This window comes from Excalfactoria chinensis, chromosome 13 (assembly GCF_039878825.1).
Source record: "Excalfactoria chinensis isolate bCotChi1 chromosome 13, bCotChi1.hap2, whole genome shotgun sequence".
NCBI lineage: Eukaryota > Metazoa > Chordata > Aves > Galliformes > Phasianidae > Excalfactoria > Excalfactoria chinensis.
This window is the reverse complement of record NC_092837.1, coordinates 11,572,080-11,643,572: the sequence shown is the minus strand read 5'-3', so window position 1 is coordinate 11,643,572 and position 71,493 is coordinate 11,572,080. Positions and strand designations below refer to the sequence as shown.

Here is a 71,493-nt window from a genome sequence, read left to right as displayed (position 1 = left end):
GAGCAACCCGGCCTTGTTGAAATAAAGATCAAAACCAGCTAACAACTTAATGAGCGATAAAACCCAATTGCAAGCATTAACAGCAGCCCTAAGAAAATCTCAGGTCTGCTTATCCAAGCTATTCTCCTGTCAAGTCATGGCAGGACAGTTTTTCCTACTATCTCCAACCAGACCATGCCAGACTACCCTGTGGTCGCTTCCCATAGAGACTATGTGCACTTTAGTCCTTGGCATTCTCCTTCAGTTAGCATCCAGTTTCCCACCTTTGTGCTGCTCTGCCTGCACTGGTATTGTAGCCCACATATTTGCATGTGGTGTGCCAAGCACACCTGCTGCTCACTTTTCTCAACGGTGAACACATAGAGAAGTCTGTCTGCATGATTGCAAAAGGACAGAAGTAAGAACAAATGTGCAATTGTACTGGAGAGTAGAAGGTGATGAATTAAAAATGAGAAGCAGTGTTGAAATAAACTCAATACACTATGAAACCAATCATGCCAAGTTACAGATATCGTTCCCTTTGCTATAAGCTTTCAGATGACAGCTCGCTCCGTGCCCCCCCCCCCCGCCAGTTCCCATCCCAGCTGTTGAACCACCCACTTGCTGTCCTTATGTTCTGTGACATGCAGAGCAGATGCCAGCAGTCCCACATCATAAAAGACTTCAACTCATGCAGAGCCTGAGCGTTCCCTGCTCAGCTGTCACAGCCGTAGCTTACTGGGTGATGAACTGTAGATTTCTTTTTCAGAAGTGCTGTATTTCTCCCAGTTTCTAAAAGAGCATTCATCGCCCTCTTAGGAAGAAGCAACTGGGCTAAGATGTCAAACCCACGCTTCTCTTCACATGCATTTACCCAGCTAACAAGAAATGAGGAATGCCTGACTGTATGCAAAGTCAAATTCCTCCAGAGATCAAGCATGCTTAGATCTGGCCATGAGAGTAACTAATATGCAAGTATTATGAACTATTTACAGACATAACCCAACCGCAATAAAGTCAACGGTTTAACTCTCCCCGCTTCAAAGGGAAAGGGATTTCAGTGCATACTTGCAGCATAGATCACTGCTAGGCTGGCTCGTCTCTCTGAGATAAGTTTAGTAGCTGTAGTCTATACAGAACAAATTCCCAAACTATATCTACTTCTTGCTGTGGCAAATTCTGACAATTCTCTGCTTCCCACTTTTTCTAAATGCCATTATGTGAAGTAGAGGTGCTAGACCATAGAACTAGTGACACATACGAACACTTTGGGATGGACAGAAGGGCTGAAAATCATGAGTCTTCTCTGTGGATCAACACAAGAGGTACAAGCTATGTCTCAATGATATTGTTAACTGAGCATAAGGAGCTGTACTAAAATGCCCTACAAGCTCCTGCTCTCACTATAGACACTGCTGGACAGAACACACAAGAAATAACACTGCAGCACTCTACTCTGAAAGGACACAATTAAGGTGCCTTTGCACTTTGCATCTCTACTGCATGCTTACCAGCATGAGCTCTTTCTCTACAAGAGCAAATTTAATTCAGCAGTTGCAGCACAAGAATGGAATCCAGAACTCCTGAGCTTTGCCAGCCATTTGTCCCATTTGTTCAGCCATCTTGCACAAACCACTTAATCCTTCTTCCTCTTTTTTTTTTTTTTTTCTTTTTTTTTCTTTTTTTTTTTTAGGCTGGTTACCTGAAATAGGGCCAGAAAGGCAAATGGGAAATTTCCAGTCCACTTCAATGGTGCCCACAAACTCATAGGCCTCTATATCTATATTTAGGCATTTAAATATAGTAGCGTGGGTTTTAGAGATTACTGAGCCCACAGCTGTCACTGATCTCAGAGAGGAGAAAGGAAGAACAAATCTCTGGTTCAGAAAGTTTCTCACTTGCAGACTACTGCCAGCCCGGAAGGTAACATCAAGGGAAGTACCATGTGCTATAGATTCCTCCTCACACAGCTGCTATGACCCAAGCCAGACACGAGGTAGTACTACTTGAGTTACTGGGATGACTCGGTCCAGCTCTCTCTGTGTTCTTTCCAAGAGAATCAAGTCCTAATGATTGCAAGTCACTGCAAAAGCACTGTCACATACTCTGAATAACTCTCATCATCACTGTGCAGGCTTAGAAGACTCTCCACAGAGAAACTAAGCAAATTCACACAGAAATAAAAAGAAGCACTGCTCTCTAAAGACAGTCCAGTTAGACTGACATTCTGCAGTGTCCCTTGCTTCATCACCAATGCAGAAGTTCAGTGAACAGATACTCCGCAACAGTCAAAGCTACATCCTTAGTTCCAGAACCTTAAGTAGGCAGAGTTAAGAAGGAAAAGCAGCAGGTACACTGCTGGTATCACTTCACTGCCACCAGAACCAGCAAAGCAGACAAGCAGTTTGGAAAGAAAGAGACGGGACTCAAATTTGATTCATTTTTCCTATTCTCCAAGGCAAAGAGCATATAGCTTCCTTGCACATGTCTTTTCATTTACAACATTGGGAATTTCATGACACAGTTTTCATTATGGAAGTTAAGGTAACCTATGTTTCTACACGAGATGTCATGCTTTATTTTGAGGGCTCAGTGAAGGCAGAATGCATCTGCCTTTTATGCCTTGGATGGTCTCTAGACAAAAATTATCAGTAAAAAAGCACGCATTGCTTCTTACTATCTTCCCATAAAGCGTTCATTTGGGTTCATCAGAGCCTTCAAGGTCAGTCTAAGATCTCTTCCACATTTCTGAATCTGTTGCCCAGCTTCAGCAGCAGCAGAGAGCCCTGTCTGCCTGCTACTCTTCAACAGCTGCTTGTCAGACAGTTTAACTACCACGAACCTTTCCTCAGATCCTCATGCTTACATTTTCAGACTCACATTCAAAACAATTTACAGGCATTGTTCCTGAAGTGGACTGTGAAATTGTAATTACAGTAGGTAGAACTCACCAGCAAGATATGCAAGTGTTATACAAAGCATTCAGACTCAAAACTCAACAGAAAAATCATTCCAGCATCATTTATGCATCTGCAACCCAAAGGTGAAGTTGCAATTGCCTAACCCAAAACTGAGATCTAGCTGCTTTTTCTAAACTGCTTGTGTTTCACATCATGTCATTTCCATGGCCACAGCATCCACTACAGCTAAATCACAGCAGTTCCTGAGTATGCCATGACTTGTGGGATGAAAAGCACTTCAAGGAGCTGAGAAAACCAAAGCACCTCCTGCCTGAGTCTACAGGAAGCTAGCAGATCACGGTGGTGGGTGTCTTTGACCAATCACACAAAACAGACAGCAGGCCAGCTGCCTGAGTTCACATAGCTGAGCCATCCCATTTCCTGCTAGCAGGGGCAAAGCCTGCAATTCTGCTCCCTGGCTCAGGAGAAGAGGATGCTACCACAGGGAAGGGAGCGCAGGGAAGCAAATCAAACCACATGCCCATCTGGAACATGACCTCCGGGTAGCAGTGCACAAACTGCAGCAATTTCACCTTGTCTGATGTAACCCTGCCTTCCAGCAGGGATGAAAGGAGCAGTCTTGTGATAGGATTGGCTTTGTGATAGGCAGATTGGCTTTCACACTGACCCAGTTCTACTGAGGCAGGAAATATATATATATATAAAATCTCATGAATACAACAGTGATGGATGTTCCCCTATTTTTGTACAGAAGTTTAATTGTCAGCTGATTTGTCCTTCAGTTAAACACACCTGTGCTGGTATGTTTGTTTGGTTGTTTTTCCATTTACAAATAACAAATGATCATCTGAATTGTGATCTTTTAGCTCTTGTTGTATCTCACTCTCCCCCAACAGCCAGGGTAGGGAAAGACAAATGAAATCCTGAATTAAAAGAATGAAAGTCAGGACTTGTGAAAATACTTGGGCAGCAGCCCAAGAAAAGAGCCTGACCCTTAGAACAACTAAACAAAGGAGAGTAGGATCTCATCCTGCATCAGTCTTCAGAGGACAGTGAGAATATGCAGAACTGTGGTCCCAAAGCATAGGGTATGAAGAATGGCCTCCTCTGAGAAGTTTAGGAGCGCTGCCCAAGAACCCACTGCCAGCTGAAAGGAGATGGAAGGAGAAGGGTAACCCAGCTACAGACCAGTGAACACCAGCTTATCTTTGAACCTGTTCTACAATAACTGAAAGCCAAGATGCAGCCAGTAGGAATGGGTGGCTGTGGGACTTGCATCACTTGGCTGCAATTGCTGTAATGTGTTGTTTCCTTTCCTCTGACAAACTAGAGATACTTGCTTCAGGAAATAAAAATGAGATCAGGCACAGTCTGTGAAACCCACCAAATCCGACCTGAACTCAACCACTTCCTAACATATACGTAGGTAGGAGCTTACTGCTCCACTCCACAAAAACCCCACTGGCCATGATCAATAAATATTCTAAACTCTGAGCTGAGCAAGGGAGAAAAGAGCCATACTCTGCCACATCTCTTAAGTTCTCATTTTCTCTTAACATGTCCATTCAAAATGCTGAGCCATTACCTTCTCCGGGTGTTTATTTTTTCCTCAGGAGAATAACTTGGTTCTGAGAGCCCGATTTATGCTCCATTCAAGTTCCAGGTTGTGCAGCCTCCCTGGAACACCTCATTTTACAGACTAGAAAGGACCTGGATACTGCAAAGAACAGACATCAGTTTCCTTGTCTACCCCTTCTCCCTAGCTGAAAACATAATTGGTATCATTTGCTGATTGTTTTTATACAATCAAATCAAGATAGATCTGTAAAATGTTCACAGGCAGATGACGTGACTGCTAGTGCTATAGCATCAACTGCAGCAGCAAACAAGCACCAAATCAAGCACCAGCAAACAACTTCTGAATTCACCCACCATCTCAAGGCTTTACCCCTTGGTCTCCTCCTGTAGCACTACCAACATGCGCTAAGGTCTCACCAGTCATTACAAACAGTACATCAACACAAAGACTCAGTCTAAAGGTATCTGATGACCCTGTAGCACAGATGATGCACCATGAGCTTTCAGGGTTCCAGCCAGCCCCAGCAGCCCCCATTGTGAGCATTAAGCAGTTTAACCAGCCAAGAGGAGTATGTAGAGAGAAGCTGCTCTTTGCACTGCTTCTAACAAGCTAAAGAAGACCTTGAGACAAGGATCCTGGGAATGGTTTTTCCCTTACAGTCAACCCTCTGACCCTTCCTGATTAAATATAAAAACCACACAAATGGTAACATTCAGATTGGGAGCGCAGCTTGCTTTCAGGTAAGAGCATTATTTGTGAGCAGAGGGCTTCCCACGAGGCCAGTGGAAGGAACCAGGAGCCTTTTCTACCCCAGCAGTCTCCCACAGTACAGAATGACTGCAGTGTCCCACAAAGAGATCTAGATCTGACTCTACACTGGTGTCATTGATGTCAGAACTGGGCCAGTGTGTACAAACAAATACAAAGTAGTTTGTTGCTATGCCACAATGGCAGCAGGCTCTTTTCTGTATTTATGCCTGCAAAATGTTGCCCCGTGGGACCAGAGCGCAGTCCAGGAATCGGTGACAAACCTCCTTTAAACGCACTCAGAAATGTATTCTTAGGAATAAGGCCAAGAAGTCAACGCAACTTCCTCCTTGTTAAAAGCTAAAATAAAAATGTAGAAGTGTCTGATGGGCTGGGAAAGAAGAAAAAAAAGTGAAAGTGTTCATCAGCTCAACAGCTGGAAAAATGACTACTGGTACAAATAAAACTGTTAGAACTCCGTTAATATTTTAAAGACTGTGTGGCTGGAAAAAAAAACTATTTTTTTTTGTTACTGTGAGAGATTTACAGCTGCTGGAGAATCGGGTTTCCATAAAAACCTATCTACTGCTTAATGCCACTAAGAGCCTGGAAAATTAACTTCTTAAATGTTGAACGTTTATAGATGCTTACTCACTGAAAACCCAACAAACCCATAAAGGAGATGTGATAGCTACAGCAGCGATTCTTTCCTTTCAGTGTCAGATGTGTGAGGTGGGTGACTTGTTTTCTCCTCAAAGAGAACACCACTCTTCTCCCTGGCCCCAGCCAGCCCTCTATTGCTACTTCTACTACTGGTGTCTGGGTAGGGAGCTAGGACATATGGTTTAGTGGTTTTCTGTAGGGTATGGTAAAGGGAGGATGGTTGGACTAGATGATCTTGTAGGTCCTTTCCAACCTTGTGGTTCTATGATTCCCTAGCAAACAAGAAGGGGCCGCAAGACTGAGTGTAGCAGTCAGTGCCATTCCAGCTCTCTGACTGCCCTCTCAACACAGGTACATCAGGACACTTTAATGTCTCCTCATTCCAAGCTTAATAGACAGAGAAGACCTGGTATCCTCAGATGCTCATCTTTCATTTCCAGAGGAAGCCAAGGGATGCTGCAGATGCTCTGAGCCACAGCTCAGGTACTGCAGGTCACACACTGCAAAGTGAGATCCACACACCAGAGGTCACCTCTGAAAACATTAATTTTCTGCAGGTTCTCACAGGAGCATGTAAAATTTCTGGAGTATTTGTTTTTAGAACTTTAAGTCATCTTCATTAAAACTGACATTTTAGCTTTACTAAGTTACCGAAACCTCTTGTCAATTCCAATGCCAACACAACTCATCCTTCATTTCTCCAGAACAGTTTAGCAAAATTCGACCTTTGCTATTTGGTGCAGTTTGGGCTGCTTGGTTAGAAATGATAAACAGCTGGTTTGTTCTTTTATTTGTCCAGAAGCAAATAAGAGTTTTAAAAAAAGAAAACAATACTATAAACACAGCCTAGTGATGAACTCCCGTTTCTCAAAGAAATCAAAGGGAATCACTACAGACAAAACACATTGCCCCTGACAGCCCTCAAATCAGGCTGAGGTACACAGGTTGCTCCCAAGGTAATGCCTCCCATTTGTTCCTATGGAAACCACAACACCTACAAACAGCACAATAACACTGATTGGTGGAGCAAATTCTCAGCAACTAAGCACTATTTTTTCAACACAGTCACCACCATTAGCTATGCCTTCTTGCCAGCAATGAACAACAGCCTGCATGCTGCGCTCATAAAAATCTGCACCAGCAGAGGCAACCCACTGTTTCACAGCTGCTATGACGGAGCTGTCACTAGGAAAATGTTGCCCATGCAGCCCATCTTCCATTGGCCTCAGCAGATGAAAGTCAGAAGGTGCCAAACCCAGACCACACAGTGGGTGTGGTAAGCACAGTACAGCCAAGATTGGCGATGTGTTCCATGGTCTTCAAACTGGGATGGGGCCTGGCATTATCGTGTTGCAAGAGAAAAGCTGTCTTCTTCTCTAGCCCAACTCTTGAGTTCAAGCCTTCAGCTCAGTATGACAATGTAGCAGTCAGAGCTGATGGCTTTGTCTGATTCCAGGAAATCCAGAAGGATCACCCTTTTCCTGACAAGAGCTGTATGTTCAACTGGCTATTTAACAGGGAATTCAGATGTTGCCATTCCATGGTGTAACACATGGAAAGCACAGCAATGACTGCAGAATAGCAAGGTTGTAGGCTGCAGCAAGTGAGAATTTGCTCAAATCTTACAGTCATAGGCACAGAAGTAATGCAAAAAAGCTGCTTACATTTGGAAGGCCTCAGGTAGACAGGGGTCTCCAGCAAGATACCTCACCTCTACTACCAACCCTTAAATGAGATCTGGGAAGGAGTGGATCCTGGCTGGAAACCTGGTCACTCAGCTGCACTGCATACACCCAAGCTCCCCTGGGTTGGCCCTGCCTTCCCACCAGGTGCTCAATCACAACATTTCTGCTATACATGGACTGTGCTTTGGCTCTGGATTGCAGTGTTCACTCCACATGGCAGTTCAGGAAACTGTCACCTTCAACTTCATATACATTCAATAGGTTCTGACAAACCTGCATACAGTGTTTTATCAATTCCTGTGTAAACATTCATAGGACCCACCTGGCACAGGCTTTGTGATTTTCTAATGCTGCCACCATTATTTCCAATCTACTGGAGCTGATATTCAGCTCCAAACAGTTCTCTGGTCATAATTCATTGATGGACACAGATGAACCAATCAAGACACTCTTCATTTCATGATGTGACATCTCTGCATGGCTTGCCTTCTGCAGTGCTGTTGCCACTGCTGTAATGCATCACCCACCACCTCACTGTGCTACATCCACTGCTCGGTCTCCATAAACACGTTCAGCAAACATCCATAAACGTCAATGAGTGCAGTTTTCTCCACATGAAGCAATTCAGTTCTTCATCTTTGCTTCATACACACTTCCATGTCATGCACCATTGTTTCAGACTGACCATTTCCCCCCCCCCTCCCCCCCCCCCACACACACCCCAACATGTAATGGGATATTGGTGCAAAGGTTCAACTCTACTGCCATCCCACCATCAGCCTCTGATGCCGTGGGCTAACATAATAAAATAGGAGGCATTACTTCCAGAGCAAGCCTTGTATGCCTACTACTCTCCTCCTTAGCATTTTAATCTAGTCAGAGAATCCAAGCAAAACAGTGGCCAAAAATTAGCATGCCTTCCCCCACCCCGCCATGTCATTATATAAGATTTACCTCGATAATGATCATACTAAAGCAAGAAATGTCACAGACTGTCTATTGGACACCACAATGTTTGCAGCACTGGCAATTATAAAAGTGTGTTTTCTTCACTTTTGAAATGAAAAAAAAGTAATTATTCTAGGCTCTGTATCACAAAAACAATTGTAAGAGATGGAACACCAATGCCAGCTTTGCACGGGTCGTTTCCAGATTCCAGCCCCCATTTAACATCGCTTAGTCTTTGATCTTCATATAAGTTCAAAAGTACATGTTTACATCAAAGTCATTACAGCTGACTCAATAATTTGGCAAGATGAAATGTTTGAAAGAAAATAAGTGGTTAAAGTAACTATTAAGGCTGTAGGGTTGTGTTATCAGTTTATGTCATGCCATAAACCAGAAAATGACCTTAAATATTGAAGGAAAAGACATGCATAAATGATAAAACATAGGCAGCCAAGAGCACCAGGATTCTGGATAACAATTTACAGCAGCAAATACTCTTGAACTGTTTAACTTTTACATGGCTGCAGAGCGGGAGAAAGTCGAACTCTGCAGCAAAGCAGACTTTAACCCTAGAAAAAACTTTTCAAAATCATTAGGCTCTTTCATCATCCTTCACCTGAGGTTTTGTTGTTGTTGTTCAGTTCTTTTCTGTTTGAATTAGGAAAAGTTTGAGGGTTGCTTTTCCCACTCCCCTTCAGTTGAACTTTGCAGGCTCTCTCATGGGCATAAATCTTCCAGTTTTGCTTGAAAATGAGTTAAAAGGTAAAAGTGACAAGCATCCTGTAACAGTTTCCTTTCTACAGGGTTATAGCACTCTATGAGCTAGAATATACATGTCTACATTGTCCATATACACCCACCAAAGTTTAAGCATCCTGCACTCAAGGGCAGCAATAAACCCTGACAAGGAACAGGGACTGGTCGGTGGCAGATGTTCTCAGTTCCCCTTGCATAAGAACAATAACAGGGACAGAAAAATGAGGGCCAATTGTAGTTACATCATCATGGAAGAGGGAAACAGGCTAACACACACACTGCATATCCACTGTGAACTGCAGGGTATTGACAGTCTGATACCCTACAGCTACTACATGATAGATAGGGCTTGGATTGCCATAAGTCCATCATCTCCGCAGCAGAAATACCTTACAGCCAACTCCTCTGCTTGGCATCAGCAGCACCAAGCAGGAACGAATGGATGCATGCTGGTAGCAGCTCTTTCTCTAGGCAACTTCAGCACAGGGAGATCACAAACTGTTATGAAGAAATCTGTCTACCCAGTTTCAAAACACTGCACAGCTCTGGAGACTAAAAAGATGAGATCTATTCTGTAACAGCGTAGTCACCTTGTGAGACACCTGCTTCTGCAGCCATGGGGGCAGAACTTGACTGCTGTTTCAATGAAATTCAGCACTGCTCACACTGTAAGCTCTTAATGAACTGCTGCTTCGTATATTATAGTGCCCCAAACATGACAGGGAACAAAACAACTATCAATAATCAACCCCCCTCCCTTTATCTACCCTTGAAACTCAGTTCACGCTCATCTGTCATCTTTGGTGCCATCACCACCTGATTTACCATCAGCCTCTATGTGCTAATACCTACTTATCTGCTTCACAGGCACAACAACATACATTCCACGCAGCTATTCTATTTAACACATTAAACAGCCCTCCCCCTTTGAGAGGAGTCCTTCTCCTAACAGTACCTTGCAGGTCAAGTCCTGCTGTTCACACCTATCTCCACGTTTGCACCAAAGACAACACTCAGGTGGAACAAAGCAGTTACCAGCCATGAGATGTGGCAGGGGAGCAGCCTGCAAAGAGCGTGGTCACCCTGGCAGCACCTACAAAAACTCCTATTAGGTGGAGTTAAAAAGTCAGCCAGTACTTGTGTCATCTTTCATCAGACTCCTTGGCTTGCCCCTCTCTGAACGAGCAATGAATATGACCTTCTTTGTTTGAGTTCTTGTGATGAAGCTCTGTTTGCACAAGGCTCTTCTTTATTTATTTTTTTTTCCCCCTGTAGCTTGTTGACTTTTGTAAGACATTCATAAATTTGTTCTGAGTGCCAGGGAGATGCTTAATGGTGTTAAAGGGAAGGTATTAGGGATAGTCGACTCATGTTAGAACAAGCCACTTGAAAGTAGCTATAAATATTTGCCTGGATTTCATTATGCTAACAAACAGCTTCTTTTCTCTTTCTGCCCCCACCCCTCCATCCCCATTAATGAGTTGATTTCACAAACAGAAGAATTTTCACATTAATATGAAAGTGCATGTCTGGGTTTGGTTTTTTAATAGAAACTTTCCTACTGGGGACATACGAGTCCTTGTGTTCTGTATGCATGAAGTCGTCTCCCTTTTCAGGAAAACTTTGGCAGCTTAAGTCCTCCAGGGTGAGCTCATGTTCTTCTACGCTCTCTCAGGCTCATCTCTACTCCTTCATTGCTCTGGCAATGAGTTTAGGTTAGACTTAAGGACTGCAGCATCCTAGAGCTAAGCCAGTAGCGACACATCCCTCCTCATTTTGCTCACAAGCAAAGGAGGTTTCTGGATTCCTTCAGGACTGCAGCCACCAGCCACATATTTTGCTAACTCCACCCTCTGGTCCCATTACTACAAGGTCACATTTGCAGACAGACACAGAATGCTTTTATTTTGTTGTCCTTGGTACCCAGGGCCCTCTCATCAGGAAGTATGACTGTTAATCAGGGCTTACCACTCCTGTATAGTCTCACCTGTCAGAACACCAGCAGTGCAGGGCAGCACAGACTGCTGTTACTTGAGAATAGTCCAGAACTACTCCTTGATCAGACAGACAACACACACAAGGATTTTCCCCTGCCTCTGGCTTTAGATAGACTGAGTCTTGCCCTTCCCACAAGGGTCTCTGCAGTTTTCTCAGCCTTGAAAGCCCCATACATGTTCTATGTGGTCTGAGAACCTCCAGATTGCCCCTGTAGGACTCAGCCAGCGAGAGAGAAAAGGACAAGGGGGATGCCGAGAGCAGTCAGACAGGTTGGAGAGGATGCTGTTCCAAGCAGAACAACTATTAGGGAACCAGAAGAAGCAGCAGAGTTGGGGAGAAGTCAGAGAAAAGATTTTTTTTAATGGTGTCTTTAACCCATGGCTGAGAATGCAACTTTTGACACATTTTCTCAGTGATTTCACCAACTGCAGCAGTCAGGAAAGATCCCTGCAAGGGGATCTTGAACACTCATCTCAGCCCTTCTAGAGCTGCGGATGAGTTTTACCCTCAGTCCAAAACAAGCAAACTCACCAACATTTTCAGCTTAAAATCATTCCTAAAAATGTTCAAAACCAACATCCCTTAGAGAAATTCCCCAGACAGCAGGAGAAACGTAGGGGAAAATAAACTTCCTAGTGACCAGAGCATCTCCATTATTTTTTCTGGATGTGCATGCAGCTACATCCCAGTTCTCTCTGTTATAACATTATCATGTTGCAAAGAGCTCCCATGACTTCAGCATAGTTAATGGCAAAGACCTGGCAGACAGCCCAGGCCAGCAGAGATAACAGTGAGCACACCACATAGGGAAGGTACCTGACTGAGGAAGGATGCAGAACTACCTGCCAACATGCAGCTCGCCGTTTCTTTTGTTCTCCCCCCCCTGTTTTTTCTTTAATGCATATATATCATCCAACTGGGCTTTCCAGTCAATGCAAATCTTAATTACCACGGTTTGAAACATTCTGTACCCTACTAGAATTAAATAGCAAACCAGCAGTTCTGATGATATCGTGGTGAATGATTTATCCAGTGATATACTACATTCCTTCAGTGTGCTTAAGCAATAAGGCATGCTGGGGAGAACATTTGAGTTATTCCTTTGCCTCTGGTGTGAGCCACTGTCAAAGGTTAACGACCCCAAGCACCCAAGAAGCTCAATTAATGCCTTGAAATGGACTACCTCGAGGGGTTGACTGCTATTATTAAATGAAACATTAACACAAAGAACACTATTTCATGACTTTGCAAGGCTATGGAAATACAGATCGAGTACTCCTCATATCCAAAGGTATGTTTTTAAATTAGCAAATGCCTGAAGAATTATTTGTTGAGAGATGTGCCCCAACTGCACTAGAAACCCCAGTTTCTACTGTCACCACAAATCTGGCCAAAATAGAGTACAAGGTTTGAGTCTGGCCTCTATACTTATACCACCCAGCTAGCCTAAATTCTTTAGGTAATTTTTGAGATCTCAGACTCGTAAGAACTCATGGTTTCTTGTGCTACCAGCAGGCAGGCAACATGCAATTCTATGCCACTTTCCAGTACTTCAGGCTCCATTCCCATCAAAATGCCCAAAAGCCAGAAGCAAGCAGAAGAACAACATTTCTTTCAGATTCCTGGGAAAGGCAAAGAAGCACCGATGTTCCCTGGAGCAAACTGCTGACATTGGCTTTACTGACAACCAAGGGACAGATCTGTCCCATCCATCACAAATATCTTCCAGTGACTCATTTCTCCCTTGCATCTTGTGAATGCAGTGATGCTGCAAGCAGGAGTGTGCCACAGTGCAGCCAGCCCAGGTTTGCTCTACTGAGACTCTGGGCCACCCCATCCTGGCAGTAATACCCCTGCCAAAATAAACTGGATTAAGCTCAAGTCAGATGATTTGAGAGCTGGGCTGCAGGGACTTCTAACCTCTTCAATAAAAGAAACCACAGGCTCAGCGCAACAGTAAGAGAGAAAGGAGGGAGAAGGCATGAGGAGAACTGGACTCCTGGGGAGAGGAGAACAAAGAGATGAGATGTAAGGTAAATAAAAAGGGGCAAGGGCTTAGCTGTGACTTCATGGAGAATAGGGTCAAACCCCATACTAATTAACCTTGATTCAGCAAGCCCTGATAGTTTGCAACAGCCCTAGCAACTGCAGCATGGGCAAAGCTGCAAGCAAGAGCCAGATTTGGCTCTTCTCCGTGTTTTGAATTCAGGACAAAGAAAGTGGCAGAAGTGTGACAGCTCCATCTCCAGACCCTAAGCAGAGTTCACTGTGCTATAGGTCTAGGCTAGAAACTGGCATCTAATCTGGGACCTCCCCACAGCATCTCAGTCAGTTTCTAAGAAACAGCATTGTGAGAACACGCACCTGCTGCAAAGGACAGGGGTACAAGCTTCCCTTATACACACAGGAGCTCCTGTTAACCCAATGTGGCTATTTGCAACCTGAAATCTATGTAACTACTAACCCAGATCGGGGTTTTGTTATTCTTTCTTTAAACACTGAACAACCACCTTCATTCCAATGAATTCATAGCACAGTTCCCCACTAAAGCAGGAGACCCCCATAAACAGGAAAGAACATTACAGCCTACAGAGGGGTTTCTGTTCTTATTTGTATAGCACATCTACAAATACATGTAAGAATTACAGCATTACTGCAGATTAAGTTCAACAGAAATTTCCCAGAATGATGTTCTGCCACTGAAGCACATCAACAAACCTTTGGTGACCCCCTCATTCTCAAGACACTGTCCAGAATATCTTTTTAATCCACATTTTCCTTCTTGCTGCAGATTTTAACTAAGAATTTTGCAGGATTTGGGAAAGCAAGGTCACTTCTGCCAGCACATTACAGTCTAATAACCACAGCAGAAGAACGACCATAGCAGTGTCCCTGTTCTTTCAGGATGAGAAACAAGCAGTTGAGAATTTCTGCCTCCTGAAAAGTCTCTTCTGCTTCCCAGTCCAGTGTTCATTTGTTTAAGCCTGAGGCAGGCAAGCACGACACAAGCCCCCAGGAATCCATAACCACCCTGATGCTTCTGGGTTGCAAGGCATCTTCACTGCCATCTGTTTTCAGTCACTCCAAAATGAGTTCTGAAGAGTCAATTGTTTTCTTCTAGGAAAAATAAACATGCAAGCTGCTGTTCTCCTGATTTCCAGCAATTTTCTGCTGTGGGTAAGTGGAGCTTCAGATTTTAGAATGTAAGTCTCATTCTCATCCAAAGAATTTTGCAATATAATTACCTCATTTTTACTGACTTGGATAACTGCTACCCTTAAGAAAAAAAAAAAGTGTGTGAAGTCTGCAAGACTAATTCCTCCTCCTGCCCCTTTGTTATAAAATCTTGGAACAACCGATAGTGATTAATCTCACTTGATATTTCTTTGGTTCTCTATTTGTTGACTTAAAGGCGTTTGCTTTATGACTGATTGTTCTCAGTTGCTTGGACAGCTGTCAGATCTGCACTGTGGTTTTACTTGGCTTCCAGGGAGCAAGACTATTATTTTTCTTACTTTACAGCAATACCGCATGGTGGCTGATGGAGGTGGCCCTTCAAAAACTATCTGTGCGAAACCAAAACTACCTCCAGACTGGAAGAAGCCTTGCCTGAGATTCTGCAGGCAGATTCCGCAAGCAAGATTTAGGAGGCAACCATACAGCCTTCTTGTGTTGCTTTTTCTCAATACTCCCAGCTCACACATTGACTGCACAGACTCTCATGTACATTGCCCAAATTCATCTCTAGGTGGAACTCCAGTGGCTCTACAGGAATGGTCTCTGGAGCATGCTGCCTGAGCTGGAGGGTTGCATTTCTCCTGCCTAGGGGCTCCAGCCAGAACAGTGCACCCAGAAAAGGCTGCACACAGTGGGAGAAGGAGGAAGTGAGATCCAAGGCCTCAGATCATGACAAAACAAAGGAGGCAGTGCCCTTTGGAGTTTTACTAGTGGTGAGTGCTCAATATCCATCATCTTGACTTCCCATTTTCAGCATCCTGAGCATTTCTGACTGCAACCAGGTCCCTTTGCACCTGAACCTTACTTCCACTTCAGTCTTAACATACGTATCTATTTAGTTTTGTAAGCCATTGCACACTCCTCTTGCATTTTAGCTTCAACTCACAGCTGTGTGTCCAGGTTCCTTTTGCCCTCACCCTTCACCCCCTGCCCCTTTTCTCATGGTCTGCCTACAAACATGACAGTATCACCTGTATGACCTCCCTGGCTCATGTTCACATCCTCCCAATTCCAAACTAAAGCCTCACCAGCCACCATCTCTTAATATGAAAGTAGAAAAATCTGTTAGGTGTTGAAGTACCTCTCTTAGAGTACACAGAATGTTTCTCTAAATGAGAATACGCTGATATTAGACAGCACTTCCTTTGCTTTCACACACAAAGCTCATAGAAAACATTCAGAAATCAGTGTTTGTTCTGGAATTTCAAGGTTTGCACACTTGGTTTCTCTGTGACCTGCTCTACTCATTCATACACAAATATAACCACGCTAACAACTTGATTTAAAGCAGAGCTTACACATGAGCTCAAGTTCTTAACTGTACAGGCAAGAGTAACTGTCTGCAGTTTGCTAGAATTTAAGCACCTCTGCATGAAAGAACACTTCTATTTTTATTTATTTATTTTTACCGTAGCACCTTGTAGGACAGATTATCCAAGCTGCTTAACTTATCTTCATGCTGTCTCTGTCCAGCTAATAAACTAAAGGAAGCACTGGAAGGAGAAGGCTTAGCAACACAGCAACAGCTCAGGAACCACATTTAATTTGCCCTTTTTCATAATCTGTTACTTCTACTGCCCAAAGTTAGTAGTATATGACACACACACACACACAAAAAACCCACTAAGTGTTGAGAACAACAGTGAAGTTACAGGTAGGCATCGTTGAATTCGCATGCCCCCACCTTCTACAAAGGAAGCTGCTTCCAGTTCCCTGGAGCACAATTGTGTCTTCCTGTCTGTACCCTCATCGCCTTTTCTAACATATTTCACGCATGGCCCATTAAGTGCACCAGTCAAGTTTAGCCTTACGTGACCATAACACTATAACGCAATGAAAAGTACAGCAATAATACAGAAGTAGCACAATCCCAGGCTGCAGCAAATGAGAACAATCACCAATGCAGCAGCTGCAGACACAGTAACAAAAGAGGAAAAACTGCTTACCTTGGGAAGACCTCAAGTAGGCAGGGATCTCCAGCAAGATACCCTTGCATTCACTGCCAACCCTTAAATGAGGTCTGGGAAGGGGTGGATCCTGGCTCCATCCCTTCAGGTCACTTAGCTGCATTGCATACACCTGAGCTCCCCTTTGTTTGGCCCTGCCTTCCCACCAGGTGCTCACAATCAATGGTTCAAGCCCTGACTTGGCATTTCCACTACAACAACACACACATCTAGCACTACGGAGCACAGAGAAAATTTCCCCCCATAGATCTTTCAATCCCATTCCTCCCCAGCTCCACAAATCCCACCATGTTCCTTTCCTCTCCATCCCTGATCATCTTCTTAAGGTTCCATCTTCTCTGGGCACCTGTAGCACTGCTACAGTACTACTATAATCTTCCATACCATTTGGATGCAGGATGGATTGGGACTGTCCTTAAACAAATCACCATGGTATTTTCATCTCTTCTGCTTTCCACCACTCTGCTCTCATTTCCATCACCCAATTCTTCTTTATCCATATTGCCTATCCTCACACCCATTCACATCACATGTTGAAGGTAACAAAGAGTACCAAACATTTTTATAATCCAACTAGACCACATTTGCAGCTTCAACCACCAGCTTAGTTCACTGCTCTCCTTTTAAACAAAAAGGAACAACTACAGAAGATCTAGCAACAACAGAAACAGGCAGCAGCAGAGCAGTACACACTGAAACTCAGCATGGTCCCCCCATTAGGGGGAAAAATTCAAGGGTTTTAATCATGACAAACAGCCTCTTGGCATCTTCCACAGGGGGTTCATCAGGCATGAATTGGCCCCATATGTGGAAAACCCAATGCAATTTGCCCAGTTTCTCCCATCCCTGTGGAGCAAAGTCTCCATATGTGAGATCCCACAGAGCTGTCAGCCAATGTCACATTTCAGTAACAGTAGAAATAACTAGGGCTGCATAAACCAGCAAAACAATCCTATTGCTCATAAACTGGCAAGTGAACCAAGTTGGCAGTGCTTTTGTTGATCACAACCCTTTCTATGGAACAAAACATAGGAACAATTATGCCAGAATAGACTCAGTGATCCATCTTCCCCTTGTCTTCTGTCTCCAGCATAGGCCAACACCGATGCTTTAATAGATAATTAAAAATGGATTTACAAAGCCTGCAAGGCACCTGGGTCAGTTGTGCAATATTCTTCCCTTGACCTAGCACAGACCTATGCTACTAGTATATGCAGCTGTGATACTGTACTTTGTCATACCAGATCCATTTCTTTGTGATAGAAACTGATGGTCTATCATTATGTCGAAGTCTAAGGATTGTCATTTCTTCTTTTCTTCCTTTTCATTTTTAGCTTAGTTAATATAATTGCAACTCTCTGTCTTTAGAAGACAAATCTTTGACTTCTCACTACAATCTGCAAGATGGGAACCTACAAGGGAGTTCAACTTTGCGTCAAAAGTGGCATTTATCTTAATAGCATTAATGCCTTCACTTACAGCAGAAATTTCATAGCGTTCTTTCTCTGCCCATTTCCAGCATCACAGAGCTATAATCCTTTTCCTTGCCTCACCAAATTAACGTTGGTCAAATTGATCTCATTAGAGATTCTCTTTCCCCAGATTTTATAGGTTTTTATTCTCTTCTACCCTTATTCCACATTAATCTAGACATTTAAAGGTCAGCTAAAAAATACTTAGCTCTTCCCTGAGCCAGCATTGTATTCTCAGTTCCTACAATACAAATCAAAGGATTACCAAAAATAAATAAATAAATAAAATAAGAAAGATAACTGAAACAATATCTTCTGGCCTTTATCAGAAGTAGAGTTTAGGGAAGTCATCTCAGATTATACTGATTGCTGTACAATGAATCATTCTTTCTAAACTACAGCCATTTATTTTCTGCATGAATTGTTTCATTTCCAGAGTGGAGACTGTGATGAAGGGACTGCTTTATTGCACATCTCTTTTTGTTACAAAAAGAATGATTTCTTATACATTAAATCAAAAGACAACACAGTCTAGCCTGTTCTTTCTTCTGTTTTTTTTCTGTCTCTTTGAAAGAATTACTCTTATTGGCTGTGCCTGTGAGGTTGGTAGAGCACGTCAACATGATGAACTTCCAAATCTTTAGGGGGAAAGGAAGAAAAGAGGTAGCAACATTTTTGCTTTGAGTGACTGCAAAACATTTGCTTCACTCAGTTTACATCAAATTAATACTCACAGCAATCACTTCTGATTGAAGAGCTTGAACTACTGAGGGAAAATACTCGTGTCCACCCCCAAGTTAAATATTCTCTGCAGTACCAACTGCCAGCTCTGGCAGCCCCATCGTCCTTGTTAGGTGATAAACTGATGCTCACACTCCCATTGTGAGCCTTGCCAAGCAGGCATTGCTCAGTCAGCCAAAGCCTTGCTTTGTCCAAACTGCACCCACCCTCTAGTGGGACGAGGAAAAAGTGCTTCTCCCAGCTGCTATAGAACCCCATTCTCAAAGACCAGGATTCTCTCCTATGCTTACATTATCCAGCAACACAGCACAATTTGCTGTATTACTGAAATATCATTTATAAAGGGCAGATGTGATTTTTTCTTTTTGCTTCCTTCTGCATTCCACACATCATTTGTAAGACATGCATTAATGAGGGATGTTGGCTCTAGAACACAGTGATGGCCCCAAGAGTTTATTGCCATTTTAAACTACACTTTCATAGGTGACTAAGCACTGATTAATCCAGGGAACCAGTGGCTGTCATCATGCACTTCTTTTACTATGTAGGGGAAAAAAATACAATAGATTCCATCCCCTTTTGTTTATCTGTTAGATGGACCAATATCATTGACTGCAGAAATAATGGAATATTATTGCTAACCAATGAGTGCTGCAGCAAAATCCAGGAGAAGGCAACAGAGCTGTAAACAGATTACAAGCTGTGACCCAGGTTAGGTGCACAAAGCATAACAAGTGAGCAGTGCTAAGGGCGAGACAGTCTTGAAAGTGTTTTCAGTGAGTGAAAGCCAGCTCTTGCTTTCCACAGCCCTTCTGCAAGAGCAACAGAACTAAGGGTGAACCCCATCAGAACCCCCCCATACCTCAGGACAAGCTAAGCAGGTCTGATGGCCACAAATAGGGTCAGCAACAACCCAGTTCCTCAGGCAAATACAAAGCCAACTAGAGTCAGAACCACAAGGCAGAGGAACTGTGAACAAAGGCCCAGGTGGAGCTGCTCAGGGCAGCCCTCAGCTCTGCTTCACTTTTATAAACCCAGACTAACAACCTCAGTGAATTCAGGTGAGTCAAATTAGGTACAAAAGAAATAAGTCTTACAGACAAGTAACAAAATTAGAAGAGTTAGGAAGAAATATTCTGTCTACAAATGCAAAGCTGGGGCTTGTAAATAAATCCTCTGCCTTTTGCAGTAAACTCAGACAAAAGCTTGAGGTAAAGAACTGAAGCTACAAAGAGCAATGTCTTCTATTGGCCTGAACGTTTGTTTTTGCAGGTGTGACAGCAAGGTGAAGGATAGAAATGGAGCAGAAAGGCCGTTAAAAGAAAAACAGGACCCGAAAGATAGGACCTGAGCAGGAGCGAGGAGAGCATAATCTCAACATGATGCAACCAGCAGCCTGCTTGGCAGACTCAGACCTAGAATGGAAACAGCATGAAGCAAAGAAAAAGGGTGTGAAATAAAAAAATAAAGCTATCTTTCAGGGATCACATGGTCCCACCAGGAAATACGGAAACCTCTGACTTGTCTGGATTTCTCTCTCTCTCTCCCTTTGGGTCTTTTGCAGAAAGCATAGCCTGTGTGCCCAGGAGATGATGAAATCCCTAAAGCTGTATGGCACATGGGGAATTCGGGGGATTGCAAAACAGGATGTTTCTTGGAGGAAATACAGTCACAGCAAGCAAAAGGTTCAAGTACGGTACATCTCACAATGATGTAAGAGCTTGATTATGCATCTCGCTTAAAGCCCAGCTTAGGGTTTTAGTTCTAGTAGAACTAATAGGCAACACCTGCTGCGATGAAAACAATTTCCGTCCCTGAACTCTAGCAGAAGTGTTTATCTTTTGAGTTAGAAAATGTTTCTCTAATGTCTGAACAAGACTCCAGGGACAGGAACATATGCCCAGAACTCGCGTTTCTGCACATTAGATAGCTTATAAAAATGAGATTTAGAAAAACCTGGTATTATCAGACATCTTGTCCAATAAAGTCATTAAATGGAAAAAAACAAGATTCCTCTAATGCTCCTCTCTCTGCCACCACAGCCCCAGTTGCTCTCTGTAGAGCAGAAACAGAGGCTACTGAGAAACTTGTTGGAGTAAATTCTGAGTTCACTGTATGGGACTTACCCAGAGCTGCTCCTGGAAAAACTATCATTGGCTTCAATGGAAACGTTACCCAAAAGTGGGCCTCAGGACTCGGACCTCTTGGTATTAGTTACTAATTTTGTTATTAAAGGTTAAACAGAGCTGTTGACAGTACAAACGATTTTCTTACGTAAGCAGCGAAAGGGAGATTGTCAGATACGCAAAATAAAACAATACTGCCAAGTCAAGGCAATATAGGTTATGGGTGACTATCTTTTCACAGAACATACTGCACCAAATCCCGAGTTTCCTCCTCTTCCTCAATTAAAACTGTCATTTAAATCAACTGGAGCACAGTGTGATCAAGAGGGAGAGTCAAGCCTAAGAAAAGACTTTAGGGTTCAGCCTTGGTCACTACAAAGAGTTTAAGAGGCTGTAACTGCTGAAAACAAAGAGCTCTGACTTTACAGATCAAAATGTGTGAGCAGTGAAAGTTCATCACCAACAATGGGGGGGAAAAAAGAGAAGAGAGAGAGAGAAAAAGAAAAAAAGCATGCTTCACTTTGCAGTGGGAAAGGAAAAGGCTCAGGTTCCAGGCTCAATCGGCTGAAGGGTGAAGCATTGCTTCATTTTGGAACATACAGGGACTGTTTGTCCTAATAATGTGCTGGAATGATAAGACAGACCTGACTGAGGCTACTCTTTTGCAGAAGTACCAAGAACAAAAGCAAATGCCGAACAGATTCACAGTTTAATACCAATTAAATACTAAAAGCTACACATTAGGTGCTTAGGTACCCCTTGATTACAGGAAAGTCAGGGAGGCACATAGGACTTTCTTCCCATACTTCCTGCTATGGTATTTTTTTATCTATCGCTTGGACAGAAACCAGAGATTTGTTTTTCATTCTTGACCAAAAATAATAACACCAAATGATGTGATGGTTAAAAATAATAATCATCCAGTCAAAAGCATATTGTTCTCAGTACGGTCTAACAACACTTCATTGGGCTGGTGATTAGGTGGAAACCCAAAAGTTAACTTCCTGGAAAACCTACTGTTTTTATAATGAAATTGCACTGTCAGAGCCATATGATAGTTCTGTCTTTAGTAACAATGCAACAGACACTGAGGGAAATTCCTGTGGTCGTCTGTCCTATTCAGATACAGTTATCAACCAGTAGATCATCAACCGTACAATGGTGTCACAAAGTCTTTGACACAGTTAACACATTAACACATTACACAGACATCGGATTTGAGCCAATTCACATTGAAGCCAATGGAAGAACTCCAACTGAGTCGAGCTGGGCACAGGGATTCAGTCACACATATTGTCAATCACGTAGGGAACAAGACAATCACAGCAGCTCTCTTCTGACATCAGTGTCTGCATCCACTTGAGGCTTTGGCAGAGCCTCGTGCAAGACTGATTCTTTCTCCTGTTTCTTTTAAACATGCTGAGAATCACTTGGATTTGGGTTGGGTTTTTTTGACACAAGGCATTCAAAAGGACATTGTTGAGGTTCACAGAACTGAAATCTAAACCATTTTTGTCTTTTCTTCTTAAAATCCATCCACTTTTAAAGTGTGATTTAATTTTTACACTTATGCTATACGCAATACATCCGAAAATAAAGAAGCAACAAACCTTTGTTTTGCAATCAACCCCACAAGCATAAATCACAGGCCTGCTCCCAGCATGTACTGTTGAAGTGTGGTTGTATCAGCAAACATGCCATATACCTAACCACAGAATGTATTTTCTGAGCAAATGTTTGGTAAGTCTCAATCATTTGCTGAGTAAGAGTTCATTGGAACTGATCTGCCTGGGGAAGGAACACCATGGATGAAAACATACTGTTCTTTTACCATCGCAATACTAACGCGTCATTAAATCCTATCTCCTCTGAAAAGTCAAGCTTAAGAGAGCAATATCCTTGTGCAAATTATGCACTGAAATATCCAAAACCAATGTTTAAAATAAAATAAAATAAATAAATAAACAAGTAAAAAATAATGAGACTTATTACTAATCATGATATAACAGTGATCCCTGGCTGGACTGGAGACTGAAATGAAAGAGTGGGTGAGGGTTGGAGTGTGATGATCGTTGAGGTCCCTTCCAACCCAAGCCATTCTATGACACTGTGATTCTATGACTCTATGATGCAAGAGACCCTGATCTTGGAAATTTGCACTCAGAGACACAAACAAGAGGCAAAATCCAAGATAATTTTCCCTTTTTGTGAAACCAGGGCTTCAAGATCAAAAAGAAATTTGTGTATCTCCCTGTTAGCCTAGAAAAAGAATAATTATGATCTCAAGGCTGACAAGACAGAGACTGAACAGATAAGGTGCAGGTGCCAATGAGGTCTGAAAGAGTCCTGGGGACAGTCCCAGGTGTGGGTGCAGTAAGCACCCTCTCCAGGACATTTCTCTCACTAGATGCTTGCTGTGTTAAATCTGTTTCTGACAGATCTCAGTTTTTCACCCAGTGCAGTACTCCAACACTCGAGGTTGCCCTGAGAACACAGTCCATGCATGCAACAGCTCCAGTTTCCCTGAAGGTTTCCCATCTCCTGTCTCAGACAGTGTCTTCAAGGGAACAGATGATAAGGAAGCAAGGCCACTTAGCTGGTGATGGTCCATTAGGATCAGCCACATAACACCAGCACTCATCCTCAGACTTTGCCCAACATCATAACCTCAACGCCAACACCTAAATCAGTGCAAAAACAAGCTCTTTCAAGAAGATGGAAATGTTTTATGAAGGATATTTTTATTCTTTATTTCCCTGCAGAGAACACAATCAATGTATGTTTTAGCTAAAACTCGCAGCAAGCTGCCTGGTTTATGTGGGGAAATGGAGAGCACACATTCCTTGCAGTGTGCCCATAGAGGAAAGAAATTACTCTTTGTAATGTAGGATTTCAGCCTGCACTTTAAGCAGGGGCTGAGAGTAAAGTCCTCCCTGCTGGAATTGTGAAATATCTGCAGGCAAGTTTACCAGCAAGTGTTAGCCCAGCTGGCAAGGTCTTCCAGCCGAGAAGGAGATCCTTTGCAGTGAGGGGATGCACAAGAGTGCAGATGGACAGGGAGGTACAAAAGTACATCAGAGCTGAGACTGATCCTTTGTGTAGACTGGAGGCTACTGAGATGTCACTGCAGTATATGTGGTGGATTTTAGGTCCTTAAACCAAAGTGCTGTAGCAATAGCTGTTAGTAATTCTGAGACTGCTTTGGCAGGGCCTGATGGAGCACTTCAGCCAGGCGGTGGGTTTGGGAAGCAGCTTGCACTGAGCTGAATGCAAAACTCATGGCATGAGAAGATGCTTTTCTTACAAGAAAAAGCTGTAGTGAAAAGTCAGGTCACAAACAACAGAATGAAGGAACCTCCAAACTTACACCAGTGGTAAAAGAAGAAGGTCTTGGATGAACCTAAAGGAGACAGAATTCTCCAGGAAAGCAGGAGTAGGGATCTTGTTAAAGCACCAGCTGTTAATTCCCATCTGTATGTAATTTCCACTCCTACCATCTCTATGGAATAAAGCCTTTCAAAAAAGGGTTGTTACTGATCTGACTGAAAACTGGAGGTGGCCCAAGTGAGAGCTTGTGGTGGGTGTCCTATGGCTCAGAGGAGACCGTCTGTTTCCCACGAGGGTTTGAGGCCAGATGACATTTTTAAGAAGAACAGAGGCAAAGGTCACCAGTGACAGCATTGCCCAAGTGTAGGGAAACCACATCGGGAAAAACAGTAGTTGCTGAAACAGCAATGTCACCATCAGCAGCCCACATAAAATCCCGGCCACACCACCACCACTGAAGGTATGATGCTGGCAGCTTGAAAGCCACGTTGCTGATCAGAACCAATTCTGAGTCCCGGAAAACATGTGGTACTGAAGTACACAGCAACTGAAAGAAACTGATTGTGAGCTACATCAGATTGCACGAGAAACCCAGTTCTTAGTGAAACCCACCTTTACAATATGAACGGACTTTTAAGAAAGTGATCGGGCATTTTTCATACATCTCTAGTGGATGGGAATAAATCAGGTGCTGGCTCTGGGAGGCAACTCATAGTTCCCTGTAGGAACTACAGGGGAAAAGAGATGAGCTGTTCTCCATGCAGAGTGATAAAAATGGTGGTGAAAACATGCCATAACGCAGCGGTGTCCCAGTGGATTCTTCCTGCACTTACACTGTTTTGACTGGCTGGTGGGAACCAGCTCCCAGAGCTGGAGCAGTTCATGCTGGCCCAAAGAGCACATTCTGCTGGAGGATGAAATGAGAGGCTGGTGAAAACACATCACCAGGACAGAGTTCAGTGTACCTGGTGTCACAAGGGGACAGGCTGGCTCAGAAGTAGCTCAGTGAAGCAAAGGCTGGCAGATGTGACAGCAGGAAAGAAATAGTGGGATGAGAAGGACCATCAGCTCATTTTCTAAGAACAAAGAAGGCAGGACCTACCCTTCATACAACACCAAACCGCACTTAAAACTGAGAGCACTCCAAGAGCTCTGTCATCATAACGCTGGTCAGATGGCAATGAAAGAGAAACAAAGCCACGTCCTGGAGCACAGCCAGAGGCAACCACCTAAATTTCCCTCAGCAGACCCAGCTGCAGCAGTAAGGAATGCCATGGGAGACCTAGCCAATGCATCAGCTATTGAGACCTTCATTTACAGATAAATCTGCCCTTGTCTCCATGCAACAAACAACCAGGAGAGAACACCAAGAGTGGAACATGTTGGAGTTGGGATATGTTGCCTGTAATACCATCAGCAGTGAAACAATGGATGGTATCCTAATCTGTTGAATGTCATTCGAGCCCATAAACATTCAAGAGCGATGTCAGAGGATGTTACATGACCTAACCCAAAACTTGAGAAGTGCGAGTATCTTCACTTAGATTGTTATTTATTTCCTTAAAACACAGAGGAACGTTTCATTTGGTAGGAGAGCAAGGGAATCCAAATCATTTCAGTGAGATAAAGTGCAAGTTTGCAGGGAGCAGACACCAATTTGAGAGAAACTGTATCCTCCGGGTGGGACGTTTAATCATCTGGTTATTTCAGTTGACATAGTTTGGCACACTAAGGTGATGCAGCTGCTACTAGGCTCCGGGACATCATAACAGATTTGCTTAAAACTTCAAAGAAGTGACACAGATCTGTGATGTCAGCTAATCAGCTAATTAATTAAGATTTTGACTGGGCAAAAAAAGAATACTCAGTGCAGTTTGCATCGTTATTTACCTAAAAGAACACCAAAAGCTAGCAGATCTCAAATCACTAATCCACATCACCTCCCCCAAAGTACCCTGAAGACAGTGAGCATTTGAACCAGCTGAGGTTCTCAGGGAGCAGTGCTTGAACAACTCGAGGGATTTACTCAGTTTCTGAGAGTAAAATCAACATTCAACTACTAAACAGGAGGCTCTGGTTACTGGTGAGTCCCTGATGGTCTGTTCAGAAGAGTGCATCTGTGTTTTTTGTTTTCTTTTCCGTGCTGCATTGGGCCTCTGGAGTTTCTTTTGTTAGGTCTATTGATGCACAAAACACAGTCAGGCTCCCTGTTCTTGCATAACACTGTCACAAGGCCAGTCGGAATCTATTCTTGCTGCTCTTTAGCCAGCTGAGGACATCTGTCCTGAACGCTGCTTTCCAGGCACACAGTGAGGAATGTATACACATACAGTATATATAGACATGTATACCCATTCATCTCCGAGGGTGCCCTGGATTGCACTGTGTAAGGAGCACTCTGGTGTGGGTACACTGTGGCTTCTGTACCTAACAAACCTTACCCGGCAGTGAAGGAACTGGACAGCCTATTTTTGCGAATGCAAAAACAAAGATTTTGGCCCATTTAGTGCATCAAGACTGCCACACACGCTCATTGAAAGAAAGGCAAATGCTGAGGGAACTCCGTAACCCTCCCAGACAGATGCAGAAAAGCATTTGGAAATACCCCAGTGTGTTCCAACAGCTCTCTAGTGGGAGACTGGCTGTGGATGAAGAATTGCTGGTATGATCTCAGGACACAACCCACTGCAGTCAGACAGTCTGCCCACAATGAGGGGCCCAGCCAAGACAATACGAACTCTATACTCACTGATAATCAAACCAAATACAAACAAAATCCCGTCACCATGCCTGGCTACCCCATTCAAGCGTGCAGATGAACAAGGAATCACAATGTAGACTGCAGGCTACTTGGTCTCCTAGTTTCAAGGCCAATGAAATCTCCTCACTGTTTTCAAGAGCTCCTAATGGAGCTGGATGAAATGATGGATGTAAACAGCTCCTCCAGCCACAGGCAGTGCTGGATATTCCTACAAGTACTAAGCTCCTGTGTGAGTTACACGGCTGCCTCTATTCAGGAGGCTATAAAGAAGTTCAGTCCTGCTTGTATACGCTTGGAATCATTACGTACAGTGTTCCCATAAATCATCTAAATGAGTATTACTGTGTCACTAGTTAGGATGGTTTCTGTTATTATTGAAAAACCTTCTGGCAATCTACTCCTCGTGCCATCCAAGCCGAGGCTGACCTCAGAGCAATTTATACCAGCCTCGAGTCTGTTCTAAACTGTGCCCTGCAGTTGCCCAAAAAAGATTCTGGCAACTACAAACAGTCAGAGTTAACACTGCTGTGCCCATCCTCCATCAAATCCCCCAACTCAAGGTGAGACAAGTTGACAAGGAGCTGTGTCACCAGCCACATGCCACCAGGAGCTCTGCCCTCCTGCCCCCCAGGAGCAGGGTCTGCTGCATGGCAATGCCATACTGAAGGCAGTTCTCCACTTGGGATAAAACTCCTCACATGTCACAGGAGGCTGGGGAGAACTGAGCCCAATTCCCAGCTGAGGCTGTTACACAAACACATGGATGGTGCTCGGCAGATGCTAGCAGGGTGCCCAATAAAACTGCTGGTGAAAGAAGACATAAGAGAAGAGACAGCGTTTACCTCATCCAATGTGCATGAATTATCAGAACACAAACTTGACTAAACACAGAGTTTTTAAAAGGCGGAGGAAAGAGGAGTGCTGGGAGACAGCAGAAGACCATGGACATGCTGTTTGTGGTCTCGTTCTGCACATTCCAACCTCCAGTCAGCTCTGGCTGAGCCATTTACCCAGAGTCCAATTTATTTCCTGTGGATTTTCAAGAAATATGAATCCTAAAACAAGATGTACTGAAAGCTTAGTACATGGTATTAAAGCTAGTATCCGTCATGTCAATTCCGTCTCTCAAATTTATTCATTCTGCTTGTTATTATCATCTGATTACAATCTGCTCTTAAACAATACCCTTATGATTTTTTCCATGCCTATTTATTTCCTCAGTCGTTGACTTGGTTTCCTGAGGCAATCCCCCCAAAATTATATAAATATTTATATAAACACGTCTCTTCTTTTGAAACGGTCTCTAACTACTTACAAATGCAAGATGACATCAACCCAAAGTCAAAGCACATTTGGCACATGGGACCCTCTACTGGCTATGAAAACAGGTGTAGCCGAAACAGACAAAGAATCTACCCAGTACAAGTACAGAATGCTTTTAAATAATGCTGGGTTCCAATCTGCATCCACAGGCAAGCAAAACTCTTGGGTGAGAGAGGAGCCACATGGGGACACCCACATACCGGCCAGACCTGCAGCTGTGGTGGTGCATTTATGGTTCAGTGGGTGAGAGAACTGAATTCCATTCACGAAGACATTTCCAGAATAAAATCTGATTCCATGAGAGTAGAGAAGAAAGCAAGGATTATCTCTGAGGGTTCTCTTATAGAAAATACATCCAGCAAGTCTTCCATTTTGGGGTATGGATTTAAAGAAAAAACCTTTTGAAATACTTCCTTTGCAGACATGAGATACTGCCATGTATGGTCCCATGCTGACAAGCCCAGCTATAATCCAGTCTTTGCTTTCTGCTGACTAGCTGAGCTCTCGTGGTTTATTATGTCAGCGGAATCCCTCAAAAGAATTATAGCCTTTTATTTATCTCCGAACCATGTATGAATACTAAACTGGATCAAGTAGTCCATTGCTCCTTCTGTAACATTAGACAAAGTCTTAAGTAATTGCCTATCTCTTTGAATAATGTTTTTGCTGGCATCAGATCCCACTGGAAGCAGGCATGCATGCTTGTGGATACACTGCACAGCATACCCAGAGCACATGGCAATGTACAAACAACAGCACAGAGCTCCCACCACCGCAGTGCAGCAAAATAAAAGGCTTCTGAAAGCAAAATCTAATCCTTCATCAAGCACAATAAGAACTCAAATAGTCAAAGCTGCTTTGAAAATAGATTTTAGCTTAAGTCCTCCAGACCCATCCCAAAAGGATGGGATCTGTTCCCTTGGTACACGGAAACTTGACCACTCCCATATTGGTAAGTTCCTCCAACATCCACAGGCTCTACAGCTGCTCACTGCGGGAGCCCTGGTTTTGCTATGGGCTCTCTGCAAGTCCTGCTCAGATCTGGCAAGATCTGGGGAATGTTCTTAGTCTCAGCTGCCCAGGCTTGGCAAATAATTATTTCCTAAGCAGCTTATTTATTTTAATGTGGACTTCAATCCACGGTAGTTCTTATTCCACAGGAAGGACACAGATCCTTATGTCATGTAGGTCCCAAGGGGACCATCACACACATTACCTCAAAGTTCACTGCTGTGTGTCAGAGCATCTACCTGGATCCCATTTGAGAGAAATGAGAGGTCCCACCTTCCCAGGGTCATGTTGTTAGGCCATGGGAATGGCTATCGAGCAATGGGTTGCTTCTTGTTTGAACTGTGCTGAGAATTCCCAGTGCTGAGGGAACAACAGAATCTTCATTATGCAAAGCCAATGGGAGTCCACAGTGGAGCTGTGGAGGTGTATGTCTGCTGCGTGTGCTCTCACTCGCTCTACAGAAATGCATTTAATTTGTCACATACAGCATGAAAGCAAAAACTGGCTCTTAGCTTCGGCATCAGCTGCTGGTCAGTGGGGAAAATGCTTCAGTGAGGCAGGCAAAGCATCCATTCAGTTCGTGTTCCTGGCATCCGTACGGCCATTCACGGGAGAGGCGGATTCGCTTTCAATCTGAGGTCAATCAGACTGAGAGCCAGGATTGGCGGGCAGGGAAATTGAAGAGCATTAGATTGTTTAGACTCTGATTCTGGAATCATTGTACTCTGCAGAGTTGTACTTTGTGGGCAGTGACTACGGTGCTATAATTACCACTATAATTACACTGGCATGTTTCCTTCTTGGCGAGCCCCACAGAGTTATAGTGCCGTTACCTGACCTGAGTTTCTGATAGTCCTGACATGACAGACAATAGCATAATTTTTTTTGGCCTGGCTGCAAGTTAAGCTAGAGTTAATATGAACTGGAAGGATGGGAATGCCAAGACAGTTTCTTCCAGAGCAAAACAATGTGGTCAGTATCCACTCTGATAGCAGCTATGCAGTGCTGTTTGAGTGCTTCCTGGTACTATCACTCGTGGCTCCTTCTAGATGTGGGTGTTACCAGGAACAAGGAGGTAGAGGGAAGAGAAAGGGAGAAAAGAAGCATCAAGACTCTGATGAAGCTGAGTCTTCCATGTGTGGAGAAAGCCTGAAGCATTGCACATAGGAAGAACCTGGCACTGCCAAGGACAGGCAAATCTCACTCATCTTTAACTTCTGCCTCATATAATTGCATCATAAACACACATAAGTTGGGCTGTGTCTGATAAATGTGTCAGCTCTGGCACTTAGCTAAATTGTTTGCACCGGGCTTTGGTATTAGCATTGTAGTGGCAGTTCTCTCTCCTGTAACTGCTGCTTCAGGACTTGGCAGGTTCAAAATCATATTGCATTGCAGGTGGACACTGATATCTGAGTCTGGATCCTGCCCCCATCGAAGCACATTAACTTTGACACTTTCTGTACCTGGTGGTCTTGCGATGGGGATCCCACAAAACACCTTTTGCTCTACAGAAAGAGTTTTCCTCAAAATCAGCAAGATTTGTGCAGATGAGTCGGGATGAGACCAAAGACTCAATTGCAAATCTTTTGCAGATTACTCTTTCCTTCATAACACAACAGGGAATTTGGCTTGGGTGACTTCACCGAACAATTCTCTGAATCCAGTCTCCTTCTCAAATCTCTTTCCTTGAGTTTCCAGCGTTATTTTCCTCCTGGCTGCCTTGGAGGCCAACCTGGGGACATGGGTGTTACAGGATGTTCAGCACTTCTCTGCGTCAAGCCACAGATGACTGAGGCAGCCACTTCACTGAAGGGAATTATTTGAGGTTTTCTGAGAGCCTCTTGACAGTAGGTAAAGGCTGTTTCAGCTTGTAGGAGTGTCAGCCAGAGCTCTTTATAACCTGAATGACATGTAATGGCATAAAAACTCCTCCTAAAACTCATTCTGTCCTTTCAAGATGGCAGGCTTGACGTCAATGTCTGTCTTTTTAAGCATCACAAAGCAGCTCATCTGGGTAAGAACTGGCAAGTCAGAGATTGCCCGCAAGAAGCAGAGAACGAGTCCCTTCCCTGTATTATAGTAGTGAAGAATGTAAGTAATTCAGCATGTCTTACAGATCTCTTTCCCATTCTTTTAAGAAGAAGAAGAAAAAAAAAAGGAATGTACTACTGTGAGAAATGGGGAGAAACAGATGCGTTTGGCCAAAGCTCTTATCTGGTGACTAAGCAGACTGCAGCCTGATACGCCTCAATTTGAATCGCCACATTCTGCCCGAGCCCTTTGCACGTAATTATCAACAGAGCTTCCATTTTTCTTTACTTAGTGCAGTAGTCACAGAAATCCCGTCTGTTTGGCATTATCTGCCTTATATTCGTCGTAATCGCACCACATTTTTGTTTATATCCACAAGTAATAAGAAACACGCGGATCTTCAGTTGGACTGCAGGAATAAAATCAATACATAATTCTGGCAAATTGCTTGGAATTATAGTTTAACGGCATCTGGTTCATATATTCTGTAGTAAATTGTTGGCACCAACATTGCCGCTTTTCTATTATTATTATTATTATTATTATTTGAACCAAAGTGTTCTCAGAAACATGTGTTTCTCGTCCAGCTTCCATGTAATCCATTTTACCAAGTCCACAAAGCTTGAAAGGTTTGAAACTTAACCTACCTGGGCAGCAGGGTTTGTTTCTGGACACTCATTACACAGCTGATTAACCAAGGAATAAACAATGCTGGCATGCAACCCAGCTCGTCTGTTGTTTTGGCTTTTTGTCTCAAGGAGTTGTCTTTCTCGAAATACCTCCCCAGGTACAATGTGTACATTCCACCCTGTTTTGCTCACAAATTACATACCTCTCTTTTATGTCAAGTCCAATATAGCTACACCAGGTTTTCTCATTCCACATAAAAAGTAACCAATTACTTGAGTAAATACCTGCTTTAAAAATATCGCAGAGTGGTTTCCTGCTGCTCTAAATACTAAAACGTTCGGCAGGATTTCTGACCCTTATAAATCTCTCAAATAGTCCATATTCTATCAGAGAAGCCAAACCATCTTTAAACCCGGTGCGTAACTCGCTGGGACCATTTCTCAAGTGCTTGGTTTTTACATAATAGGGAAAACAAGTCGGTGTCATTTGTAACATAACTAGCTCTCAACTCTTCTTGCATTTCATTTTCTGTGGCTTGTCAACTTCTGCTCATTCGTCATCAAAACTACAGTGACAGAGATTCAAAAATACCGAATCGATGATAGATGGAGGAAAAGTGGCTTAAAATACAGACCTTTCAAGCTTCCCACCAGGCCCACCTACACCGAGCCTGACAGGTTCTCCAGTGTCAAATCCATTTCAGTCACCGTCAGCAGCTTTATTCGCACCATCCAAGAACCAGCTTATGGGAATTAAAGCAACCTTCCCAGCGCAGGTCCCACACCAGGAGCAATGTCCAAGAGGCAGCTCCTCCACTCTCCGACCACTTTCCCAGCGATGCTCTGCAGCTCTGGGCTGGTTCGTAATGATGTGTCATTTGCAAGTCAGCACCTTGCACTAAGCCCCGAGGTGGGGAAATTACCCAGGAGAAGAGGCAACGCTAAATTCCCCAGTCTTGCTTCTTTTCTCAAGTCTGATGAAATACGTTGCGCTGCTTGGGCTGCACAGCACAGCTTATTGTACCTCTGCTGCAAAACCCTTTTAGTCACCGATAAACTCCCAGAACCCAGACCTTGGCACACCTTCCCCACAGCATCCTCTGCCCTTTTCAAGTTGCCGGCTTCTCCCCATGTGCCTCTTGCGCAGCATTTTTCAGCCTTCACCAGCATGAGAAGGCCTTGCAGGGACGCAGCCCTGATAATAATCATGAAAGCACCTCTTCTCCCTGAAAACCCCAAACAATTAAATGCTTCCCATTTAAAGGCAGTTGCAAAACGTTCACGCTTGATCATGTTTTGATCAAAGCACAAAACGCTGTTATAAAGTAACACCTATATGCATTAGTCAAAGGGAGCTCAAAAGCACTTCCCAAAGCCAACAGGCTGTTGGAATGAGCCTCAACCCTCTCTGAGGTCCCTTCTCACACAGCACCCTGAGGGCCAGACCCCATCCCACAGCCAGACCTGAGCTCCCTGCTGCCCGAGCACATCCACAGCTCAGAGGCATCCCAAAGCAGCTGGAAACCAGCCCCGAAATGGCTGGAATTGATAAGTGCTCTATAAAATCACCTGGCACTCATACTGGCAGCCAGAGAACGAGTAAAACGCTGTTCTCCAGAAGATGCCAAAATTGCTAGAGCACGAATTGTGTGTCGTGAGCATTTTTTCTGACAGCTCTTGGTTTTACGATGCACTCACTGCACCCTGCCTTGCTTGGGAAGGGAATGGATCCTATGATCCCAGAGCACCCTGAGGAGGGAGAGAAAAGGGAGAAAATCCCATCTCTGCCCACAGCGCTGCAGAGCAGAAGGCAGTGGGGAGCGTTCTGCTCGCTGTCAGCTTTCTCCACCAAACAGTAACACGAGGGGGTGCTGTGATAGGCACAGGTTTGGTAAGGAGGAGAAACGTGAAAATAACCTTGGAGGGAGCAATCGATGCAATGTGGGCTGAAGGGGAAGATGGACACCGTGTGGTTCAAAGGATGCTGTGAGCACAAAGGAGCCCAGAGGGGGGGGAGTGGGGTCTGGGATGGAGGAGGTGTGGAATTCCTTTGAGTTAGAAGGGGAAAAACCCACCCAAAAATTGTAACTTTAATGAAGGGCAGAGAGGTCTGTGGGGCATGGCTGCAGGAGAGCATCTGACCTGAAGCAGTGGAGAGATGACAGAAGGAAGTACCATTTGTGAGGCATGGAAACAAAAATCATTACAAAAAATGTTTACTGCAAATACAATACAATTTGCAGCTCGGAAATATTGCTTGTTGCCTCTCTGCTGCACCTTAAGCTTCCCTGCCTGTCTCCATCCGAGCTGCTCTGAGCTAACTCAGCCACTGCTTCTCCAGCACTGGAGATGAGAACTGCTAAGGGCAGGTGGTTAAACCCAGCAGAGACAGTTAAACAGTAAAATTCTTCAGCAGAATAAATAGCTTGGAGGACAAGGGCAGAAGGAGGGCCAGCAAGCACCAGGGCGAGGTAAAAATGAAGCAAACAAACAAACATGCACAAAAAAAATCCTCTTTTCCATTGTCAAAAGGGCACGGGGGCTTTGCAATCATCCACACAGCACAGTGAGCTCAGAGGGAAGCTGCATGCTGCAGTTTTTGAGGCAGCAGTGCATTGATAACAGGGAATTTCCACATGAGCTTGGCACAGCTTAAGGATTTTGGTCTTAAAATGATGCTCATCTGTCAAACCTTACAGAACAATAAGTAGAAACTGCACAGATCAGACCCAGTGAGCAAAGCTCCAGCTTGGGACAGAAGGGAAGGCCCAAGCAAGCAGAGCTGAGGGTGCTGGGGGCAGCAGGGAGAGAGCTGGGAGATGGAGTGCCTGTGCTGCAGTGGAGCCATGGTCCTGCAGCACGGCAGCACGTCCCACCGAGGAGACCCCTGCTCGGGGAGGTGTGAGTGGATTTCCTCAAGTGCATTCTGACAGCTGTGGGGAAGGCAGCGGCAGCAGCTGGAGACATTCCTGACTGTGCCCCCCCCCCCACTCAGCGGGACCCCCAGCCCAGCACGCCCCATGCAGCACCGGGGGCTGATGAAACATCTGATGTGCATTACAGCAGGGCGAGGGGAGCAGGCGGCCCTGTCCGTGCCAGCACAGCACTTCCCATCACCTGCTGTATATTTTCCTTCCGACACCACCCCCACCACTCAGCTACCAAGACCAAAAGGAGCAGCGAGAGCTGGGGATGCAGCAGGGTTGGGTGGGGGGGGGTACGAGGGTGATGCCCCCTCCTTGTAGTGTGCACTTCTGCGGGCATGAAAGGCAAAGTGCTCGAGTGCCACATCCCACCACGTCCCTTCTAAGTGATGGCTTTGTCCTATTTGTCCCCATGCATGATCCCAAATCTTTGGAAAATAAAAATTTATTAAAAAAAAAAAAAAAGAAAAAAGAAAAAAGAAAAGGGGGGGGGGGGGGAGGAAGGAAGGAAAAGGAAAAAGGGAGGGGAAGATTTCCAAGAAACTCTGTGCAACAGCTGCTCTGCTCTGGACAAGGCGCGGGGGGTGAAAGAAAGGGGGGGGGGGGGGAGGTGAGAGGAGATGTTTTATTTTTTTAACCAAGTCATGCAACGAGAGCGGAGTGCCGCAGGACAGCGGAAGCGGCCCAACCGCCCCCAGCCCCAGCGCTCCGCTCCGTCACCCCCCGCACCCAGCCCGGCTCAGCGCGGCTCGGAGCGGAGCGGGGTTGGAGGGGGGGGCCGGGGGAGGCGGGAGGCTGCAACCTGCCGCCAGGGCAGGGCCGGCCCCCGGCGGGCGGTCGGAGCGGGCGGCGGCTGCCATTGGCCGCGACGCGGAGCGACACCTGCTCGGCTCCCTCATGCGAGTGCCACCGGGGCTCGGCGGGGATATTTGAGGCACCCTCCGGCGCCGCCGCCGACACTCCGCGCCGAGCAGCGCCGGGCACATGCGGTACGCGGGGCCGCGGCGAGCAGCGCGCTGGGCCCGGGTGCGGCGGCAGCAGCAGCAGCCCGCGGGGGAGGAGGAGGACGAGGAGACGGCGAGGAGGAGGAGGGCAAAGCGCGACCATGTGCGCGGGGCTCCGCGGCGAGCTGCCGGCCCTGGCTCTGCTGCTGCTCCTCGCCCGGGCGGCGGCGGCGGGCACTGAGGCCACGCGGCCGCCCGAGGGACAGCCCGAGCGCAGCCCGCAGCAGAAGGGGCGGCTGTCCCTGCAGAACACAGGTACGGCTGTGGGGGCTGTTGGTTGGGGGGATCGGTGGGTTCTGACAGCTCGGAGCTGCCCGGCAGCGTGGCCGGGGGCGAGCGGAAAGTTTCTCGGCCAGGGGACGGAAGAAAAGGGTCCCGGCTCTGCCTCCCCCCGCGGGAGCCGCGCAGTGATGCGACGGGTGTGGAGGAGGGCGGTGTGCGGGGGTCTCTCCTTCACCCGGGCATTATCTGCCTCGAAAGAGCGTGCGCTCTGCTGGATCGCTTCCCAGCCGTGCGCATAGACCGCGGGATCCAGCGTTTCCCTTCCCCCCCTCTGCCCCCCCCCCCTCCCCTTTTTCCCCCCTTTTCTTTTCTTTTTTTTCTTTTAACACTCTCCGTGCTGCGAGACGTGTTTAAACACACACGAGCAGGAATGCACGAATGCCCATTAGGGACTGCCACATGTGAATCACGGCACTGTGCAGTTCTCAGCACGCTGGAGCCAGGACATGTGATCCGCCGAGGGTTTGCATCCGGATGCCAACACAAGCACTACAGCTGAGCTCCCGGCCCCAAAAAAGCCCGGCTCCGCGCTCCGCAGCTCCACAAAGAGCTCCATTTTTTCCCCCGGTGCGCGCTGTCGGGGCGGCCCTCCGCGGCGCACTACGCCGGGGTGAAGCCCGGAGGCGAACCTTGCGCCCCCCATCCCCCCGGGTGCCCACCAACAGCACCCCGGGGCAGGTGGGAAGGAGGAGTGTGGGCTGGTTCCGAGCCGGGGATTCGCGTGAACCCCGTCGGGCTCCGCACTCGTATCCGCGCTGCGTGCGGGAGGCTGCGCCCAGCCGGGAAGTTGCAGCGAGCGCTCGGCAGAGGGACCGCACGGCACAGGGGATGCCTGGAACACGCTGCGGTTCGGAGGGGTTAGGCAGGCTCCCAAGAGCGAGCTTTAATTAAAGGTACCACTAGGGCACGGCGCGCAGACATTCTTAGCATCCTCGGTCCCAGTCTAAAAGCTGCCCCTGTTTAACTTTATCCCCGGGCTTTCTCAGTAACCCCCTTCACTCTGGCAATGCTACCAACATCTTTTTTTTTTCTTTCTTTCTTTTTTTTTTAAAGCTGAATTGGAATTTTAGTTATTTTTTTCCCCAAGTGTTAGCCAGCATTTTTTTAATGCTATTACATAATAGCTGACAGCGTAGAATAAACACGGATGTAACCGCTGAGTCCAGTAGATCTACTTTATATGTTATAAATACACATATAAAAATGTCTTTTCAATTGATTTTTTTTGCCTAGGTGAGGACATAGTCTCAGCTTTATGCAACTCTCAGTGCAAAGGACTTTGTTTATCAGTGGGAGTTTTGCCATTAACTTCATAGACATCAGCCCAGGGGACACCCAGCAGCCGATGAGAACGCTGTGCCGTAGCACAGGAACCACCTCCCAGTGCCAGGAGCAGCTCATTGGGCTGGAAGCAGCTTCTCAGTGTCCTCTCATTTTGGCACTGGGATTTGATGGGGGCTCTGTACAGTCAGACAGCAAGAATCCTGCCTGTCCTTTGCTCCTGAGGAATGCAGAGCGTTAGTTCTCATGTGAAGTAGCCTGACGTAAGTGTAGTGGATTTGGCACTTGTTTCTTAGATATCACTTTCATAACATAATGCACCCAAGTTTTGGCCTAATTTCTGCAGAAAGTGGGCATGCTGTGGGTACAATAACTGTTGTCACATGAGCTTTTTCTTCCAAACTGATGATGTTAGCAAAATCTCTCTCTCTCCCTCCCCTCTACCCACCAGCAGCTCCTCAGAACAGTTCATCAAGCTAACTGTAATCCATGCTCATTTTAGCTGAGATCCAGCACTGCCTGGTTAATGCTGGCGATGTGGGATGCGGAGTGTTTGAGTGCTTTGAGAACAATTCTTGTGAGATCCGAGGCTTACACGAGATCTGCATGACTTTCCTGCACAACGCTGGAAAATTCGATGCCCAGGTAATGCAGCCAGATACGTTTGGTTCTCGTGTGCACTTTGCATGTATTTTTGCTCTTCAGTACATCTTAGGAAAAAGCATTAAGGAGCAGCCTGCTTTTGCACGTGAACAGCTTCAGTAGGATTTTTTTCTCTTGAAAGGTCCAGAATCATAACCCAAGAGCAGCGTCCCAGCAGCCAGGCTGTCCCTTGCTCAGCTCCATGGGAGGATGTTTCCCTGCTGTTCCCAGGATAACTAAATCAGAACAGCCACATAGATGAGCATGGTTTTCAGAAGCATTAAGCGGCTTAAGCTGCTACGTCATCTTTGTTTAAAGATGGTTCTGCAGTGCAGCTTGGGCTCCCAAGCTCATTTAGATGTATCAGAAAGCATTTCCCAACGTGCAGTTATTAAAGCATGGTTCTTCCCCAGACTTGCGCACAACCAGTACAGGCAGCCTCCTAAAGCTGCCGCATTCAAATCAGCCTTCAGTTCAAGCACTGACATTAAAATACATTACTCGGATGGTATGCAGTATTAAGTTCGTCTCCTTCATTTTCTCCCCAGACCGTTTATGCATCATTGAGACATCCTGTTATTATGCCTTGTAAACCTCCTCTCCCATTTCAGCGTGGAGGGGAGAGAGCGTGACGGCGGGCCAGCAGCATCTGGCCTGAGTGCACAGCTTACAGCAGAGCAGCAGCTCCACAGCACTGCTGAGAGCCTGGCGTAGGGAAGCTTAGGCTGACATTGCCATGGATGTGCAGAGGGTCTGGCTAACTGCTGACACGGGGGTTGTTTCTCCTAAAGCATGTGGGAAGCTTTTAGAGCTTCCGAGTTCAGAGTGCATTGAACAGCAGGGCTAGCACTAGCCATTCTCTGCTTTCTGCTCTCTCTGAAACATAAGTAATGATGTCAGGTTGGGTTTGCATACTAATTTTCTCTTATCCTCCTTCTCCCGCTGTGCTGTGCATGTTTCACCCTGAAGGGAAGGGCATGTGGGGCAGGAGTGATAACTGGAGTTGTTGTTTGATTGGCAAAAAAAAACATTGCTGGGTTGAAACAAGTTGGAGACAAAACCTGCTCACAGATCTGGGTGAATCTTCAGTTTGTATTGATGGAACCATGCTGGCATACCCTTTGGATAAAGGGCAGTAAGAATCTGGTCATCCAGAAGCATTTGTATAGAACGTTCCGATGCAGTTAAGAGCTGCGAGAGGCTTCCACGCATTTATTGCTCAGCAGAGTGGAGGGAGCGAGAAGAGCTGCCAGGCTATGACACACATGGTGTGGTGTCAGCAGCACGGAGGAAAGGCAGGGATGGTTTTGATTTTTTCCCCCTAAGCAGTTGAATGAGTGAATTGTGAGCAACCTCATAATGCCTGTGAGGAAGCCCAGTGGGTTCAGCTCCTATGGAAGAGCAAGGCAGGGTTACTCAGTGTGGTCTTTCAAGGCAGATAAACAAAGAGAAGAGGGGAAATGCAGCCACCGAGTGATATCCCCAGCAGTGTAATAACCCCTGACATTGTCCTGCAGAGCAGCTAGCTGGGCATAAATCAGCTGCTGCGCTTAATGGGCAGAAACACCGACCTCCTCCATTTCTTTTCTTCTCAGGGAAAATCCTTCATTAAAGACGCTCTGAAGTGTAAGGCTCATGCCTTGAGGCATAAATTCAGCTGCATCAGCCGTAAGTGCCCAGCCATTAAAGAGATGGTGTTCCAGTTACAGCGGGAGTGCTACCTGAAGCATGACCTCTGCTCCGCTGCCAAGGAGAACGTCCAGGTCATTGTGGAGATGATTCACTTCAAAGACCTGCTGCAGCATGAGTAAGTGCCGCTGCGCAGCGCAGTCAGAGGCGTGGGAGCTCCTTCCAGGAGCACAGTGGTGCCAAGGGGTTCTGCATCTGCCCAAAAGCTGTTTTGCCTTCTTCTGGCCTTGTTTTCCCACGTGCAGCACTAAGGGAATGCTTTCTTCACACGGGCCAGGGAAGACTTGCTTGCTCACATGACAGGCAGAACAGTAGGGAGAAGGAGATCTGGGCAGAGTTGGCAGCAGGATCATTTCTTCTGTAAATACATACTTCCAAATCTCTCCCAGTTAATTGTCCTGGAAGAAGCTGCACTCCCCCAGGTGATCTCCCATGCATCTCATCCCTTATTAATCCCGGATGCTTTCTAATAAAACATGGAGGTGCGCAAAGTGAAGGCACAAGTCAGATGTTGAGTGGTTCTGATGGGTTCTGTGCTGCCTCCAAGCACTGGCAGAACAAACCCTGACTGAAAGTGATCAGAGCTGCTCCATGGCAGCAACAAAACAGGTACAAGCTGTTTTTACCAGCTCTGTGCATGGATGCAAAGCTCAGAGCCCATTTTTCTTGCAGGCGAACATCTCACTCCCAAGAAGGGAGGCAGAGCTGCAGTCTGGCATTTCCCTCCTGTGCCTTCCTATCCCCAGCACAAAAACCCCAAATCCCAGTGACTGACATTAATTTGTTCACAGAATCAACGCTTTTTGACTGCTAGGCTTGCATTTCCATTGGTGGTCCCTATAGGTGCAGCTACAGAGAGGAAGAGGGGCCCTTTGATGCCAGGTTCCTCAAATGCAGAACAGTTTGCTGTGGTTTGTGCACACTGAACGTGATGGCTTGAAAGCAAGGCCCTTTCCATGGAATTCCTGAGGCTAGGAGCAGCAGCATGACTGGGGATAGGGGGGGGCTGTGCTGCACCCTGCACACCAGCACCATGCTGTAGGTACCCTGAGCCTGCACTAAGTGGCTATAAGCCGGGTGATTGGTACCCATTAACCCTCCCATCACTTATAGATAAGAAATATGAGAGCCAAATGCTGTAGAAATAGGATCTGAAGTACTCTTATTTTACAAGCAGGCTAAAGCAAGAATGACCAAAGGCAGCTGCTTATTTCTGGGGAGTTGAACTGGGGGTTCTCAGTCTTAGAAGACACGAGTCATTCAACTGAGCACCTATAATTTACATCATCTCATACAGGGCCTCTTACACTTCATTCTCAGCATCTCACAACATCGGAGCTCAGCTTCTCTACGTGGGGCTCCCCAAATAGAAGCCAGCCAGCCTCCTCCCCTCCCCTAAATTTAGAGGCCATTGCTGAAATTCTTGACCTAAGTAACTTGTTCAAGATCAATAGGCAAGTGTGGTGGGGCTGGAAATAAAATCACGTCTGCTGACTTGCAGCCTTGTGCTCAGTTCAGGTACTATGGTCAGGCCAGCTGAAACGCAGAAAGTAAAACAGTGAAGGAGAAATGGGCTAGTATTAATCCACAGGGCTCTGGCAGGCTTAGAATACCTGAAATATTTGGCAGCCGAGCCACTTTTTAGTCATACCAGCAGCCTTTTTCTTTCAAAGATCTTGTGCAAAGGTTATGCCCAATTTTAACTTCTCTTTTTTTTTCTCTTTTTTTTCCCTTCATATGCTCAATTCTCTTCCATCTTCTATTTTATGTTTAAGACAAAACCGAAGAGCTCAGAAGCCAGACTTGTTTCATTCTGGCTCTCAAGGATGCACATTCAGGCAGCGGAGTCTCTTCCTGAAGAGTCAGCTGCTGTGGGGATGTGGGTCAGACCCATTTGCTATGGTGGAAGTGGTGACAGGCCCTGGCAGACTTTTTGCTGCTGCATTCCAAATAGTTTTTTCTTTTTTTTCTCTCTTTTTTTTTTTCCCTTCATGACAGAAACAATCCAAACATGGGAAATATTTTGAGATAGGGGAACGGAGGGCTTTCCAAGATTAGTCATTCACAATGAGCTTAAGCAGTTGGGCAGAGTAAAATCAGGGTAGTCTCTGACGCTGATCATAATCTGTAGGTTTTTCTCATCTCCCCTGACTCACTTCTTGGGAAGAGGTGGTCATACAGGGTTTGTCACAGTCACAGGGACAGTGTAAGGTGCACCACCAGCCCCCCATTCATACCACCACAGCCACCTGTACCACTGAGCCTAGGCAACTCTTGATCTGCTGTCTGGATGATTCCTTCCAACAAGGCTGAGACACATCCATAGGCCTGGCTTGAATTGCCAGCAAGCAGCTGAGTGGTTGTGTCAATAAACAACATCAATATTGACCCACAAAACCTGCGGCTGCAACTATTTTAAAGTTGCTGCACTCTGTGACCCCTGGCGGAGGAAATGAGCTGCCTGTGCTCAGAGGGCGCGTTGTGCGTGGCCATGGGTGGGAGCAGAACGGGATTTGGCCTTGGCTTGTTTGGAGTCCTTTTTTTGGCTGGGACAAGGGACGCACTGAAGGCTGTACTTAACTTTGTAAGGAAATGAAGAAAACATTTGGTGCCACCAGAGTGGGTTTCCTCGTGCCTTACTGACAAAGGGATCGTGAGTGGGTCTGAAGATGGTGAGAAAAGCCAGGGAACCTCTACCTGAATGTTTGCTGCTCTCTTCAAAGGAGGGAGTGGGCTGCCTGTTGTCTACTGATGGGTATTCACCTGTAGACAGCAAGCTGGTGTATCAGGGCTGGCTTCCTTTGTTGTGTCTCCTGGCTAACAGAGACAAAGGAGCATAGAAAGAGATAACCAGAGATAGTGAGAAATAGCAGTTCTTCCATTTGACAGCACTTTTGCCAAGTGTGGAGAATCTTTAAAGGCCATTTAGTCCAGCTCCCCTGCAATGAACAGGGACACCTAAAGCTCCATCAGTGCTCAGAGCCCTGTCCAGCCTGACCTTGAAAGGCTGTAGACCTCCTGTCTTCCTCTGGTGGAAGTAAGAGCATCTCCAGAGCATCTCCACTGCAGGAACAGCAAAGGCAGACTCAGTACTACAGTGAGACTTGGATCCACAGGATGCTATTGAGTGCATTTCTTGCTGTGAGATAGGCAGTTAGAACACAGTTCACTGCACAATAAGCATATGGTGCAGAACTAGCCCACAAGGGAAGAGATTTGTGCCCCCCTGGCTGCCAAGTAAGCAGGTGGCAGGAGATGAACCGATCAGTACTGAGGGCGAGGGGAGGGGAAGGCAGGGAGGCCATTTCCCCAGTTTACTGATAGATAAACCCTCCTGTATATTTATTGACTCTCATCGTTTCCTTTACCTCCAGGCCATATGTTGACCTAGTGAACATCCTGCTCACCTGTGGCGAGGAGGTGAAAAAGGCAATAACAAGAAGTGTCCAGGCCCAATGCGAACAGAACTGGGGAAGTCTCTGCTCTATCCTGAGCTTCTGCACCTCCTCCATGCACGGCGATGCCGTTCTGGGCCCCGAAAAGAAGATGGGCGAAGCCAGCAAAGCTGCTGCTGGCCGCGGGGATGTGCTGGTCCCTGCCGAGCCTGAGCACAGGGAGAGCTCACGAGCAGCCAAGGGAGAGAGAGGTACCAAGGGCCACCTGAACGCCCATGCCCGGGTGAAGGCTGGTGCCCATGGTCCCAAAGGGGTGCATGGGATCATGGACCGGACAGATGAACTGTCCGACTTCTCGGACATCCGGAGGTGAGAAAAGGCAGCGAACCCCCATTACCCACATCCTCCCCTTCTGCTGGAACCTTCCTCCGTTGAGTCCATCTTCCCGTCTATGGACATTCCAAAGCATTTCCCATTCAGAGGTCAAGCACAGGGCATTGCAAGATATATAGACCTCAGCAACCGTGTATATAGTAGCAAAGGGAGAGCAGTGGCAGTGGGTTATTGATCCAGCAAACTCGACACTTGAGTAGCCACCAAATGTGGCAAAATGTCTCCAACTAAATTCTTTTTTCCCCTTTTTTTTTGGGGTGGGGAGGGGAGGAGTTGCGCATTTGTTTGTTTGTTTTCTTGGTCCCCTCTATTGGGAGAAGGTTATAGGAGGGCTCAGGCAGATGGCACGCAGCCGTTCGTGGCTTAGCACCTCCAAGGGCTCCGGGTGCAGCCTTGCAGCAGATGGCTGAATTCCAGAGGGGTTTGGTTTCTGCCTGTGGCTGAGCAGGCAGGAGCTCAGGGCTGCCCGTGACACTCTGCAGTGAAATAGCCATCCTGCCTCTGGCGCAGGGACTGTGCAGTCTGGAGCTCCGTGCTGTCTGCTATGTGTCTCCCGAGCCATTGTCCCCATTGGGCAGCGCTGCCGACTTTTAAGTGCCCCCTATTTGTTTTTTAACCACTGCATAACTTGACACTTGCTTATCCAGTCACTTATCAAAGGCAGTCAGCTTCCAGCCAGAGCAGTCTGACTGTTACTCACCTAGCTCCACAGCATGGAGGGCCCCCAGGAACTCCTTCACAAACCTCTAAATCCCCCCACTCAGATACAGCTCCTCCGCCCTATGCACAGCCCAAGCATTAGAGGATGGGCTCAGACCATGCAGGACCCCATGTATGAAGTTCTTTGCAGGGCTGTGTCAGAAGCCCATGGAACCTTTCTCCTTAGCTAACATGGTGTGGTTTGTTGGGACGTGGAGCCCGCTATAACCCACCTGTCAGCTGTGGTTTATCAAATGCCAAAGATAAGGAGAGAGGACTGACTTCATTAATTGTTGTGACTTAGTGGAGATTAAGAGTGCCAAGAATTTATTGTCTCTAAGCTGTTGTGTGAGTGAGGTGTTCGGATGCATCTCTCCTACCCCCTATGCAATTACAGTTCTCAGGTTGCAGACTTGCAATCCTTTATCCCCAGATATCGTACTGGAAAGGGAGGGGACAGCATCCATGGGGACACAAGAGCGAGTACTTCAGCTTCCTCTGGAGGCAGAGTGAGTTTTCTTAGAAAGTGGGAATCGCACCAGGGATTTGAGCCTTCTTATTTAGAAAGTTTGGGAGGAGAGCTGTGGGGGCAGGAAGGCAGTTGAGTAGGGACAGAACGTACCCAGAGAACCAACGTACGTTTCTCGCATGGTGGGAAGGAGCTGTATAAACAGTAGAGGGTGTTGGAATTTGGCTACGATTTCCAACTCAGATTTTAGCTACTGCTAAGTGAGCGCAGCTCCTAATAGCTATATTCAGGGTTTAATGCATGTATCCACCTGCAGAATTTATAGGCAGTACTTTTAATAGAAGCCATGTAGGAAGCGAGAGAGAACCGCTAAGTTGAAGAGGTGCCTCCGTGTGATCACCATGCCTTTGTTCAAAGTGACCTTGATCCCAATGGGTCTAGCTGCGTTCTGTGACAAAGTTTTCATTCAACTTAATTAGGAAGACGTGGGATCAGACCCGGTGCAGTGACAAAGGCTGCCCTGACCCAAGGAGCAGAGCTCCTTCCAGTGAGCGTCCTCTCCCTATTGGTGGTGTGTGGCCACCAGGTAGAACAAGCTCGAACCAAAAAGACAATCCAGGCATTTTAGCACAAAAAAAAGAACACACAAAACCCACAAAACAACCAACAAATCACTACCGACGTCGTGTTCACACATCAGAGTAAAACAGGGCATCTCTCTGGTTGGAGGTCCGATTCATCTATGGGAACCAAACATACAGATCTATCCATCCTTGAATGTCTCTGTCAACGTATCACCTCAGCATGCATACAGTTTTATTTGTATTCATTTCTTGTTCTGAGTGGGGAAAACTATATTCCCCTTGGTCAATGGAAATCTCTTTGGGGTGGGTGGGCAAGCAGTGGGTGGGAAGGATTTTTGTATAAGGCATAACGTTGCTTTTTTTCCCTCTGTGTGTGAAGATTTTATGTGTTCATCTACTGATTCCACATATGCTATTATTGTAAATATTTAACATTTCTATTTATTATAGTGTCTCCATTTAAAGAAAAAGGAAAAAAAAAAAAAGAACACTGCTGGCTATGATAATTTAAACGTACGTCATGACCTGTGTTGTATATATTCATGCCACTAGTATGGGTTTGTTTTTTTTATGTTTAAAGCTACGTAAATATAGTTTTATACAGTTCCATAATGTTATTGACAGCATAAATCATTTATTTATTGTTAAACCTTCGTTCACGTCTAACAAATAGGGTGCGTTTTACCTGAGAGTATTTTATTGTGACATCTACATAGCCTTAATTCTTTATAAAGTGAAAAAAAAAATAGAAGAAAAAAAGTCCATTTAGATACTGTATGATGCTTTAATTAACATTCCTTATGAACTCGCAGTTCATGGAGGAGGTTTAGCTTCAAAGCCAAGGTATGAATGTTTCCTTTACGCTTTGCATCTGGAATGAGCCTTGTTCTGGAATGAGAATACTGGGAGAAGCAAAATGCCTGCTGGAAAAAGATACCAAGAAACCCTGGAAAATGCTGTCCTAACTTAAAGTGCTGAACTAAAAGGGAGGGGAAAAAAAAGACAAACTGTCCTTAATTCCAAATCTCTGGGAGAAAAAACAAAACAAAAACAGACCAGTTTTATCTCGTGTAGAATTTGCAGCCAAATAAGCTTGTAAGAAAATAAATAATTTAAAAAAAAAAAAAAAAAAAAAAGCATACGGCTTTAGACTCAAAGCTCTGTACCTTTCACACTATTATTTTCCTTAAACACTAATAAATGTTTTGAATAAGTCTGGGGCTGGCTTTTGTTTAAGCTGGGGTTTTGGCTACTGCAATAAGGGGAAGAACGGCCCTTGGAAGCCAGGGCAGAGGTGGCTGTCCCTGGGCAGGGGCAGTGCAAGCCCTCCCTGCAGCCGCCGTCCCCGCTGTGTGCCAGGGACAGGGACCTCATCACCGGTGTGTCGTTCCCCTGGGATGGAGACCTGGGATGCGAGCCTGGAGCTGGCAGCTTGGGCTGGGAGCAGAGATGGGAACGTGGACAGAGGTGCCTGTGGAGTCCCTTTTGCCTATTGCCCAAAATGCCCCAGGGAGGCGGCCCAGCCTGGCTCTGCATGCAGCTCAGCGCCCAAATGCTGTTTGGCTGGGGAAGGGGACCTGAGGCAGCAGCAGCACCAAGCAGGGGACGGAGCCGTGAGTTCTGAGTTTCAGCCAGATCCATTAACAAACACAACAGCAGCACTTTCTAAAAGCTGTGACAGCAGATGAGGTTTGTCCTGCATATACCAGAGACCACCGTAGTTCAGGAAACTGCAAGAGATCCCCCTCCATGATGTTACCATAAAAAGAGTATCTATTTGGCATCAGGTGCCAACCATCAGCAGTGGGTCAGTGAGGATCAGGCAGTGACCCCATACAGACAATGGGATATAGGTGAAGGAACCGGATGACCGCTGGGGTCCCTCCCAACCCACGCCATTCTGTGATCTCTAATAATATCTGTAATTCTCAGCTCATTCTGTTACCATCCCAGGAATTACCAGTATCACAATCTTAAATGCTTAATGGAGTTTCAGCAAAGGAGAAAAGCAAAACCTTGCAGAAACAGCACTTTGTGTTGTTTTCAAAGTCATTTTCATACAGCATTGCAGTGTAGGCAGCAAGAGGATAGGGGAATTATGAGAAAGCACCTCAAGAACATAACACAGGGATATATTTTTTTAAGGCTGCTTGCATGAAAAAGCACATTTTTAACACTCCTCCTGTGGGGTTTAAAAATAGCTGATCACGCTGCAGCCTTTGGATGAGATGGGCTTCGCACGCCTGAATGGGATCTGCAGCAGCTGAGGACCTGGAGCATTGCTTTGCCTTTAGGTGCAGAAGCTGTCTGCAACTGCCATCAAACAGCACAGCGGGAGCACATCGTGCCAGGGAGGGTGTGACAGAGCTCACTGAGATGGGACAGACCACAAAGCAGCTGGAGCTGGTGCTGGACCACCCGTCGCATTACAGATTCTGTTGCACCTCCTGCAGGAGCTCGTCCATACGCTCATGGCATTGCAGCCCAGGTAAGCACATTCTGCCCTCCCTGCAATTTCAGCCAGGAAAGTAATTTTTCACCTCCTCGTGTGTGAAGTGGTGAAGCTGTGCTCTGCTCCAGGGATTGGTTGTGCAGTAGTGATGGAGAAATAGCCCTTAGCTTCCCCTCAGGCATCGCATCTCACAGAACGGCACAGTGACAGAGTGCTGATATAAGAACTGAGCGCAGAAAGAAGTGCTAACATGGACTGCACAGCAGGAATGCTGCATCGCACATCACTCAGAAGTGTATTACTTCAGATCCGTTTAATACCAGCACACAAATCTGCTCCATGACTGGAGTGATGTTAGCTCATTTCAGACTGAGTCACTCCACAAGTGGAGTAAGATAACCCAAATTAAGGCCATTCCAATTGCACAAGCATGTCCATACTGAGGTACCAAACAAACCCCACCAAAACTCAAACGTTTGGTACATTTGGATTTCTTCTTCTGTGGGCTCCCTGTCTTACCTCCCTAAAGAACAGAATTAACCCCAGATCTTGCCTTGCTCCAGCACACCAAAACATTTGCAAACATATACGTGGCCGTTTACATCTCCAGCCCATGCTGGGAATCACCAGGGGCTCTGCATATGCATGCATACCATGATGCATCCCATCAGGTGCACCCAGCGCAGCCATCCACGGGCAGGACAGGAGCCTGAGAAGCCTCTCACCGGTGCATTTTAAAAGCTATTTATTTCCTGACCCCTCACCAGAAACACAAAATCCACTCCATTTCCACTCTGCCATTCACGTTTCCACGCTCTCCCCACAGCCCCACAGAGGAAGGCTTCTCTCTTACCTATTGTCAGCACTTTGCACTGAGCCACAGCAGAGGTGAGAGTCCTCTGGGCACAGACCTGTGAGGGTCACCCACACTGCAACCAACCCAATCCCACTCCTATGGCTGCAGTACTAACAGATGGGTCCTAGCTCAGGGTTTGGGACTGAGCACAACCGTATCATCAGCGAAATTCTAACCACTTTTCTTTCTGTACGTTTCTTTAGGGAAAAACCAGTGGAGCATTTCATTTGGAAATCAAAACCTCATGGCTGTCTTCATTGGGAATGTAAAACGGGGACTTGAGGGTTTAAAGCCATGACAAATTATGGGAAGCTGCAGGGGCTGAGAATTCCTATCTCCGAGGATGCCGACTGTTATAGCCTTGACCTTTTCTGCAAATACCATCCTCTCTTATAAAATGCGGCTTGGAGTTTATTTAGAAATTCTTTTAAAATAAGAAGTCATCATCTTTGGAGAGGCTGCTGGGAGATGCTCCACGTAGGTGGGGATTTAGGGTTTTTTAGGGGGGTATTCCTCCCCTGAAGGACAGCAGCTCCCGGGGCAGTGCCACTGGTCTGATCTCCGTGCCTTCAGTGGCAGTGCAGAGCAATGGGCACAACAGTGGGGCTGAAATGCAGCACAAGAACAAAATGCCCCCCCGTGGTACAAACAGCCCCAGCTTCCCACTGCCATTAGGAGCAGCGGTGTGGCACCAATGGCAGGGTTAAACACAGGCTGTGCTGTAACACGGACCAGCATCCACACGCTGCTATCTGAAGCGTTATGGCACGTAATCCCCTCTATAAAGCCCACTGCCATTTCTCAGATTTTCCTCACTTTGTATCTGCATTTCTCTACCCTGCAATCACATCGAGCTGCATTTGTCACCCAGGCATAATCCCACTTACATTGCAGAGTCTCTTCCTACCCTGCAGAAAAATGTGGTGGGAGGTGTGGGGAAGCTCAGTGAAAGCTGACAGCCAGGAGAGACTGGGAAAGGCCCACAGAGAGACTGATTTAGATGTCCTATTTTAAGGCAAAATGAAGGGGAATTATGCACATTCAGCATTTTGTGAAACTGACATGAAACCGAGTCACTATGAAAGCTATCTGCAGAAAGGCACGGTGCATGTGTTTGAAGCATTCTTCAAAATGTTTTTTATTATTTAAAACTAAATGCCGTATAATACAGTGAGAAGGGGAATAAAAGAAGTCTCACTTTGCAGCAGGATCAGCCAGGATCACATCTGCTCGTGCACCTTTGCCAGGGTTTGCAGCCCACAACCGTGGCCATGGGGAGCCCCACTGCAGGCTGTGCTGCCAGGAAGGCAAGAAAGCTGCAAAGGGGATGAAATATATGTTGGGCTGCAAGAAGGGGGAGGGAAAGCAGCTGGGGTGTCCCAGTGGGGATGCCCAAAAGCTGAGCTGTTCTGCAGCAAGGAAGGGCGGCCGCCTGCTGACTGTGCAGATTCCTGAAGAGGGGAGATGCATTTTGTGGCTGGCTGCATTACATGGACCAGTGAAAGCCACAGCTGGCAATGCGGGAGTGGGGAATGAGGCTTGGATGCTAATTAACAGCACAGTCTTGGTTTCACCAAAGCCTCCGGTGACATATCCCTACAGATAGCAGCAGGGCGTTCGGAGCTGGAGCTGGGAATCACTGAAGCTTTCTGACTGCACAGCCTTATCGGGAAGGATCCTGACAAAATCAGAAAATAGATGAGGCTGAAAATAAGCTGTTCTCAAACATCCCACATGCAGAAATGCCTGAATCTGCGGGTTTTTTTTTTGTTTTTGCAGCTCTCTCTGAGCACAGTTTGTGGAAGAGCAGGCAATCCATCCACTGTGTCACCCAACAGCTCCCAGAATTGCACGAGACACTTCAAATATTACAGAGATAAAGCTTCGGTGCTGCTTTTTAAAACCCAAACTAAAGTTTGCAAGGCTATGTGACTTTATAAACCACACTGCTTCAGTTCTGGCTGTCCTACACAGACAGGGTGCTCACTCCTTTCCCTTCAGCTGATCACATGCAAGAAAGCAGCACAGCTTTGCTGCAGCCTGAGAAATGGCCCGGGGCTCTTTGCACCCCCACCCCCCCACCCCCCCCTTAGAGGACAGCAGCAGGATGCCACCCCTCGTTATAATGAATACAGCAATTATTCTCAGCAGTGACTTAGAAAAAAAAAAACTTGGAAGGGTGGAGTCAAAAAAAGACCAGGAGACAGCGCTGAGAATATGTGATGATGCCATCTCAGCACACAAACTCATTCACGAGCCTGCTTAGAACAAACTGTTCTTACAGTATTGCCAGACTGACCAGAAACAAGAAGAGCATTAAGGTCCAATTGACCAATGAGTTGGTCAGATCCTCTTTCATGAGACTGCCAGCCAAATTTGTAAACACCGAAGGTCAGATAAACACACAAATGTTGCAATTTATTGGATTCACATTCCTCTGGCGATTCACCTATGTTTTCTTCTGTCTGGACTAAGGGTGGGTGGGCAGGTAATGGGAGGATCACATTTTCTACCAGCTACAAGGCTTAGGCAGGACAGAAAGAGCAGAGGCTGTAATGGAAAGTCAAAGCCCCATAGGATGAAGAAGCTCCAGAGCAACACCCACCCTTGTCTTTGAAAGAAAGTTATGAGTATTTTCAGATCCATGCAGTTCTCCCAAGGGTGAGACAAGGACTGAACTTATTCTTCAGGAGCCATAAAACTCATTGAGCTATTATAAACCAAGGGAAGGTTTGCTTTGGAGGAACACCAGCAAGAAGGGACTGTCCCATGGGGAGGCTCATCTGCAGCAGGCACCGTGCGTGCCCAGCAAGGGAAGAGGCACAGCTCTGCATGCAAGGCACTGCTGGAATGCAGCAGCTGCTCCATCCCTCTGTGCTTCTCCAGCAGAAACACTGCAGGTTTGTTGCTAGGGACCTCCATGGGACTGCATGGCACAACTCGTGCTGGTGTCCCACCGCGTTATCTCATGTTGGCAGAAATCCTTTGATTGCTGTCTCACAACAAACCAAAGTCATTGCAGCAGCACAAAGTTGGCTCCACGCAGTGTGCTCCGGCTGACCGAAACACGGAGACGGTCACGCGGTGCATTTGAGCTGGCTGTGTGCTGCTGAGCCTGCAGAGCTGTAGCAGCAGTGTCACCTGCTCACAGAGCATGCAGCTTGCAGGAACGCTGCTCCTGGCAGTCTTAGCACAACAGCCCCATTTGAGGCTGCAGCACCACTGGGGTTCATACAGATAAAGCAAAAAGGGACTTGGAGCCCAACCAGACCAGGGGAAATTCCCTCTTTCAGTTTGAAAGCATTTCCCCTTGTTCTGTCACAACAGACCCTCCTAAAGTGTCTGTCCCCTTCTTTCTTACATCCCCCTTAGACACTGACAGGCCACTCTCAGGTCACCACAGAGCCTTTTCTTCTCCAGGCTGTACAGATTTAGATTGGATATAAGGAAGAAGTTCTTGATGACAACAGGAGTGAGGCACTGTACAGGTTGCACAGAGGTGGTGGTGCCCCATCCCTGCAGACACCCACAGTCCGGCTGGAAGGGCTCTCAGCACTGATGGAGCTGTGGGTGTTCCTATTTGTTGTAGGGAGTGGGATTGTGTGGCCTTTAAGGGTTCCTTCCAACTCAAAAGAGTCTACGATTCTATGATTCCTGCTGCAGAGATGTACATATAAGGCCAATAGAAAGAAAGATATCAGAACAAAAAGGAAGTGCAAAGCAAGGAATTGACTTTTTATCAGGGAGATGGACCTGCCACCAAAACAAAGGCCACAAAAGACAATCACGCTGCCTCCAGACTCAAGAAAACATTGCTAAAACTCAGTCATGGTAGGAAAAAAAGAATGCAGTGGAAGCATTTGCCAATATCTTCAGTGCTGGTCAGGAGCCACGCAGGCAGCCAGGAGCAGGGCAAGAGATCGGCCCAGCACTCCACCAGCACAGCCGGCTCTGGAGTTTCCAAAGACAGGGCAGCAACTCACCATAAAGAGGCCCCGGGGCACTGACGCGTTGTTTTATTTCTGGCTTTGAACTTCAGAAACACGCCGGATCCATGGACGTGTGTTGTTGCTCACATCAGGTAAATGTACCCCGGGTTTCTGTTTCAGCCATATACCCTTTGGAAAGCGGCAGTGCCTGCTTTCCATCTGACAGCAGCACAGCTGAACAAGAGAGATGCAAAACTAATCATAGGGAGAAGGGAGCCAAAAAGGGATTCCAGCAACATGAAAACCAGAGGGAAATGCCAGAGTCGTGCTATCTGCGATCAGTATCTGTGACCCTTCATTTTCCAAGAAGTAGTGATGATAAGGCAGCTCTGTCCAGGTGAAAGATATCAGCAGGGCTAATTGTAGCTGAGCAGACGGATTCTCTCTGTGCTGTTATCTGCTTGGATTCCAGCTCCCAGCGGCTGCTGTCACTGCTCATAATATCCAGCAGCAAGGGAGAGAGAGAGAGAGAGAGAGAGAAAGGAGAGGAGAATATTGAAGAAGTAACAGAGGGAAAGACACAACGAAAAAGAGAAAAGAATAAAAATAGCCAAAAATAAATAAATAGGTAGATAGAAAGGGAAGGCACAGTGACAATATGGAAGGAAGCCAAAGGCAGATGGGAACCCCAAGCTGCACTGCAGTTTCCTCTTGAAGGAGTTTCAAGGGAATGGAGCTGATGGCAGAAATCGAGGTGTAATCCTGCCTCTGCTCACTGCTGAGCACGCTGCTAAGCACAGAAATTACTCAGAGACATCACCTCTACTCTGCTGCAGACTCTGCCTGACGCTCACTGCATGTGGATGGATGAAGAGGCATAAAAAATGCAATAGAAAAAGGAGACAGTGCTACTAATGAGCTGCTAATGAGGCTACTCCTGCACACACCGTGTGGCACAGAAGGAACGCTGACCCATGCCTGCAGACCTGCCCCAGAGCAGACGGGTGTGAACATCCAGCGTGGGAGGGGAAAGCCAAAGCACTGATAACTTCGCATCTGTTGCCACCATATCCCCTGCTATTCCTGCACCCTCACCTCTCACAGCAGCCCACTCCATTTCCAGCATGACTCCCGAGCTCTGCACACAGCCGGAGCTTGGGGTGGCACGTGAATGTCAGGTCAGACCTGCTGGACCTGCTGCTTCTGCAATGGGCCTGTGTTGCATGATGCTATGACTCCTAAGATCCAGCTAAGTACATGGTACAGGATAATCCATGGACCAGGGAGGTGACTCTCAAAATAGCCACAGCAAAGGATGGAGGGAGCAGGGAGAAGTGACTTGCTCCAGCTCACACAGCAACAGCAGCGTATAGGGAGAGATGGAAGGTGTTTGTGGCCAATATAGAGGTGTCAGGAGCTGGGTTACCTGAGACACAGGGCTGGGACACCAGGCTACTCCAGTGGTCTTCTGGAGCAGCTCGTGGAGGCCAAGCAGGACACCCAGGTTTGCAAATTGACAGCAGGCTCATTCTGTGAGCAGTGCCCAAAGCCCCAAGGCAACACTGCAACTCCTTCATGTGTCTGTGCTGGGGAAACTGCAGCCAGCATTTGGAAGTGGATTGAGGATAAAGGTCCAAAGCCCTCACAGCAACTCTCAGGGTCATGTGCTGTAAGAACAAATGTCAAGAGGATGAGAATAGAAAAGAAGGCGTTATGCTCAGTCAAGGCCAATGCCATTAACAAAGCCAGTGTCAGCATAAAAACAACCTGATGGGGTATATATAGACAGCTGGTGGATACTCGTGTCAATTAACACTAATCTAATAAATGTTGGGGGTTTTTTTTATTTATTTCACCTACATGCATTTCAAATGACATGAGAGGTAGGATCCAACCCATCCCATCATCTCCTGCAATTCTTTGTGCTTTAGAGAAAAAAACAGCACAGATTGAATGTGATGAAAGAGTCACAGCGCTGAGAAGGGGGAAGCCACAAGCAGAACCTGCCAAAAAGCTCAATGAGCTTTTCATGGCAATAACTTCTACTGCAAGTATGGAAAAGAACAATCAGCATCATTCGTTCTGATTTATTCAATTAGTTCAATTGAAAGACTTTACCACTCAGGTTGTAGTTAATGGCTTGAGAAGCAGGAGAATTTAATTTTCCTCTGCTAGCCATGAAGAAGCATTTCAGAACATGTTCTGCTCATACTAAAGTCTTGAATGCTCTGATCAGCAAAAAACCCTAATTTAGCTTGCTGCTTAAAAAACAACCTCAAATACATCACTTTCACATGCAGAATGGGCTTTTATGCACTTATTTTGTTTTCCATATGTATTAGACCTATGAGAGCCCCATTTAGATGATAGTTCCCTCCTGTGATTCCTTTTCTGAATTCCCACGTCTACCCTGATGAATGTTAAGATATTTTACGCATTAAAGTCTCCGATTCAGATCCGAACAAACGTTGTGTAACGGTGCAAGTGAACACGTGCAGGTACGGCAAAACCAACAACTGCAGCGCGAGGGCTGCACTTAAGGTTCCGACCTACATCCTCTGGTCAACCACAGCACACCAGTTTAAGACGCCCAAAGGATTTCGCTGTGGTTGCAGATGGTCACCACTCCTGGAGCAAAACCGGCATCACGCGACGCACATCTCCATCTCCCCAAGAGGAAAAGCTCGACTCATCAGCTTAAGCCACCGGCACCGATCCGTCTGCCCCCCACAAGCACAAGGTGTTGGACTAGAGAAGGGGAACCGTGGGTGAGCGCCCCCGCTCTCCCAGCAGGACGCCCACCCCGCTCCCGAGCGGCCGCGCAGCGCCGCGTTGCGCTGTTCCGCAGCACCACCTTGCAGCGGGAGCGGGCACGGCACCTCGGCACGGGGAGAGCGGGGGCACAACGAGCGGAGCCCCCGGTTAGCAGCGGGCTGTGATTGCGGATGGAGTTACGGCCCTCGGTACGCCCATGAAACCCAGCATCAGCACCGGGCTTCGGCTCAACGTTTTGCAGGATTCTGTGCACGCGATTTTATTCCTCCCTGCAGCCCTCCTCTGACCGCACGCTCATCCGTGAGGGGAAGGAAAGCAGCGGCAATCGGCTGCACAAAGGAGGCAGCGTGGCCCCAGAAGGCGGCTGGGAAGAGACCTACCCCTATTTTTCCTGCAGTGAGGTCCCCACAGCTGCGGATGTGATGTTCCGCAGTGCCAGATCTTGCACACTCCCTCTCAGTTCTAGAGCAAAGGATGGGGTGGCAAAGGATGCAGCTGAAACCACAGCAGCAACCACAAGACGGCCCTTTACACTCTTGCATCGCACTGCATAGGTGGTATCAGACATGGCCAGAACAGAAGGGGATCCTGAGTGCATGGAGGTGCTCACTCAGGTTCTCAGTTTGTTTGATGACAATTTTAACTGGGACACTTTTCCTAGAGAACAGCTCAGCTTTCGGATGCCACTATCTGGGTTTTGCAGATAACAGCAGAGAGTGTTCATCCAGAGCAACAAAGACATGGCTGGTGGGCTCTGAAACATTGAAACGGGAAATTAACTTGAATTAAGTTTTAAGTGATTCTTTCCAGAATCCCTTTAGTAAAAGAAATTAAATGCTAAGAAGGCTGTTGGCTGGAAAGCAACACTCAGACCACTTGTATCATCAAATCAGCATCAGGGCATACAAATAATAATAATAATAATCCCGACGGAACAAAACCGGCTATCACCAAAGCACGGGAGTCGTTCGTTATTCGGTGAGAGATCGGCAGAGCGGTCCATGCCGGGGGCCAATCACCACGAGGGCCACGTGAATACTGATCGCCTAAAGAACATCTCGGAGGTCTGAAGGCAGGCGGAGCGCAGCCCGCACTACCCCCGCACCCCGCTTGGCGGCGGCCGTACCCCGCGTTTCCCGAGCGGAGCCCCCCCCCCCCCCCCCCCCCCTCACTCCGCCTCCAACGCGGCTCCGCTGCGGGCTCACCGCAGGTCCGTGCTGTGCGGACAGGGATGCTCCGCAGCCGAGCGGCGGTCCTGGGTGATGCCCGAGAGCTCGCTGTCTATTTCTGCTCTTCTCGGCGGTGAGCGCATAGCAGTGACAGCAACAGGAGCTTAAATCTAAGTGGGGACGGAATAAGCTGGGAACTGGGTAGATAAGAGTGATGTTTCCTACTCAGCTGTCCCCAAGGAATTCTATCCCTGGATATTCGGAGCGCGGTTATCTTGGCCATTAGCAAACTTGTGAGGGACAGGTGAGATACCAGCGGACGGGCAAAGAGCGAAGGCAGCATCTCCTGTCAAAGCAGGGGATGGGAGGAACCAAGTAATTCTAGGCCTAGCAGCTTTGCTTCAATTCCAGGAGAAATACTGGAAGAAATAAGTGCCTGAACAAAAACCCAAGGGGTTACAGCACCCATGGATGATCAGCAGCGCGTGGGAGAGCACAGCAGTGTGTTTGGTGCGCTCATAGGGCAGGAAAGGAGTCATGGAATGGAAAAATGTAAGAGCCTGGAGCATTATATGTGTCTTCTGCATTCATTTTGGTGAGCACGTTGATAAATGATAGACATTCATATCTCGACGCTTCTCAGGAAAGAACAGACAGCATTACTGCGTACTAAGCTGCATTTATGAAACCACTCTTCAAAGCAGAGCAGTGTTTAACATTTCCTCCTTTTCCTTCTGCTCAAAATTACCATTTGGCATCAGATTTTCTAGAATGGAGCCTTTTCTCCAGTTTCTGTTTGGGGACAAACTTGTGCCAATTTCCAGCAGTTTGTGTGATTTAGGGATGCAGAATATGGTTCTCTTCCAAAACACGTGGGCTTGAAGTTAAATTCAGATACTGAAAAGATGCGGTGCGAAGCAAGTTGTGGGTTATAGTACCACTCTATGTGCATGCAGTGTGTCAGACTAGAAAGGTTTGTGTCCCTTTCCACACAGACTCGGGCTGGGTGGTAAATTCTGTCTTTAACCACTGTCACCTCGCTCCTGCTTTGCCCTAAGCTCACCCCATCACAACCAGCTGAAGTTCCAGTTAAAACTTCCAGCAACTTTCATCTGAAACCATAAGATGCAAAATCCTCCTCAGACTCTCAGGAAGCAAATCGGCCTTTTCCTTTGTGGCCTCATCTCTCTGGGTCTCAGATTTGGGAGGTGGATCTTAGAATATGTTATAAATGGGTTAAAAATACATCAGCTTCCCTTGCTCGGAGATAAAACGTGGCTAAGAGGTACTTCCAGGGAAAGAAGTCATTGCACAAGTGGTGGGAGGCACGGAGGGAGTCTATGAGCTTTTGTAACAGAGTGAAGTGCAAAAACAAGCATTAAAATCCTGCAGAAAATGGTTACTTGTTTAAAATTCCTTTCAGCTACAGCGAGCCCAGCTTTTTTTTTCCCACTTATTAAATCTACTAAAACAGGAGGCCCAAGGAAAAATGAAAACACCATCCACTCACATTGCTTCTTTTCCAGCAGTGCAGAAAGCAGCCCATAATTCCCACCTAAATTTCGCTTCATTTCTTCTTTTAGAAAATGCCCCTTTTATAAACCAGCCTGAAATCTAAAGGAAACGCCTGCCAGAAAGTCTGAAGGAAAATAAAAGAAAGAAAGTTGCAGAGTATTTGGCACTGGGATTTTGTGGTATCCTGATACCCAGCAATGGCTCTGCCCCTTCTGCCATCACCCACTGCACACACCTGCGGAGGCCAAGTGAAGAGCAGAGTACGTGCTGAGGGAGCTGGATCGCAAATGCCAATACTGGGTTACACAAGTGCTGAGCCAAGGGATGTTATTTGTCAGGAAAGGTTGAGTTACGCCTCTCCTTTCTCCCCAAAATACAATAGATCCAACCCAGCATCAACTGTAGAACGGGAGCTTGTGGGAATTCGGCTGTTCACAGCCCACAGACCTCTGTGCTGTGGGTGCACCTTGGGTACGTGTTGTTTCATATCAAACTGGTAGAGAAGGACCGACTGAGAGGGATGCTTCAAGCTGATAAAGAAGGAAGTAAAGAAGATGGAGGAGGACAGCAAAGAAGGGATGGATTTGGAGCCTGGAGAGGTTAGCTGGCTGTGCTGCTCTGGTTTCATAGAATCACAGAATCGTTAAGTTTGGAAGAGACTGCTCAGATAATCAAGTCCAACCATAAATCAGTTTCATTTGTTTAAGAGAAGACTAGCACAGTTAGCTTATCCGGCTGCCAAACCAGAGCAGAGTCCTTGGCACATAAGCAGAGGCACAGGGCAGGGTGTCTGCGGGTGTTGCATGTCACGCAGCCTGCAGCAGTTCTGCAGAGATGAAAAAGTTAAGAAAAGAATGGAAAAAATTCTTCTCAGAAAGAGTGGTCAGACATTGGCACTGCTGCCCAAGGAGGGGGTGCAGTCACCATCCCTGGAGATGCTCAAGAGCTGTGGAGACGTGGCACTGAGGACATTGTTAGTATATATGGTGGGATGGGTTGGTGTTGGATGTGATGATCTTACAAGTCTTTTCTAACCTTAATGATCTTAAGGTTCTATGAAAAGCTGAGTCAGGCGGCAAGCAGCCATCCTGGCACTGCTGAGTGCCACCGCATGTGCTGCAGCAGGCCTTGCTCTCAGATAAATAGGCACAGTTAAGTCTAGATGCCTCCTAGATTTGAGCACGTGGGCATGCAGACACAGAGAACAGACAGCACTACCTGTGAAATCAGGCACGAGCACGAGATGCTGCTCGGCATTAGGAGAGGAAAGAAGCTCTGTGCTCGCCCTGCAGACAGCTGTCAGCTCCTCAGCCCTCCTTCCATGTCTCAGCCTGGCCAGGCTGCAATCTGCCACCATGTCAAATCTCCCATTTCCCCAGACCGGCAGAGCTTTGAGGAAAGAGGATCCAGACAGGACTTCATCTTGGTGACAACTTTCTGTGCAGGCTGAAATCCATTTGGCAGTTGGGAACAGCGTGTTCAGCTCTTGCCAAAAAGATCACCTGCAGCCATTGGCACATTGGTTACGTGGTTTCCCAAGTGGTAGAAGGGATGACAGGTTCGTATTAATTCCAGTCAGCAAATGGATTATAAATACTCCCCCAGCCAGTTGCCACCTGATAGGACTGTCCTTGAGTTCTGCAGTTGTAGAAGGGAGTTGTCAACTCTAAATTTACCCACCAGCACGCGCTGTTTAAACCACGCTGCTCTGAGATCTTCGGTAGAAACCTGAGGTAGCCCAGCATGGATTAGACCAGAAATTGCTGGTTCCACCCCCAGACAGACATCTCACTGCCACTTATCTCAGGGTTTCGATGACAGTGAGGAGAGCAGGATGGGTTTGACAGGACGCGTCACTGTGTTGGCCATGCAATTGCCACAGCAGTCAAATCAAGTCCGAGCTAACACAGTGATCAAAAGCCGGATCCACCTAACATCTTCCTGATGAGGTAACAGCTCCTTCTCCTAAGGATAGCCTTTCCCATCATAAAAACACACACCACAACTGATAGAAGGAAAGCCATGCCGAGGATGGGGTGTCCAAAACCAGATAGAAGTGAGACAAAGCAGACAGAGATAGCGTTCCCTGGAAATGCAGTGGGCAGGATGCTAATGTTTCTCCAGACAGTCTGTTCACTCAAAGAAGTGTGGCTGGATAGATGCAACTTTCACTAAACAGAAAGAGAACAAAAAGAAGGGAAGCAGGGAGCTCAATATTTCTAGCTTTAGTGCCTGTACATCGGGCAAATGCACAACTCAGCTGTGCTGTGTTACACTCTGCTCTGCTTTGGGCTTCTGATTTCGTGCCTCATTTATTCTCTTGCTGTACACACCCAAGGAAGCCCAGCATCTGCTCCCCAACTGCACCCACAGATCCCAGGAGGGTTGTGGGTCCCACCAGGTGGCACCTGGCAGCAGAGTGAGGGACAGCAGTGTGACAACCTGGTGGCCACTTCTGAACAGAGCCCCAAAAGGGCTCATCCTGTATTTCCATTATTTCCACACACTGAGTGCTTTCTATCAGTTGAGACCAAACCACACCTGCCTGTGCACTGGGAAACTTCAGGGGAGGTAAACTGCAGTTCTTCTGTGCTTTTACATATTTTAAAGATCCTAGCATCTTTTAGCATCCGAAATACTCAAAGTCACACCGCATCTACCTCAGACTACCCCAAACGAATGAGTGCTTTTAAGCTTGAACTCTGCACATCACACTCTCTGTGTGACAGGGCTAATGCTCCTCCATGGTTCCCTCCCATACGTAGGATGGGAAGGTGGAACACCTGGTACCAAAGCCCTCACACGTCTCTGCAATGGAGGATGCAATGAAAAGCTCTGTCTCCACAGCCTAACAACTCACTGTGGAGCAAGGCCTGGGGCCACATGCTCAACAGGAAGCACAAAACTAAATACTGAATGGCAGCTTGCTGCACCAGCACTGCTCATCCTGCACACTTCAAGAGGCAGAGGCCATACGGGGGAAAAAATAAAGAGAAAAAAGCAAAGCTCAAACAAAGCCAAAAGCCCCATTCCCTACTGTGGATGTATGCAGCAGGGCGTCCCATCTTGTGTGCTGAGTGCCTGACACAACAACCGCTTTTCTTCATAACCACTTTTGTGCGTTATTTGTATGAACACTGGTTCAGAGTGAGTCCAGCAACCAGCCAAGCAAAGGGCCAACTTCAGAATGCAGATTTACTCCAGAGCTTCTGGGGCTTATCACAAAATTAGTTCATAGAGCCAACATTGTTTACTCACATCAGGCTGTGGAACAGAAGCCTGTATGGCAGGACATGTTACCCTACTGCAACTTTAATCCAGTTAATGCTAACAAGTCCTTGAGAGTAAATGTGGTGGGGGATGAGAAAAGGAAATATTGGGCTCAGTGAGATGCAGCTTCACTGCTTCCATTGGATCTCCTCCACAGAGCTACACCCGCATTGCCTCTGTCTGCTCAACCCCTACGACTCAGCACTGACATGGCCAAGGCTCAGCCCGGCAGAGCTTCCCCATCCACGCTGAAATCTGAAGTTCCCAGGATGGGAGATATGTGGTGATTTTCCGCTCCGCCGTTTGCAGCAGCTTCCATCACCTTAAGTGCAAAGCTCTGCCTGAACGTGAACTACTGGATCAGGTTCATATTTTGTAAATATTATTCTTATTTTATGGACTTTGGCATCAATGAGAGCAAAGATAGAGAGGCTGGAATAGGACACAGTGGTTCTGTGTGTGACTGTTATTTGTCCATCTTTTAAAACGTGGGGACGGAGAAGGAAAAGGATAGTTTAGAAATGCGGTTAAACACATTTTTTTTTCTCTAGAGGCATTTAGGTTTTTGCCTTTGCTTTGTTTATTCTTCTTTGGGACTAAGTAAAGCCATATTTTTAAACATAGGACATCCCCCCTTTCCTTTTTAAATACTGAAATTCTAAGAGTCACTCAAGATAGGGCTCAGGCTGCTCTGCCTGCTTGGATCCAAATGCATCACTCCGACTGTTTTCTTGTGGCCTAAGAAACTATTTATTTTTTTCAGCCATTCCACTCGGATGCACCTTTGTTCATTTTCCAGGGCCAGTTTGGTTCCACAACCAAAATTACAACGTGCAGCAGAATCCACCGTTTGGGCCTCCGGTCTGTTATGATACCCCAAGCACATGCATGATCCTCCTAATCCAGATAGTTAAGCACTTATTATTTCCTTATTTCCCTTATTAGGATTTACTGCCATGCATGGGAGCAACAGTAGAAACAACTTCTGGACACCACAAAGGGAAAACGCTCAGAAAAAGCTCAGGGATAGATTTTTTTTCCTCCTGTTTGGTTGGGGGAGGGAGAACTGAACTTCTAACCACATTTCTGAACCCAAAGAGCCATTGGAGAGAACTGCAGAGGTTTGGGTCCCCCCATGCAGTGTCGGGTGTCCCCGGGCTGCAGCGGGAGGTCGGAGTGCAGGGCCCATGTGGGTGCCCCGGGCACAGAGGGGCTGCACTGGGGCAGGCGGCATCTGGGAAGCAGCAATGCGGAGCCTGACAGCTTGGGGACGGCCAGATGTTTTCATCATTATGGAAAAAATCTGCTGGTGCCTCTTTGCCCAGAGAAATGCTGGAAGAGGAAATATCCTCTTGAGCTCTGATCGGGGCTGCATATTAAAACTGCGATGGGTCAGGGACTAAAAAGAAAAAAAAACAAAGAAACCGAAGGAAGGGAGGAAGGGATGTTCTCTGCCTCCAGCATTTAACACAACGACGCCCCAAAAGGCTGCATTGCCAGCCCTAGGACTTTTTCCCAAGCTTGCTGCCCCGAAGGGCTGAGGACACGGCCTGCATGGGGGTCCCGCTGCTGTTCCCCCAGCTCCCACCCCACAGAGCTCCCCGTCCCTCTGCCCTCAGCAGGTGCTGCCTCGGGGCTGCACGGGGCCGGAGCACAGCGCTAACCCGGCACGGTAGCAGCGGGCGCCACGGGCCCGACCTACAACATTGGCATTCAGGGGTCACCCTCCGGGATTCGCCCTTCCCATCGGATCCCCCGAGCTTTTGCAGCTCGGCCACATCCCCTCCCCATCGCCTCAAAACCAAAAATCCATGAGGAAAGAACGCAGAACCGTGAGAAAAACCAACAGCCAAAAACGATGCTCTCCAATTTCTTTATGAAATCAACTCCGTCCACAAGATAAATTCATATTACACTGATCATTTTTTTCCCCGTTCTTTAATTGCCCAACAGAGCACGGGAGACGTCCGGGCTGCAACAGCACCCTCCCCCCCGAGCTCCTCTCCGCCCTTCTGTCGCTGTGTCCCTGCGGGGAAGGGCTGAGCTCAGCAGGGCTTCAAAACGGGACGGTAAGGAATGCGGGGACCGCATCAGAACTGCGGGTTTGCTTTTGCGGATGCGGCTTTCATTTGAAATTTTAAAAGAAACTTTTCGAGATGCGACAAACCCGAAAACGTTACCGAGGGGAAACTAATTACAAATCTAAAGAACACGCACATGATTTTCGTTTCTTTCTCTCACTGTCTTGACGCGAATATATCGTATTTTCGGTGAACTGCGGGCTCGTCGGGCGGGTACAAACGGGTACAAAGCCGTGTGTTTATTTCCCACTTTCCATCTCCCCTATGGAGGCTTTTTCTCCAGCCATTTCTCAGCCGTTTTCCCCCCGCCGGAGGACGCGGAGCAGCAGCCGCAGGGCCCGGGGTGGGGGGGCTGGCAGAGCCGGGACGCTCCGCTGCGGAGTCCCCCAGAGGTCCGGAGCCGCAGACGGGGCCGGAGGTTCCCCGCAGGGCTGCGTTTAGCAGGTGCGGCCCTCCCGCAAGGAGCGCGTATACCGGGAACCTCCGCTTCCCCAATTCAATGGTGGGAAAAGGAGGAAACGCAAACCGAAATGAAAACAGCAATAAAAACGCGAGACGGACGGATAGCAAAAAGTGAAAGCGGGTCCGACGGTGGCAAGTTAGTGGGGTTTCCTTTCGTTTTCGTTATTATTTTTAAATTGATTATAAGCTGGCCATGAGCCTCAAGAGTGGGTGGGGGATTTCGAGGGAGCCCGTGCCTCCCCCGGGCAGCCCCACTGCGGTGCGGTGAGTGGGAAAGCGGAGGGACAACGTAGCCCCCGTCCGCCCGTCCCTGCCCTCTCGGCAGCCGATTTCATGCCTCCCTGGCTGTGGGTCACGAGCCGGGCCCTGGCAGGAGCCGAGGGGGCATCGCCGGCAGACGCTGGAGCGGAGGTAAGGGTCAGGGCTCTGTAACTCGACCGGTTTCATCCTCCCCCCTCCCCGGCTCGGAGCTGGAAGAGGCTCTCCCGGGGGTGCGGACCTCTGGAAGGAACTGGGACAGCGGGAGAAAGGCGGGAATGCCTTTTAGGACAAATAATGTTCCAACACCATCTCACGTTAAACGAGCCCCCATCCCGAGCCGCACATCCCGCCTGCAGGACCGAGGGCAGCCCCGAGCCGGGGAGGGATGGGAGAGGGATCCCGCTGCTCTGGAGCCCGGAGCAGACCCACGGTGTGACATCGCATAAAGGATCGGATTTGCACGGGCAGAAGGAAGCTGCTGATGCCCTGAAATCCCCGAGGCGGCTCCTACCAGCCCAGTACCGGCGGTCGGGGCTGTGTCTGGGCAGCCACCACAGTTACAGCTTTGTCCTTCGAACCAGCCCACGGCTCGCTGTGTCCGGAAACAAATAAATAAACAAATAAATCGATTTTAAAACGATTTTGCCCATCTACTGACACCGCTGCTGCACCCTGGCTACAGGATTCCCACGCCGAGCCGTTGTTGTGTTTATTAAACGTGAAACTGCCCTCATTTAGTTTTTTTGTCCCTAAAAGAACTGTACCGCGTCGTGTTCCCCTTGGAAACTTAACGAACGAGCGCTTTGGTAATTAACTCACTCCATTAAAAAGGTTCTACTCGATCGCATGTAAACGGTGCGTACCGGAGGCAGCACCAAAGGGTGCTGTAGCAGGGTTTGGGCTCTGAGACGGGAGCGAAGTCCCGTATTGCTCTCCCACCAGCGAACTCGGCACAGGTTGAAAAGCTGCAGGGAAGGTACAATTCGATCATTTCGTTTCTCTGAGCGTCTTGCAGCCTGCGCTTACAGCCGAAGGGGAGGAAACCCACCTCCAGCGGCACGGAGCAACAGGCAGCCTAATTGCCGGATTCCAGGCACGGAGCCCAGCAAGGGCAGCAAGGAAAACCCACAACTGCTGCCCTTAGTCACCGTGCCCCGGTCACCGTCCCGAGTCACCGACCGAGATGGGAGAACAGCCGCCAGCCGTCTGCCGGGCTCTAAACAGAGGGGCTCTAAAACCGAAACATCACGCAGCGGTTTCATAATGGGTTTGGCAGATATCTCCCCGAAATAAGGAAGAAGACCCAAGCGGGTGCTTCCCGGCCACGTTCTGCCCTGCTCCGAAGGGCAGAAATCTCTTTTCCCGGCTCAATTCCCGAGCTGAGGCGCTGGGGGTAGGAGGATGCTCTCCCTGCAGGAAATGGGCGCTGGGAACTCGCTCTGTTCCAGCAAGAAAGGCCCAAAAGAACCACAGCAAGGGAAGGAGGGGATTGTGTCTGCAACAGGGAGAAGCGCCTGGACAGCTCCGAAGGCGTTTTCTTCTGCAGGAACGCGGTGGGGTGAAAGCAAAGCTCTTCCAGCCCCGGGGAGCAGCGGGGATGCCGAGGTCCCTCTAATGGGAACGGGGAGATTGGCACCAGCTCTCGCAAGGAAACCCTAATAGGCTATTTCTGGACTACTGGCTCTTAACAAATCTATAGCACCTGAAGTGTTAGCACTCAATTAGTGACAAGGTTTTAAAACCCAGCGTTTACCGGCGAGGTATAAACAGAGTCCTCGGGAGATAGCCGGGAATTAGGGCGGGGGGGGGGAATGGGGGGAGGCTGGACACCTTACCCGGGTGGCAGTAAGAGGAAAACTTTTCCAAAAGGCCCCTTTTCTCTCTCTCTAAACAGTCCGAGGTGTCGAAAGCTCAGGGGGGGGGGGAGGGAGGATGTGCTCCGCGGAGCTTCTGGTGGCTTTTTTTGTTTGTTTGTTTGCTTGTTTTTCAGCGAGAAAAGCTCTCAGAATACATAATTGAAACGAATTTCATTTAGAAGTCCTGGAGAGAAGCGACGGGGCCGTGTGGAATTCAGCCCCAGTCTGAGAGGGGTTCGTGGGCGCTCGGATCGGCTCGGGGCTGAGCGAGAGCTGAACCGCCCGCATCGGTGCTCGGAGCCCGGAGTGAGCCGGAGAGCAGCGGGGAAGGAGGCGGGGGAACGGGTGCTGCTGAGCCCCGACCCGGAAAGTCCGTGAGTTGCAACGTGTCAGTGACTTATTCATCAATCAGCCGGACACAGAGCAGACCTGGCCTCTCTTTGCTCAGTGTTTGCTTTTTCACCAATTATTGCGGCCCTGCAGCTCTTTTTGTTGATACAGTAGTTCTAAAAAGTGCTAATGTTCATTTATCAGGGGACCGAGCCCGGGACTCCCACTAGTTGTGATTCTTCCAAAAATATAAACACGTGGAAAAGGGCTAAGGCTAAAGCCCCCATTTGTTTCTAAACTGCAGTATTAAAAGTGATGCATTGTTAAAGATAAAGCGGAGATAACGCTGTCTGTCTCCAATGAATGTCTCCCCGACGCATTAATGACATTCCAAATGATAGCTCCGGCTTATCGTTCAATTAATCACTTCCACCCTCTGCAGCCGGGCCCACATCGATCGGGAGCGGCCGTGTGACTGCGGGCTGCAGGAAGCCCTTCCAAGTGCTCCACCAGCAGCCGTTCACCGGCCGCTCTTCTGCCCGTGCCTCCGGGGCCGCCCCGACAGGGATGCGCTGCGGGTTCTCCGGGTGGGCAGTTCCTTTCTCCCCGCCCTGAGAGCTCAGCCGTGCAGCCGGGACGGGCGTTGTGCCTCCCGGTAGCCCCGTGCATTCGGATTTCTGCCGTCCCCAAGGAGCTGCCCTGAAAGCTGGTGGGCCTACTGCCGTCCGGCAGAGTTTAGGGGGAGATCGAGCTCACTTCTTTATTTTAGCATTTCCCTAAGCTATCTCAATTAGCTTGCAGAGAAATGAAACGGAGGCAACGAGGTTTGAAAGGCCGCAGGGCAGTGCCCCGCTGACGCGGCACACGGGAGGCTCTGGGAAGCTGTCACCGACCTCTCCGGGCTCCTCATCCCTTTCCCTGCAGCAGAGAAAAGACACCTCCGAGCCGCCGGCCCCCTCGGGCCCGGTATCCCAGGGACGTCCTCGGGCAGCGCAGCCGCACGGAGCGGGATGGCCGCCGCCCTCCATCATTAAATAGCCGCATTTCAGGCCTCCCCGCACCCTAATCGCTCCGACTGTCAGCGCGAGATCCCGATCTGCTGCAACCCCAGCCCCAAAGCCACTGCTTCGCCCGCAAAAGAACCTTAACTCAGTGCCCCCGAGCGGGACTCGAAAGTGCAGAAGCACAAAACCTCTCCGGAGGGGAAAGGCAGCAGCTCGGGGCACAGCTGCGGACAGGTGCTCGGCTTTTCCCCTCCTCGGAGCATTCATCCTCATCTGCGGGAGGAGGAAGGTTTGCGGCAGGGCCCGGCTGCAGCCAGGGGACAAACCCTGCGAACAGCCCCTCACCTACAAACCTGGCCCGGCGTCCCGCAGCACCGGGCAGTGCCCTCGTGGGACGCTCCGACTCACCGCAACCGAGGGGCCTCTCCGCTGGCTGCCCGGCCCCATCTCCAACCGCCTCTCGGAGCCGCACCGAACAAATCGCTCAAGGGGACTTTTTTTTACCTCTCACCCCTAAGCCAGAAAGCTCCGCACCGCCCCTCCGCAGCCTGAGGGTTTGCCGCTACGGATCCTTTCAGCGACTCCGAGTGCGTGAAGTCACCGAGTCCACTGCTGTCCCGGGCGTGCGGGGCCCCGCGGGCGGACACAGAACCGAGAGCACCCATACCGGGTCGGGAGCGGGGCTGCCCCCGGGGCTGCATTGTCCCCAGGACCCCTCGATGCTCTGAGCGCAGTCATGTAGCAGCGGAGCAGCCCTCGTAGGGTTTGGTTTGGTTTGAAAATTTCACAAACGAGGGCGGAAAAAACAACCCCCCATTCCAACCCCCTTCCCCCCCCGCCCTTCGCCGGGGCTGCTCAGGGTCGCAATGTCGCAGGGTTTTGCGGTTGCACCGCACCGCAATGTCTGTGCAACCCTTAAGCACGGATTTCCCCTCGACCACGCTCGCAACGCGGCGATCTCCCGTTTCGTAGTTCCTGCGATCGGATATTGCAGAACACTAAAAACGAAAACTCCGTTCCTTCCTTTAGAAGAATGAAATCAGCACATATTTGGTTGATGGTTTCCTCCCGGCCTGTTTATTTAATCTGACTGTATGATAGATGGCATCAGATAGGGGCTCTGTACACATCGGGCCAGTCGGGAGTGTTTTTCTTTTCTTTTTTTGTTTTAATGGATCAACAAACTGAGAGGGGAAAGCTGGATAAATACAGTGCCGCCCCTTTAAATGAGTGGGGATGTTTTTGCGATGTATTACTATATTAGGTGACATGGAACTTTGCATCTCTCATACCATCACGGCAATGTTGGCCAATAGAAAGCTAAAGTCACCCAAAAACTGCCTAGTCCCTCCTTCCCGTCCCTTATGGTCCGCTCCTACCTGCGCGCAGAGCACAGGGCCGCCTCCCGCGGGATGCTATGTGCCCCCCCCCGCAGCCCACGCTGCAGCAGCGCTCCGGGCCGCCCGCTCCTCGCGTCCCCTTCCATGACCCCGGGCTGCGGCCGCTGCCCCTCTCTCCTCCGCAATGTTTCCTAGCCCTGTGACGACGACTCCCTTCTCGGTCAAGGATATTTTGAACCTGGAGCAGCAGCAGCAGGGCGGTCTGGCCCCCATGGAGCTCACTTCGCCTTCCTGCATGTTGGCCACTTTCAAGCAGGAGACGTTCGGCTCCGAGCCGCCTGCCCTGCCGGAGCTTCCCGAACCTCCCCCGGCCAAGCCGCCCGCCGCCTTCCCCGGCCCCTACTACGTGAAGAGCTACGGGGAAATGGACGCGGCCAAGGATTCCAAGGCGGACAAGAAAGGTAAAACTGCAGCCCGAGACTGTGGCTTTTGGCCCTTTACAGCCCGGCCCAGGAGCCCGAGGCGAGCAGGAGCTCGGGAGGAGCACCCTAAGGCCTTCCGAGGTGCCACGATGGGGAGAGACCTCCCGGTACCCCCGAGAGCAGCGCTGGGGCTGCGGGATGGAGCAGGGGAGGTGCGGGGGTTTGCGAGGCCTCAGCTGTGGCCGGAGAGCAACGAGGCAGCAAGTCTTTCTCTAACGAGCACAGCGAGCGCACCTCCGTGGGGTGGGATTCAATACAAAGGGACATAAATACGAGATAAATCCAAATACGAGACTAATCCAAATATGAAACAAACCCAAGCATGAGACAAGCCCAAGTTGTGGCAGAACCAAAAGGGATGAGCTAAGCCTTATTTACAAAAAGACAAAAGCAAACAAACCCTTAAAAACAAAACAAAACAAAACCCCAAACTAAGCAAATATAATAAAAATAATAATGAGAACAATAATAACAACGATTGCAAATTGCTCACGAGGTGCTTGGAAGCTCCGGACGGAGCTGCTGCCCTGCAGACCCCACACGGACTGGAGTGAGCGGCGCCGCGGGGTTCTCTCGCGGTGCACACGGGTCAGTAACACCGCTTTGCCCTTTTTTATGTGTTGCTCTCCCTGTTTTTTCCTTTGTCCGTGTGTTTTGCTGCAGAACTGTGTTCCCTGCACAAGAGCCTGGAGCAGGAGAAGAGAGAGCTGGAGGATCCCGAGCGGCCCAGACAGAGGAAGAGGAGGAAACCCCGCGTCCTCTTTTCTCAAGCCCAAGTCTACGAACTGGAGAGAAGGTTCAAGCAGCAGAAATACCTCTCGGCTCCCGAGAGAGACCATCTAGCGAATGTCCTAAAGCTCACCTCTACCCAAGTGAAAATTTGGTTCCAGAATAGAAGGTACAAATGCAAAAGGCAGAGACAGGACCAGACCCTGGAGATGGTGGGGATCCCACCCCCCCGGCGGATAGCGGTGCCGGTGCTGGTGCGGGATGGGAAGCCTTGCCTGGGGGAGTCTTCTCCCTACAGCTCGCCCTACAATGTCAGCATTAACCCCTATAGCTACAACGCCTACCCCGCGTACCCCAACTACAACAGCCCTGCCTGCAACGCCAACTACAACTGCAGCTACCCGGCCGTGCAGCCCGTGCAGCCCTCGGCGGCAGGCAACAACTTCATGAACTTCAGCGTGGGGGACTTGAATTCGGTGCAGCCGCCCATCCCGCAGGGGAACGCGGGCATCTCCACGTTGCACGGGATCCGAGCGTGGTAGGGCGACCCGGGCCCGGAGTTTTGCGGGGGATCGGGTCATATCCGGGCTGCGGGGCGAGGGCAGCTCGGTGCGGGACCGCGGGGAGCTCCCCGGGGCTCTGGGGCGCGGTGTTCTGCCCGCTGATTTCCCTCCCCCCATCTTTCTACAGAACAGTTCGTCATTTCGCTTGCCTTGTTCCTAAACAACAGCAAGCCGAGCCCTACAACTCATTATTATTCTTTCTTTCTTTCTTTTTAAACTCTTATCCTAATTATTATTGAGAACCACATTTAATTTTGCACTTCCCGTCCGGTTCCTCCTCCCCTCCCCTCTTGCCCGGCCGCCGCTCCCCGCGGTCGCTTGTCACCAGTGCAGGACGGGGACGCCCATACCGAGCTCCGGGAGCTCCGACCCGCCCGTTCCCCGTAGGGTTATGCACTAAAACGTGAGTTAGGATTCAGATGCACTGTCCGCTCCTCGCCCCGCCGCCCGTTCGGACGTGTTTCCCTTTGCTGTACGAGCTGACGGATATCAGCGAGTTGTCATTAAAGAGAGTGGCTTCACCTTGCGCGTCCCTGGCCTTCCTTGGGCAGACGAGAGTCCCCGGGTCGGGGCTCCCAATGCTGCCCCCGATCACCTTTTTATAATACTTCTCCCCTCCTTTCCGCTTCTATACCCCTTCCGTAATTGCGGCGATTCCCGTTTTGGTGCGTTAATGCATTTTCACAAACAATTTAAAAGCTACTCAAGAACCTCCCCCCAGCCCAGGCAGGCCCGCTGTGCCTTGTCCCCTCCAGTTCCATCGCAGGAGGGGACGGGAGAGTTGTTGGGGGGCTCTGGGAGGTCCCACTCGCTGCCCCCCGGCACTTCGGGGCCGGAGGTTGGAGAGGCGGATTTCCTCATGGTACAGAAAGGCAATACGAGGGCAGCAACGCTCCGAGCATAAACTATCGGGTCGGGTCCGGCCCGCGCTCCCATTGCGTTACGTCCCCATATAGACAAGGGACAGAGCACCTCCCGGCCTCGAAGTGCTCGGGGGCAGCGAATGGTGCTCCCCCCCTCCCGGCTCCCACTTCTCTTCTGGCTCAGCCTCAGCCCCTCGTCCGCTTTTACAGTAGTCGCTATTAAATGTCAATTATTGGGAGTGAGAAACAACAAACATTGTAATTCAGCGCAGTCAAAACATCCTCTGAGT

General features: G+C 47.9%; 2 protein-coding genes across 2 annotated transcripts; both read left to right on the top strand.

Moving 5' to 3' along the window:
• The first annotated feature begins 35,611 nt into the window (after positions 1 to 35,611).
• Positions 35,612 to 46,361, top strand: STC2 (stanniocalcin 2). The gene is made up of 4 exons (XM_072348366.1): positions 35,612 to 36,087; positions 37,898 to 38,040; positions 39,633 to 39,844; positions 43,101 to 46,361. Exons 1-4 carry the CDS (start codon positions 35,934 to 35,936, stop codon positions 43,492 to 43,494), a joined length of 903 nt encoding a protein of 300 aa, XP_072204467.1. The 5' UTR covers positions 35,612 to 35,933; the 3' UTR covers positions 43,495 to 46,361.
• A 22,389-nt stretch (positions 46,362 to 68,750) lies between these two features.
• NKX2-5 (NK2 homeobox 5) lies at positions 68,751 to 70,319 on the top strand. Its single transcript, XM_072348466.1, has 2 exons — positions 68,751 to 69,027; positions 69,712 to 70,319. The coding sequence occupies exons 1-2, from the start codon at positions 68,751 to 68,753 to the stop codon at positions 70,317 to 70,319; spliced, it is 885 nt and encodes a 294-aa protein (XP_072204567.1).
• The last annotated feature ends 1,174 nt before the right edge of the window (positions 70,320 to 71,493 follow it).

Bases quoted from the DNA above. Each gene is read 5' to 3' on its own strand.
- STC2 (XM_072348366.1), top strand. From the start codon at position 35,934: ATGTGCGCGGGGCTCCGCGGCGAGCTGCCGGCCCTGGCTCTGCTGCTG. The intron at 36,088-37,897 runs GTACGGCTGTGG...TGCTCATTTTAG, and splicing joins GCTGTCCCTGCAGAACACAG to CTGAGATCCAGCACTGCCTG. The intron at 38,041-39,632 runs GTAATGCAGCCA...TTTTCTTCTCAG, and splicing joins CTGGAAAATTCGATGCCCAG to GGAAAATCCTTCATTAAAGA.
- NKX2-5 (XM_072348466.1), top strand. From the start codon at position 68,751: ATGTTTCCTAGCCCTGTGACGACGACTCCCTTCTCGGTCAAGGATATT. The intron at 69,028-69,711 runs GTAAAACTGCAG...GTTTTGCTGCAG, and splicing joins TTCCAAGGCGGACAAGAAAG to AACTGTGTTCCCTGCACAAG.